The following is a 72089-nucleotide window of genomic DNA, read 5'->3' as shown; positions in this document are numbered from 1 at the left end:
GATAACTTTTTTATTAAGCTCGAGAGCCCTGATCCTATAATATGTAGACTCTAGTGGACCTAGCTATCCCGCGTTATCCGCTTTCTCTGTGAAATCAAGTGAAACACAAGAGATCTTCAATAGAAGCAAAGCATACCACAGATAGTTTGGCATTTTAGCTTCTTCCTAGTGCAGTCGGGGTTCCAAGTATCATGTATCTTCCATTCAAAGATGCTATCCAGCAGCAACAACCAGGTGTGTCATAATTCCATAAGTTGACAAGGGCTCTAAAAGATACCTTCATGTATCGCTTTGCGACACGCTGTCCAAATTTATAGAGCATATAGCCCAACTGGTATCTAAACACAATGACGTGAAAACCGTTTACTTTCACAATTAATTTCTCCAAGTACCATCCTACCCCCATCCTCCGCAGCACAGCATTGGAACCCACTTGGCATAGGGCATCCTCTACTGCCTCCTCTGCACTCTTTTAGGATATCTGCTTTTCATGTCGAACCCAACTCTTCCACGAACCCCCCACGAATGGCAGGGCCATCAATAGAATAGTTATGTTCTTTAGCCGACGTTTTTTCCTTGCCGTCTATATCTGAGCGGTTCCCTTTGGAAAAATAATGCAATAGTTTAGGATTTGCCCGCAAACTGTTTACCCAGTCAGTTAAGCCTCTACTTGCAAAAGTCGAAAGTTCTAAGTCAGTGATGATCCCGGAAAGCAAGCCCTTTTCTCGCTTCTTTTTTTTTAAGTCTTGTTCATATAGAAGTCAAAGTTGCCTTTTGATCGTCTCCCTCATAAAAGCCTCTATTTCAACTTACAACGTTGTCCATCCCTGCATTTACGAAAGCCCCGTTCACATGTTGGACGTGGAATCTCAATAAAGATGAGTATTCTGTTTTCAATTCCGATTGAATGGACATCTGTTTTTATTTCAAGAAGATCCCCAAGTAACGATTAACGACGAGGCTACCAACAAACCTGAAGGAGCAGAGGTGTACTCTGCAGAACCAGATATGTCGGGAGGCACTGAGGAAATAGATTACACCATATTATATGGAATAGAGGAGTAGGAAACCGAGACAAAACCTTAGAACTCTTAGACTATGTTAGATGAGACGAGCATCGTAGCAACCTACTAAATAAGTTGTTGAGCTCGGATGACGTAAGGCTTAGTTGTGTCATCTTACTTCAAGAACTTAGATTTGAAGTTTTTATTTTCTTTGACTCCTCGTTGGACCGAGGAGTATTTCACATTATTTGTAGACTTTTGATTTGCAACCTTAAGATTATATAGAGATATTAGTTTGGACACACGATGTTTTCTATTGTACCACTGTAAGTGGTGTAATATTTACGAAATGCTGTTTCATGAGTGTTATGCAAATGACTTGTACGCTACAACATGAAGTGGTGTACTAGGCCCTGCAAAGGGAGCTAGAGATGTGTGAGCCGCCGCGGAGAGTGTGAGGGTGGAAATGGTTAGGGTATAGGAGTGTTTCCCGTGAGATATAGAGGTAGAAAAATGGAGAAGGTCGAGATCTAAAGATGGGTGGGCTTGGTTGCTTTGGGCCTTTAAACACTTCTGAATGGTAAACATGTAGGAAGAGAATAATTACCAAACGATGTACTTCAAATACTCTACATGGTCAAACACTACATATTCAAAATGATAAAGTCTTGTTACTCCTACCACTACTACTGCTACTACTACTCCTTTGGCTAGTATTGTTGCTACTGCTGCTACTCCTACACTGTGCCCTGCCACTACTGTTGCTGCGAGTCATCATCCTCCTCGTCCTCATCCTCACAGTCATCAATATCGTCAAACATCTCATCATCCCCATTATCATCATGATGACCTATAAATCAATAAATTGCATCATCTTGATGCAGATCCATCGGCAATCCCCCCTCCTTTCTTGGAGAAATTGGTTGGCCTACTCCTGAGTTTTTCATTTAATTCTTCTTGCTTGCACACCCTCTCCTAGAATTGAGCATTTATGTTAGTCCTACCTCGATTCAACGAGTGTCTTAGACAACGCGGTGTGTGCTCTGGATCGCTGCAGACCATGACTTTGCAAGTCAATTCCCTCAGAGCACCGCATCCAAGAAACATGCGGCCCATGTCTGTTAAACCTTGTTCTATTGTATTTATACGAGTATTATACAACTCATGTAATGCCACGTGTAGGGCTTTTCTACACCTACATAAACACGTAACCCGGCCCAGGAAGAGGGTACGGTTCCAACCCTAAACCGCTGATATGGTATCAGAGCCTCCTTCTCCTTCCTCGTGAGGACGACGGCTACCGCTCCCGATCTCAACCCCGACAAAACCAGAAACACCACCCAGAAAACCCAACCCGCTGGTGCCTCACCGGTGAAGGATCAAACACCAGACAACCAGAAACAATCAAAAAGTTCTCCGGCTCCCATCTGCCGCCGTGAGCCCAAAACATCCCAAACAACCAAAACCTAAAACACCTCGAAACCGATGGCTTCCTCATCATCCTCATTGACCGCATCTGCGGCGGTGGTGAATCTGACTGCTGTTCTTGGAGCGCCGCCAACGGACAAGCTGTCTAGGGACAACCACCTCTTCTGGAAGACGCAAGTTCTTCCGGCCCTTTGCGGTGCTCAGGTCATGGAGCTCTTGGATGGCTCCGATCCTGCCCCGCCCAAAACAGTGGAGACAGAAGATGCCGACAAGAAAAAAATACAAGGCCCAAATCCGGAGTATGCCATCTGGCTTGCCCGTGATCAAACTCTTATGAGCTATTTGGTCAAGTCCCTGGATACCGATCTGCTAGCTCAAGTGATCGGCCTGGAACATGCCCATGAGATCTGGTCCACCATACAAGAGCTTTTTGCATCGCAGTCCCGTGCTCGTGTAAACTTCCTGAGAGGAGCCTTGATCAACACCAAGAAGCAGGATCTGTTCATCACCACCATGAAAGGATTCGTCTCTGAATTGGCTGCTGCAGGGAAAACAGTTGATCAAGATGAGTTAAAGGGTTATATCCTTGGTGGACTTGATGATGACCGCTACACACCTTTTGCCACTTCGATCAAAGCAAATCCCACTACAACTTGTGCTGATATGTGCTCGCAGCTGCATGCCTTCGATGATCGTCAAGCCTCTCTCTCTCAAATCGGGCAAAGCAATGTTGTTTTTCAAAGTTCAGCAAATGTTGTCTCCCACAATGGAGGTGGTCCTCCTAGCCGTGATGACAGAGAAGCACCAGGGGGACAGTACCGTGACAGAGATTATCGCCGTGACAATAGAGATCGACGTGATGATGGTGGTTCCTACTACCGTCGTGATGACAGAGATACTGGTGGCTACAATCACCGTGATGACATAGACACTGGTGGATACAATCGCCGTGATGACAGGTAGTACCGTGCTTGGCGTGATGACCGTGACATGCAGCGCCGTGGCGGAGGTGGCCGTGGCGCGCCTAAGGGTGGCTGTGGACGTGGAAGAACTCCAACACGCTTTGTGGATACTACCTGTCATATCTGCACCAAATATGGTCATCCTGCAAATCAGTGTTGGTGGCGCTACGCTCACCGTGATGAGGATGAGGGTCGTTCTCGTTGTCAGAAAGGCACATATGGAGTGGATACAAACTGGTATATGGACACAGGCGCAACTGATCACATAACTGGACAACTCAACAAGTTACACATCTAGGATGACTACAGAGGTCGCGATCAAGTCCACAATGCCAGTGGAACAGGTATGACAATACAGCATATTGGTCAATCAACATTGTATACCCCTCATAGTTCCTTATACTTACACAATATTCTTCATGTTCCTAGTGCCACTAAGAATCTTCTTTCAGCTCGTAAAATTTCCTTAGACAATAATGCCTTCATTGAAATTCACCCCTTTTTTTTCTTATAAAGGATCAGCAAACCAAGCAAATCTTGTTTAAGCGTCCATGTCATGGCGGCCTATACCCTCTTGTGCCCATATCCACTGCCGCTGGCCCCCACAAGCATGCTTTCATCACCATCAAGCCGTCTTCATCTACTTGGCATCGTCGTCTAGGGCATCCGTTTTTGTTTATTGTTCAACAAGTTCTTATGAAGAATAATTTGTCATACCCTCTAGAAATAAATCCATATGTGTGTGATCCTTGCCAACAAGCAAAGAGTCATCAACTCCCATATCCCACCTCTACTAGTGTTTCTACTTTTCCTTTGGAGCAAGTTTTTTCTGATGTATGGGGTCCAGCTCCAGCCTCTGTTGGCAAACACCAGTATTATGTAAGCTTTATTGATGATTATAGCAAGTTTAGTCGGATCTATTTGCTTAAAAAGAGATGTGATGTGTATCAAGTCTTCCTTAATTTTCAGCAACTTGTTGAAAGAAAGTTTGGCCGCAAAATAGTAACCATGCAAACTGATTGGGGTGGAGAGTATGAGAAACTCCATGGTTTCTTCCAAAAAGTGGGCATCACCCATCATGTTTCTTGTCCGCATGCACACCAAAAAAACGGTTCCGCTGAACGCAAACATAGAAACATTGTTGTAGTCGGCCTTGCACTCCTTGCTAATGCTTCTATGCCTCTCAAATATTGGGATGAAGCTTTTTCACACTGCTACTTTTCTCATTAATCTTCTTCCCACCAAAGTTTTGAAACTTGAATCACCAGTCGAAAAACTCCTTCATATCAAACCAAATTATGATGCCCTTCGCATTTTTGGCTGTGCATGCTGGCCCAATCTTAGACCATACAACCAAAGAAAACTCTCTTTTCGCTCTAAACAGTGTGTTTTCTTAGGCTATAGCCCTCTTCACAAAGGTGTCAAATGCCTAGATGTGTCTGATACGTCTCAAACGTATCTATAATTTTTGATGCTCCATGCTTGTTTTACACCAATTCATATGTGTTTTGTTTACACTTCGTTGCACTTTTACATGATTTCCGGCACTAACCTATTAACAAGATGCCACAGTGCCAATTCCCTTTTTTCTGCTGTTTTTGTATTTCAGAAAAGAGTTGTACAGGAAATATTCTCGGAATTGGACGAAACAAAAGTCGAAGTCAATAATTTACCGAAACGAAGACGAAGTCTGGAGAGGGGACGAAGAGGCGCCACAGGGCGGCCACACCTGCCCTTGGCGCGGTCTAGGGCTGGCCCGCGCCATGGCATGGTGTGGTCCCCCTAGGCACCCCACCGACCTGAAACCTCCGCCTATTTAAGCACGATCTCGGAAAAACCCTAGATACCTGAGCCAAAATCCATGAAAAGTTCCGTCACAGCTGCCATCGTCGAACCCAACTCGGGGGGTTCTGAAGCTCTTCCCGACACCCTGCCGGAGGGGGGAATCATCGCCGGAGGCATCTACATCTCCATGCCCGCCTCCGAAGTGATGCGTGAGTAGTTCATCCCTGGACTATGGGTCCATAGCAGTAGCTAGATGGTTGTCTTCTCCACCATGTGCTTCATGTATCGATCTTGTGAGCTGCCCTACATGATCAAGATCATCTTTATGTAATCCTCTATGTTTGATTTGCTGGGATCCGATAAATATTGTGTACTATGTTAAGATTGATTATATATTCACGTCATATGTTATTTGTGATCTTGCATGCTCTCCGTTGCTAGTAGAAACTCTGGCCAAGTGGACACTTGTGACTCCAACAGGGGGTATTTATGCTCGATAGTAGGTTCATGCCTCTAGTAATATGGGAGAGTGACTTTATAACTTCTAAGGTTGTAGATGTGCTGTTGCTACTAGGGATAACCCAACAATGTTTTATCCGAGGGTAACTCTATTGTTTACTTTACACACATTGCTTAATGCGATAGTCTGTTGCTTGCAACTTTATACTGGAAGGGGTGCGGACGCTAACCTGAAGGTGGATTATTAGTCATATACGCAGTTGGATTACGGTCTATGTATTATGTTGTAATGCCCATTACCAAATTATCATAGTGATCATCTTGTCATGTATCGATCGATATTCTGTCAATTGCCCAGCTGTAATTTGTTTACCCAACATGCTATTTATTTATGGAGAGACATGTAACATCCCAAGTTTTAAAACAAAGAGAAAATGAATTTCCCTATTTCCAAAATTTGGAACCAACAAAAACTTTAATGGAGTTAGAGGTTGTGCCTAGTACTCATGCTTATTTGTTGTGATATTGCCATGATGCTTATGCGAAGTACTTTGAAATGTTCCTAAACCCTAAACCTTGCTCATCTTTTCATCTTCCAAAATAAAACAAAGAAAAGAAGTTAAATTAAAATAAAAGAAAAGGCTCATGTGAGCTTATGGCTATTCTTGCAAATAATGAACTATGCCATGTTCTACCTTGTTTAGATGGTTTGAAAAACCTCAACAAACCCTACCTATTACTTACCAACTAAATCAAAGGTGAAACAAAAATAAAATGAAAATATACATAGAGGCATATGTGGCATATAGCCATAATGACAAATCTTGATCTATGCCCTCATACCTTACCCAAATGGTTTGAAACCATTACCAAACCCAATCTAACCCTAAATGGACCCTAAACCATGCCCAAGTGAATCAAGTGAAACAAAATAGAAGAAAAAGAAAATAAGAATATCACCTCATATGAGGCTTTGGCCATTTTTGTAAATCTTTAACCTAGGCCATTTTGAATTGTGCCAATGGTTGGGAAACATCAATGAACCAATAACAAACACCTTTGAATCAAGAAAACCCAAATCTAATCAAAGGAAAAATCAAAACCTAGTTACATGTGATAATGGTCACATGTGACACTTTTAATATCTTACCCTCTTTGAGCCCCTAGATTAAGAGATTTCTAAACCAAACTACCCCAACTCTTTGCACCTCATCCAAGACCTCATCAAGTTGAACACTTTTGATGTTGACCACTTTGACTAGTTCCTTCTCTATTTCTTAATACAAGGATGCAAAGTGGTGACATTGAATCAGATTCAAGATTATGCCACATTTGGATTTTTGCAAACCAACTTCATTTTGCACCCCACCACCACCATTGGGTCTCAAATATTATTTGAATCACTTCCACCAAAAAGAATTGCAAAATTCAAAAATTCATTTCTTTCGGCCATTAATACAAACACCTGGTGGGCATATTTCTGGAATTTGCCTACACTCTAAAATCCAACAGATCTTAGACTAAACCATCACACTTTTGATCATCATTGACCTCCTCTTACCCCCAGTACCTCATGCCAGGCTTTGGAGACAAGGACCAAGGCAAGAAATGATCAAAATTAAACCATGCCGGCCACCATTGACATCATCATGCCAACCCCTCTCACCTGCCCTCTCCTCTCACCCTCCCCCTGTCAACGAGACTCCTCTCACCCTCCTACGCATGCTCGTACCCTCCCTGGCCAAAGACAGGCTCGGCATTGGTCGGAAACCGCCGTACCCAGATGCGCCCATGACGCCCAGGTCATGCCAGGACGCGCCCAGACATGACACTGGACGCGCCAGTGCACACGCTCGCGCCATCGCGTCAACGCTTCCCTCACCTTCTCCTCTCGCACACGCATGCACCTACGCCCCAGCTAGCGCCTAGAAACGATCACCTGCACACGCATGCGCTGTCGCCGTCGCCATGATCGCCGTCCTCCGCCACGGTACCGCGCAGACCTTGACGTCGCCTGCCTGCTCCCGTCCACCTCCTGCTGCGCCATGATGCGCATCGTGACCACCTTGACGTCGCCAACCCGATGCACCCATCCCTTGCCCCTTCACCGCCCAGAAACACCGTCGCCACCATGACCTGCCCCGCGCCCCCTAGGGCACCTCGCGCCGCTATAAAAGGAGAGCGCCCTGGCCTCCATTCTTCGCACAACCTTGCTCCCCTCCTCTCACTCGATCTCCTCGACCACCTCCCCTCTTCTATTGCCCACCGTAGCTCACCAATCGCTCGCCGGAGTCCGTGAAGCCGCCGCAGACGCCGCCGTTGATTGAGGCCACCTCAGGTGACGCCATCTGCACCAGGAGCTTCGCCACCCTCGACAACGCCGCCACGCACCCTCGCCGACGACCGCCGGCCACCGGTGAGCTCGCCGGACCCCAACCCTCGCCGCGCCAGTAGCCCTCTCTCGCCGGAGACGACGACGTCTCTGCGCCGCTCGATCATCTTCTAATCGTGCGGCTCATACTGATTCATACCGTTTCGCTGATTAAGACTCGCTGACAGCTGGGTCCCACCCTGTCAGGCGGCCCGCTGCGTGCGAGACGCGCTAGCTGGGCCGGCCCAACTCTTTTCCCCTCTTCTGGCCCAACTCCGTTTCCCGCCTAGCCCAGTGATTTGAAATCGAATTAAATCTTTTTCAGTCAAATTCTTTACTGGTGCCAATTTCAAAATTTAATAACTTCAAATCTATTGAGCCAATTTTGGTGAACTTTATATCTTTGGAAAGCTTAGGAAATTATATAAATAACTACACTGGTTCCAATCCTAGATGTGTTGTAGAATTAAAGTAGCAAAAATAACAAGGCAGAGCCTTTTTCAAATTCAAACATTTATTAAAAATCAACCCTAAGTGATTTTGAGTTGATTCCAACTCTCATAAATCACACTTCTTATTGTCTAATTGATTATGTAAAAACATCACATAGTTGTTTGTATGATCATGGGCTAGATTCAAATAGTGGCTATGTGGCCATTTCTAGCTCATTTTAAATTATTCAAAAATAGTATTTCAAATTGTATGAGAGGTAGCCTCTCATTTAAATCACTTTCTCAAGTAATTCAATGTGAGATGATGACCTTGGTCTTCATGACCTCATATGTTATTACTTGAGAATATTAAATCTTTTCCAAATAGAAATTAAATTGCATGAGGTGTAATACCTCATTTAAATCATTTTCCCAAATAATAAATGTGAAATGTTGACCTTGGTCAACATAATCTCACCCTTATTAATTGAGGAGATTAAATCTTAATAAGATTCAATGAGAGGAAATTAGTTCTCCAAAACAAATAGAAACCCTAATCCATATTTCAATGAGAGGAAATTATTTTCCTAACCCTAAGTAGGAAAATCCTAGTTGTTGTTAAGTGATGATTGGGATGATGATAGATCATCTTGTGTGAGCCATTAAGGCTAGTTAGTCTACTTAAGTATTGTTTGGTGATTGTATCCTCGTATTCGTTTATAGACGCTAGTACCGGAGACTATCAAGAGGAGGAGGTCTTCTACCAAGAGGAAGAAGAAGAGAACTTTGATCACTACCCCAATCAAGGCAAGCTATATTATTGCAAGCTATACTCTTGCAAGTTACCCAGTTGCAAGCTCCACTTGAGCAAGGCACCAATACCATACTACTTTGTGTTTTACTTTCCAAGTCCCAGTTTTTATCTTACAAAGCTTTTACTTTATTTATCAAAGCTTACTTTTATGGTTAACTTTGGTCTAAGTATAGGGTACTACAAGAGTATCAAAGTTAGCCTAGAGAGCTACCAGCTAGTTAGCACCCTCATGACTAGTTGCTAGTGCTAAACCAAAATTGACTACTCTAGATGGGAAACATGTGAATCCAATGACTTTGAAAACCTTGGAATGATGAGTCATTCTATTGAAAGATTTTGAAGGTGAATATGACTTGTGAATGACATGGTGAATTTTACAAAAAACTGATGGTTGGGTTCGGGTGCCATACCATTCCAAATTGAAAGTACCCCCACAATACCTGAATCTGGGTAAGGCTTAACTGGAAACTTATGTATTTTAGTATGGGCTCCCTCTAAACAAGCGTCATAGGGGTTATGTTGAGGCTGCCTCCGTTGAAAGTGAAATGACATGAAATGAGGTGAATGTCCGACCCAAGCCCTGTGCAGTTCCCAGGCTGACGGTTTGTCTTCACTGGGAGGCCAAGCTCATGGGGAGAGGTGCCTGTACTAGGGTATGTAAGTGAAAGGTTATGATTGGTAGTCCGCACACGGAGTGTGATAAATCAGGGCCAGTTAACCCTGACGGATTATTGCAAATGTTGTGGCAAAAGTGTGCAACCTCTGCAGAGTGTAAAACTATTCGAATAGCCGTGTCCACGATTATGGACGATCGGAAAGGCCATACTGTTCCGTCATCAGACCATTTTCAAAATGTGACATATGACTGGTGACTTGAACTTGAACGGTGAATTTGAATTGATCACAACAGAGTTGTGGGAATGACACTAATGTTCCCATTTGAGTTAGTTAGGCAAATAAAGAGTCTTTTACTACCAAGTGCTTGATACGTCTCAAACGTATCTATAATTTCTTATGTTCCATGCTAGTTTTATGACAATACTCACATGTTTTATATACACTTTATATCATTTTGATGCATTTTCCGGCACTAACCTATTAACAAGATGCCGAAGCGCCAGTTCCTGTTTTCTGCTGTTTTTGGTTTCAGAAATCCTACACAGGAAATATTCTCGGAATTGGACGAAACAAACGCCCAGGGTCTTATTTTTCCACGGAGCTTCCAGAAGACCGAAGAAGATACGAAGTGGGGCCACGAGGTGCCGAACCACAAGGCGGCGCGGCCAAGGTAGGGCCCGCGCCGCCCTATGGTGTGGGGCCCCCGTGCCTCCCCCGACTCTGCCCTTCCGCCTACTTATACTCTCCGTCACGAAAACCCTAGTACCGAGAGCCACGATACGAGAAAAGTTACGGAGACGCCGTCACCGCCAATCCCATCTCGGGGGATTCAGGAGATCACCTCCGGCACCCTGCCGGAGAGGGGAATTGTCACCGGAGGACTCTACATCATCATGCCCGCCTCCGGATTGATGCGTGAGTAGTTCATCCTTGGACTATGGGTCCATAGCAGTAGCTGGATGGTTGTCTTCTCCTCTTGTGCTATCATGTTTAGATCTTGTGAGCTGCCTATCATGATCAAGATCATCTATTTGTAATGCTACATGTTGTGTTTGTTGGGATCCGATGAATATGGAATACTATGTCAAGTTGATTATTGATCTATCATATATGTGTTGTTTATGATCTTGCATGCTCTCCGTTGCTAGTAGAGGCTCTGGCCAAGTTGATACTTGTAACTCCAAGAGGGAGTATTTATGCTCGATAGTGGGTTCATGCCTCCATTGAATCTGGGACAGTGACAGAAAGTTCTAAGGTTATGGATGTGCTGTTGCCACTAGGGATAAAACAACAATGCTTTGTCTAAGGATATTTGTATTGTTTACATTACGCACAGTACTTAATGCAATTGTCTGTTGTTTGCAACTTAATACTGGAAGGGGTGCGGATGCTAACCCGAAGGTGGACTTTTTAGGCATAGATGCATGCTGGATAGCGGTCTATGTTCTTTGTCGTAATGCCCTAAGTAAATCTCATAGTAGTCATCATGATATGTATGTGCATTGTTATGCCCTCTCTATTTGTCAATTGCCCAACTTTAATTTGTTCACCCAACATGCTATTTATCTTATTGGAGAGACACCACTAGTGAACTGTGGACCCCGGTCCATTCTTTTACATCTGAAATACAACCTACTGCAATCATTGTTCTCTGCTGTTCTTTGCAAACAAACATCACTCTCTGCACCATACAGCCGGTGAGATTGACAACCTCACTGTTAAGTTGGGGCAAAGTATTTTGATTGTGTTGTGCAGGTTCCACGTTGGCGCCGGAATCCCTGGTGTTGCGCCGCACTACACTCCTCCACCAACAATCTTCACGTGGCCTTCATCTCCTACTGGTTCGATAAACCTTGGTTTCTTACTGAGGGAAAACTTGCTGCTGTACGCATCACACCTTCCTCTTGGGGTTCCCAACGGACGAGTGCTTTACTGTCACAAGGAAGCTACTTCCTGGCGCCGTTGCAATCCCCATAGTACGCCAGCAGTGCTTATGAAATAAAACTGGCTTTATGCAAATGAACCTAGAGCTTAGAACCCCCTTGCTATAGTTGATAGTGCTTACACTAGTATTAGTTTGCGAGTACTTTAAAGTACTCATGGCTGTGTCCCTGGCTATTCAAATGGCCAGACTATGAAGAGGAGCACCAGTACCAGGAGGATGGACAGCAGGACGTCTATGATAACTAGGACTACTCCTGACGTCAACAGTTGCCTGTGGAGCAGATGGACCACAACTGCTACTTCGCTTCCGCTATGTGTTTTGAAATTGGATCTCTAGATCCACTATGTTGTAAGACTGGATCATGTGATCCCTTGATGTAAGACAATTATGGTTTGTAATGAATGATGTGCTGTGATAGCAATCTATTATGTCTCGCAAAAACAATATTCCTGGGATTGCGATGTATGGCATAATAGGCATCTGGACTTAAAAATCCGGGTGTTGACAAGACACCTCTAGTGACCTGTGGACCCCGGTCCTATTTCCTTTACTGATAAATTCAACTGCAATCCTGTTCTGTTTACTCTCTGCAAACATCTCCTTCCATTCAATACGTCTAATCCTTTGTGTTCAGCAAACCGGTGAGATTGACAACCTCACTGTAAGTTGGGGCAAAGTATTTTCGTTGTGTTGTGTGCAGGTTCCACATTGTTGCTGACGCCGGTAGTGCGCCCTGCCACTAGTCAACCAACAACACATTCAGAAGTCATGCCTTTCTCCTACTGGTCGATTAAACATTGGTTTCTTACAAGGGAAAACTTGCTGATGTGCTCATCACACCTTCCTCTTGGGGTTCCCCAATAGCCTGTCCGCATACGCCGAGTACACGCCATCAAGCACTTTTTCTGGCGCCGTTGCCGGGGAGAAAGAGGATTTCTGCAAGGGGAGTCTCTCATCTCCAATCTTTTTACTTTGTTATAGTTTGCTTAGTTTACTTTATTTTGTCTTGTTTGCTTTATTATATCAAAAACACACAAAAAAATTAGTTTACTTTTATGGTTGTCTTTATATCTAAAACACAAAAAAATTAGTTACTATTATAGCTATTATTTCGGTTGCCTAGTTTTAATTTTGCTAAAATGGGTTCTGCTGAAAATACTAAGTTGTGTGACTTTACTAGCACCAACAACAATGATTTTATTTGTACACCTATTGCTCCACCTTCTCCCGAAGTAGCCTTCTATGAAATTAAACCTGCTTTATTAAATCTTGTTATGAAAGAGCAATTTTCTGGTGTTAGTACTGAAGATGCCACTTCTCATCTTGATAATTTTGTTGAACTTTGTGAGATGTAAAAATATAAGGATATAGATGGTGACATTATTAAACTGAAACTATTTCCTTTCTCTTTGAGAGGTAGAGCTAAAGATTGGTTGCTATCTTTGCCTAGAAATAGTATTGATTCTTGGGTTAAATGCAAAGATGCTTTTATTGGAAAGTATTATCCTCCTGCTAAGATTATATCTTTGAGAAGCGACATAATGAAATTTAGACAATTTGATAGTGAACATGTTGCTCAAGCTTGGGAGAGAATGAAATCTTTGGTAAAGAATTGTCCCACTCATGGACTGACTACTTGGATGATCATCCAAACTTTTTATGCAGGACTAAATTTTTCTTTAAGAAATCTCCTCGATTCAGCTGCTGGAGGTACCTTTATGTCCATTACTTTGGGGGCTGCAACTAAATTACTTGATGATATGATGATAAATTATTCTGAATGGCACACCGAGAGAGCTCCACAAGGTAAGAAGGTAAATTCTGTCGAAGAATCCTCCTCCTTGAGTGATAAAATTGATACTATTATGTCTATGCTTGCTAATGGTAAAGCTCATGTTGATCCAAAAAATATTCCGTTAGCTTCTTTGGTTGCTCAAGAGGAGCATGTTGATGTGAATTTCATTAAAAACAACAATTTCAACAACAATGCTTATAGGAATAATTTTGGTAGCAACAATTATAGGCCATATCCTTCTAATAATGGTAATGCTTATGGAAATTCTTATGGTAATTCCTACATCAATAATAAAAATACACCCTATGATCTTGAAGTCATGCTAAAGGAATTCATTAGTAAACAAACTGCTTTCAATAAAACTGTTGAGGAAAAGCTTGGCAAAATTGATATTCTTGCTTCTAAAGTTGATAGCCTAGCTCATGATGTTGATTTTATTAAATTAAAAGTGTTGCCTCAAGATTTTAAAGAAAGTAAAACTTTGAATGCCATTCAAGTTAGAATTGATGAAAATGTTAGGATGTTGGCGGAATTGCATGCTAGGTGGGAAAGAGAAGATGAAATTGCTAGAAATAATAATTTGACTAAAGTTTATACCATCACCACCACCAGTAGTAATGAAGTTTCAAATGCTAGCCACTCTCCTACTATTTATAATAAAGTAAATGGTGTAGGAAAAGTTCCCGCTCCTTCTACAAAATTGCCTAAAACCACTGAAACTGCTCCTGATAAGTGTGCTGAAATTTTTCGGAGTATCGGAGACAAGATTCCTTTTACCTTTGATAAAAATGAGTTTGATTTTGATGATTGAAATATATATGAAGTAATTAAGTTCTTACAAAAGCTTGCTAGAAGTCCTAATGCTAGTGCTATAAATATGGCTTTTACAAAGCACATGACAAATGCTCTTATGCAAATGAGAGAGGACAAATTAAAACGCGAAGCCTCTATTCCTAAAAACTTAGAAGATGGCTGGGAGCCCATCATTAAGATGAAAATAGATGGTTTTGATTGCAATGCTTTATGTGATCTTGGTGCAAGTATTTCTGTTATGCCTAGAAAAATCTATGATATGCTTGAATTGCCACCGTTGGAAAAATGTTATTTGGATGTTCATCTTATTGATATTGCTGCAAAGAAACCTTTGGGGAAAGTTGATAATGTGCTTATTATGGTTAACAATAACCTAGTCCCCGTTGATTTTGTTGTTTTGGATATTGAATGCAATGCTTCTTGTCCGATTATATTGGGAAGACCGTTTCATAGAACTGTCGGTGCTGCTATTGATATGAGAGATGGGATTATTAAATATCAATTCCCACTCAAGAAAGATATGTAACACTTCCCTAGAAAGAAAAAGAAGTCATCTTATGACTCTATTATTAGAACAAATTATGATGTTGATGCTTCTTCATTTGATAATACTTGAGATCGCATTTTTACTGCGCCTAGCTGAAAGGCGTTAAAGAAAAGCGCTTATGGGAGACAACCCATGTTTTACTTACAGCTATTTTTTTCCTTTTTGTTGAGTCTTGGAAGATATTACTACTGTAATGACCTCTCCTTATCATTTTTATTTAGTGTTTGTGCCAAGAATAGCCTCTAATAGGAAGAAAGTAATGTTTGGGGAAGGTGCTATCCTGAAAACAGATTCTATGCTGTTACCATAAAAATTTGTATAAATAGCCAGAGCGTAATTTTGAGCTGTCATTTTTTATACATATGCCCCAGGTTATTATCTAACTTTAGTTAGTTGACCACTTTTTGAAATAAGCAACATAGCATTTTCGGAAATTTTGATCTTTACCTGATGTTCTGTTTTGACAGATTTCATCACTACTTGCATTCGCCTCTTAAATCTATTTCTTTTTGAGTTCTTTTGATCAAAGAACTATTTGAAATGTTGCTATAGTAGCTTATGCACTAATATACTTTTTTGATACATATTAGTACTGAACACAAGTGGATTTGTTTATCTTGATTGTACTAATGCTGCTAATGAAGAATTGCGCGAAGTTTTTGTATGAAGGAAGTTTTCAAGTGTAGGGAGAGAAGAATGATGTGATGGGATGAAGAATGGACAAAAGCTCAAGCTTGGGGATGCCCCTGCACCCCAAGACATATTCAAGAGGTACAAACATCAAAGCTTGGTGTAATATTCCAGGATTCCAGACGTTTGCGGGGTAGAATTAGAAAAGGGATGTGCATTGCATCATAAAACTAGGGGAAATTTCACGCTTAATTGCATAAAACCTAAGAGGGAACAAGTTTCGCTCTCGACACCAAACATGATTAGGGTTTCGAGAGTGCGACAAACTTGGACATGATCTCTTTTGAATTAGGGTTTTGAAATGAGGTGGAACATTTGAATTTAACACTTAGAGTTGAGTGGTTGAATTTGAAATGAGTTTGAAGTGAAATTCAAACTCAAACAACACATAAAATATAAAGACAATTAATAATTAAAACAATAGTATTATATTTGGATAATACAAATAATAAAAGAATAGAAATATATTACAATGAGCTCATTAGAGAAACATTGAGCTTTATTGATCATCACACACAAGATACATTGTCTTTACAATATCCACATATAATAATTATTATTACATAATCATTTCAGAAATGATAAAAGAAAAGAGAAGGAAATTACAATGTATTGATGACCTAGCTAAACTAAATCTATCTATCTTCTTGATCTTCTTGATCAACCAGTAGATGGAGCAATTCTTGATCCCTGCATAGTCAAAATGAAAATAGAAATGCACATTGTGCCAAGTGGCAATGCCACTTGGAAGATTAGAAACAATAGTAATAGGCAGGATAAGATCAAACCAGCCGGAGCTGATCCACAATTTCACAAGTTCCAACAGGGAACCTCACAAGCAGCTCACAAGGATGTGTGCATGCCCACCAGCACACACACACACACACAACTGAGGAGTCACCAAAATGGCACCAGGTCTTGCTGTCGACCAAGGAGGCCAGCAAAGGCCCATATAAAACCTTTTTCATCACAAACCCTAACCATTCATCGACCAGCCAGCCAGAGTTAGCTAGAATAGCAAGAACACACACAAGAACACCAAGAAAACAGAACATCATAGTTCCAGTGCTTTTTCCACTAAGAAGGAGTGGCTATTAAATCAACAGATGGAGTAGCACCAGCACAAGCCAGCTAGGAGGAGCAGGGCAAGCACCAAATCAACAAACAGAAGCAATCCTCTACACCAACACAATCTAGGAGCTGGAGTGAGGTATACCATTGAATCATGGACAAACCAGATGGTTTTGTCCATAATATTGCACATGCATGCTACACACAAACACACAAGGGTGGAAAACCCTGTTTGATCATCATTTGGTCATAGACCAAGTGAATCTGGTGAAAATGGCAAAATCCAGAGATGAATCAAACATATGACCATGGTTATGCCAACCATACAAGTGGTACGTAGCATCTTCCAAATGGAAATAGGAAGGAAACCATCCCAGATACTTAACCCACATCTACCAGACTACACTTGCCCTTTGAAACCATCAGAAAAAGGCAGTAATAAATGTATCTGCCAGTATTTTTCAACATCAAAAGCTGCTAGCAAACAAAATGGATCACCCAGCAAGCACTTATCCCATCACAGCAAGCCAACAAAGGTGGGAGATACCAAAACAGCAGCCAGATGCTGCTAAGGCCAACTCAACCACACAAAACCATCCAAACAGCAGCCTTTCACACTTATCATCACGCAGAAGGGTTCAAAATGGAGCTAGGGTCCCCAACAGCAGTTGGCATCCCTCTAGCTCTAGCACACACATCACAAGAGTCATCACTGCACAACAGTTCATCTCATTTATAAACTGCATAGATAAATGAAGTAATCAAATAAAAGGTGACAGAAACACTTGCTAAGCATCAAATAGATCACTGTAAGCATAAGCACATGATTTACCAAGCATTATCAATCACCAGTACATGGTGAAATGCTATACAAGTGCAAGGATATCCATCAGTAAGCACAGAGAGGTATCACAATGAGCATTTATCAAGCAACTGATGATCATATGATCATCAGAGCTTGCAAGATCAAGCTAGAACATCAGTAACTCATAGGAGTTACTGAACCACCACAGATAAGCAACAATAGAATTAACAGAAATTGAATAACCAATTTTATAATTGTATCCAGAAGCACATCATCAAGGATAGATGAATTTGTGCAATTGAACAAGCAAGCAAGCCCTAGGATTAGACAGAGCCTCACAGCAATACACACAGGCATAACTGGCACTTGCAAATGCAAGTACTGCAAGCAGCAGTAAGCCAAGGATGCAAGTATAGAGGCAGACATACATAAATTGAGCAACAACAATACCAGAGCTAGCCAAGCAAGCAATTAATCAACCATAGCATGTCCAGTGGCACAGTAGGAACAGCAGCAGCAGTTCATGGCATGTAGAGCATAGAAGCAACCAATAGCATAGTAGTAGATCATGCATTAGGGCATAGCAGCATCCAACAGCACAGCAGCAGACCAAGCAGTAGAGCAAGAGCAGCAATAGTAGCAGGCACAGCAAGGAGCAGCGTGGCATGGCCAGCATCCTCAGAGAGGGAGGCATGGCTAGTGACCAGAGCATGGAGAAGAAGAAGAGAAGAGAGAGGAGGCGAACAGGAGGCGTACCTGGAGCATGGCACTGTAGGCGTGCCCATGGTGGCACGGCGGCACACGCCTGGTCATGGCGGCGCCAGGCCAAGACCAAGCCGTGGCTAGGCCGAGCACCATCGCTCCAGCGCACCACCAGAATGCTCTGAGCACCACCACGACACCCAGGAGCATCAGCGCGACAAGCATCGCCACAGATCCCGCAACCCTAGTTGCAGTAGGGGGTCGAGGATGAGCGGAGGCGACGAGATCTTCCAGATCGAGGCAGACAGAAGTGTGAGGCGTCGTGAGGCGGTTCGATTGCGACCGACCAATCTCATCAGAAATTGAATAAATGTTACACATAAATATAATGAAATACCACCAATAAAATTGAATAAAGAAGTCCTCAGCTTTTTAATAATTAAAAGGAGAATGAAAATTCATAATTATTCTAAGAAAAATTTGAAATCAAATATTTTCTTTGAATAAACTCCTTAATAAAAATCACTAAGGATTAATTTAATAACTCTTAAGGAGTATTTATAAATTGTGCTTATTCGCCACCTTTGACAATTAAATCGGGAAGGGGGAACAACCCTAAAAATCAAAAGCATGCATATTTGAATCTTTAACCATTGCCCTTATCGGACAATGATGCTATCTTTCAGAAACAGAGGACCAGGGTCAGTCCAAACAATCCAACTGCACTACCTTGCAGTCACCAGGCAAGTTCATCGCTTGCTCATATCACTTTGAGTATTTTTATCAAATTACTTGCAAAGTACTATACTTATCACTCTTGCATGAAAAACAAAAATACTATTTTCATAACTATGAATATGACTATGTGGTGGGCAATGGAACCATGGTATGAGTATGGTGGAGGTTCCATTGCAATGGGTTTATATCCATCTAGGATTAACAACAAATGTCGTCTAGTGATTCTTGTGCCATAAGACCCGTGTTAACCATAAGATCTGGAGTGGGACGGAGTAGTCAGCTGTGTTTCTTCCTCTCGTACATCAACGAATGCGCTTACCGTAGCAGTTGTGTCTTGCGAGAGCAACTTGAGGGTGGGGATCCCATTCTAATTCCCCACGGTAATGTGGTCTATGATGGGTTGCAGAAGGTATCAAGGTCGGATGGTACCCAAAAATGGGGTCTGTTGACCGGCGGGGATATTAGTCGAGATCGGATGATATCCAATGGATATGCTGACTGGCGAGGACCCAAGGTCGGAACTGCAACAAAGGGTGGGTGTGCGGGGTCGCTGAGAAATGCAATGATTGGCTAGGACCTTATACCGGGCCTCACACCACGGAAGTGTGGACGGGAAAGCTGCCCGGTTGGCACCAAGGTTAAGATCTCTTATGGGTAAAGCAACACACCTCTACAGAGTGTAACGAATCGTGACCTGTCACTCCCTGTTCCGGGTTTTGGAACTGTGAACGTGGCCGGAAAGGAACTCCATGAAGTTCTAGACACCTGGTGAAGGCTGACGGACATAGCTCTTCGGAATAAAAGCAACCTTTTGAAGAAATGCTTATAAAAACCTGCATTGGCATTTGACTTTCTGGTCTAATGCCGTAGGTAGTGGATAAAACACCTCTTTCCTATAATGAACTTGTTGAGTACGCTCGTACTTATACCTCTTATAACCCCATGCTTAGATTGTCTGAACCACCTGGAGGAGGCCAATGAAGGACCAGAAGGAGCAGATGGGATCTGCTATGAAGAACCAGACCTCCCTGGAGGAGTAGAGAGGGTAGATTACCTTATCGTATACGGAACTGGGGAGGTTCCGGAAGAAGACAGCGCTTGAGTAACACGAGTAGTAGTAGTCGAGCAGCACGAACTCTATAGTATTTAGCTGCTCGAGTAGAAATGGTATTAAGCCTGCTTAGACCTATATTGTATAAGTTAAGTAGGGTTCACCTAGAACCTTAGAGTTATCCTCTATGGACCCAGGAGGAGCTCCAATGTGATGTACATATATGGCTTGTAATCTTAAGTGAGTAAAATAAAGACCAGCTATGTTTCTGTTGTACTACTCTGAGGGATGTAATATTTGCGGATTGGTACTTCACACATGTTATGTCAACGACTGGCATACTACAACATGCAGTGGTATGCAGGGTCACCACACTTGGGGATGCCTTGGGCATCCCCTCTTCATCAACAAAGCAACAGGTCATCTCTCTATACGCTATATTTTTATTGCTTCATACGCTATGTGTTGTTCTTGGAGCGTCTTTATATTTTTTGTTTTGTTTTGTTTTGTTTTGTTTGCTGTAGCATATGTTGGATCCCGGCACATTCGTTTTGGAGAAAGACCCACTCCTTTTTAATTGCATAGAACGCTCTAGTTTTCGCTGTTATTGTTCTGTGAGTGTTCTAGTTTTCTGGTACTACGTTTAGCTCTTGTTCTTTCACTTGAATTTTGTTTAGAGCACGTTAGTATTCTTTATTTATGTATGATTAGCTCTCTGGTCCATATTGTATTTCATCTCTGAGAGTTATTTCAAATAAGTTGATTGGTGTTGGATACGAGTAAAATATTTCATGTCCATAGTGATGCAAATGGAAGCTTGTCTAGATTGTGGCATAGACTTTGGTATGTCATGTTGGATGTTATTCTTGTCATATGCTTAGTATTTTTTTTTAGCATGACTTGTTTCAAATGGCTGAGAGTGCATAATGTGTCATTTAAAGGAATCATGTGTTGTTTCTATCATAAAAGCATGATATTGTGGTATTCTCCTTTGATGCTTTATTGGGTTGACTTGGCGCATGCTTATAACATGTTATGACTATAACCAGTCAACTAAAGCCTCTATGATCATTTAGTTTTTGATTTTTAATATCACTTTATGCTTTGATTGATAGTGTTTTGTCGCTATGCATGATTATGGCCATTATTGCTCTCTTAGTTGGTCGCTTCCAGTCTTTTTGCTAGCCTTCACCTGTACTGAGTATGAGCTCTACTCATGCATCCAACCACCAAAAACCAAAGTTGCCAATTGTGTCCACCATATCTACCTATATGTGGTATTTCACCGCCACTCCAAAGTAAATTGCTTGTGTGCTACCTTTAAACCTTCAAAAATAATCACCTGTTTTGTGTAAATTATAGCTCATGGGAAAGTAGTCTAAAAACTATTGTGGTAGGTATTATGTCCTACGCATTTTTAGTTCTTATAAGTTGCTTGTTGTGTGATAACCATGATGTCATGGGGAACACCATCAATATGCTTTTGTGGAATATCATGTGAATTACTATGCATGCTCATCTTGTTTGAAGTAAGGGAGATTTACCATGAGTTGCAAAGATTTGAGTATGCATATTGTTAGAGAGGAACATTGGCCGCCAACTAAAGCCATGTTCACATGGTGGAAGTTTCAGCTGGGCAAAAGTCCAAATATCTATTGTCCTTGATTTCCCAGTATGGATGTCCAAAAAAATGAGATTCATCAAAATTGATAAATCAAATGCGATCCATCTCCTAAGGACCTTTGTACATGAGGCAAGGAGGTACCCCTTTGTGACACTTGGTTAAAACTTATGTATGCGATGAAAATCCATGGAAGTCCAAGCTAATTGGGACAAGGTGTGAGCACTATTGGTATATTATGCATGAGGCAAGCAAACTTATAGGAAGTAATTATGCATAAGTCATACTATTTATCACTACCGTTGACATAAGTAGCACCTCTCAAAATAAATATTTTCAACACTCCTATTGCTTTCAAAATAAAAATCTCTAGAACATGGGTAATCCCTGCTTCCCTCTGTGAAGGGCCTTTCTTTTACTTTCATGTTGAGTCTTCACCTTCTACTTTATGCACCAATTAAGAGAGCATAGTTGTCATTCTTAGTGCAATGTGCATAGTCCCAAAATTACTATTGATTGATTCATGATTGTGCTATTCCTTGCTCTTAAATTATTTGTATCTAGTCACCCTCTGAACTTTAAAGGTGTCCTGGCATTTATGTTTTGCTACTTCATAAAGGACAAGCTCAATACCACTTTGCTATGTTTTCGCTATGCCCATAAACAAATAGTTGCTTTCAGTGCATTATTATTCATGATCTTTTATTTGAGTTACTTCTCATATTATAACATATAGTTGCTAAGCTCTATGGTTAGAATTATATCTATCATGCCTATGTTTAGAGTACTTTGATCTCAGCTCACAATGCTTTTACAATAACTTGATCAAGATTGTGTTGGCCTCATGTCACCTCAAAAATTATCTTTGTTATCACTTACCTACTCGAGGACGAGCAAGAATTAAGCTTGGGGATGCTGATACGTCTCAAACGTATCTATAATTTTTGATGCCCCATGCTTGTTTTACACCAATTCATATGTGTTTTGTTTACACTTCGTTGCACTTTTACATGATTTCCGGCACTAACCTATTAACAAGATGCCACAGTGCCAGTTCCCTGTTTTCTGCTGTTTTTGTATTTCAGAAAAGTTGTACAGGAAATATTCTCGGAATTGGACGAAACAAAAGCCGAAGTCAATATTTTACCGAAACGAAGACGAAGTCCGGAGGGGGGATGAAGAGGCGCCACAGGGCGGCCACACCTGCCCTTGGCGCAGCCTAGGGATGGCCCGCGCCAAGGCATGGTGTGGGCCCCCTGGGCACCCCACCGACCTGAATCCTCCGCCTATTTAAGCACGATCTCGGGAAAACCCTGGATACCTGAGCCAAAATCCATGAAAAGTTCCATCACGGCCGCCATCGCCGAACCCATCTCGGGGTGTTCTGAAGCTCTTCCCGGTACCCTGCCGGAGGGAGGAATCATCGCCGGAGGCATCTACATCGCCATGCCCGCCTCCGAAGTGATGCGTGAGTAGTTCATCCCTGGACTATGGGTCCATAGTAGTAGCTAGATGGTTGTCTTCTCCACCATGTGCTTCATGTATCGATCTTGTGAGCTACCCTACATGATCAAGATCATCTTTATGTAATCCTCTATGTTTGGTTTGCTAGGATCCGATGAATATTGTGTACTATGTTAAGATTGATTATATATTCATGGCATATCTTATTTGTGATCTTGCATGCTCTCCGTTGCTAGTAGAAACTCTAGCCAAGTGGATACTTGTGACTCCAAGAGGGGGTATTTATGCTCGATAGTAGGTTCATGCCTGTAGTAATCTAGGAGAGTGACTTTATAACTTCTAAGGTTGTAGATGTGCTGTTGCTACTAGGGATAACCCAACAATTTTTTATCCGAGGGTAATTCTATTGTTTACTTTACACACATTGCTTAATGCGATAGTCTATTGCTTGCAACTTTATACTGGAAGGGGTGCGAACGCTAACCTGAAGGTGGATTATTAGTCATAGACGTAGTTGGATTACGGTCTATGTATTATGTTGTAATGCCCAATACCAAATTATCATTGTAATCATCTTGTCATGTATCGATCGATATTCTGTCAATTGCCCAGCTGTAATTTATTCACCCAACATGCTATTTATTTATGGAGAGACACCTCTAGTGACCTGTGGACCCCGGTCCTATTTCCTTTACTGATAAATTCAACTGCAATCCTGTTCTATTTATTTTCTGTAAACATCTCCTTCCATTCGATACGTCTAATCCTTTGTGTTCAGCAAACCGGTGAGATTGACAACCTCACGGTAAGTTGGGGCAAAGTATTAGGGTTGTGTTGTGTGCAGGTTCCACATTGTTGCTGACGCCGGTAGTGCGCCCTGCCACTAGTCAACCAGCAACACCTTTAGAAGTCACGCCTTTCTCCTACTGGTTGATTAAACCGTGGTTTCTTACTGAGGGAAAACTTGCTGATGTGCTCATCACACCTTCCTCTTGGGGTTCCCCAACAGCCTGTCCGCATACGCCGAGTACACGCTATCAGTGTCCACTGGTCGCATATATATTTCTCGTGATGTTGTATTTGATGAAAATGTTTTTCCTTTTCAATCCCTTCATCCAAATGCTAGGGCCCAACTCAAAAAGGAAATTCTATTGCTCCCTGAATTTTTGACACCTACATCATCTAATCATGAGGGTATACCTATTGATAACCATATGCATATTGTCCCTGTTACTAATGCTCCTGATTTACCCTATGCTCGTACCACAGCTGTCAGCACTAATTCTCTAATTTCTGGTACAAATTTGAGTCACAATGGTGCAGCAACGCATGAAATAGAAGAGCACACCGTGGACACGGAACACGAGAATGATTTTGTTGGCACCGAACCTTCCACTGCCAGTACACCTACCTCGGAGTCAGCCCCTGCATCGCTGATACGTCTCCGACGTATCGATAATTTCTTATGTTCCATGCCACATTATTGATGATTTCTACATGTTTTATGCACACTTTATGTCATATTCGTGCATTTTCTGGACCTAACCTATTAACAAGATGCCGAAGTGCCAGTTCCTGTTTTCTGCTGTTTTTGGTTTCAGAAATCCTAGTAACGAAATATTCTCGGAATCGGACGAAATCAACGCCCAAGTTCCTATTTTCACCGGAAGCATCCAGAACACCCGGGAAGGACCAGAGGGGGGGCACTGGGCCCCCAGACCATAGGCCGGCGCGGCCCAGGCCCTGGCCGCGCCGCCCTATGGTGTCGTCGCCCCTTCGACCCTCCTGCGCCGCCTCTTCGCCTATATAAAGCCCCTGGATCGAAAACCCTGATAAGTACGGCGAAAACCACAGAAACCTTCCAGAGCCGCCGCCATCGCGACGCCAAGATCTGGGGGACAGGAGTCTCTGTTCCGGCACGCTGCCGGAGCGGGGAAGTGCCCCCGGAAGGCTTCTCCATCGACACCGCTGCCATCTCCATCGCCATCTTCATCACCGCTGCTGCTCCCATGAGGAGGGAGTAGTTCTCCATCGAGGCTCGGGGCTGTACCGGTAGCTATGTGGTTCATCTCTCTCCCATGTACCTCAATACAATAATCTCATGAGCTGCTTTACATGATTGAGATTCATATGAGTTTTGTATCACAATTCATCTATGTGCTACTCTAGTGATGTTATTAAAGTATTCTATTCCTCCTGCATTGGTGTAAAGGTGACTAGTGTGTGCACCATGTGGTTCTTGTCGTAGGCTATGATCATGATCTCTTGTGGATTGTGAAGTTAACTATTACTATGATGGTATTGATGTGATCTATTTGGTTATATTGATCTATCTTGCACTATAAGGTTACTAAAATATGAACATTAATTGTGGAGCTTGTTAACTCCGGCATTGAGGGTTCGTGTAATCCTACGCAATGTGTTCATCATCCAACAAAAGTGTAGAGTATGCATTTATCTATTCTGTTATGTGATCAATGTTGAGTGTGTCCACTAGTGAAAGTGTAATCCCTAGGCCTTGTTCCTAAATACTGCTGCGTTACTACTGCTTGTTTACTGTTTTACTGTGTTACTACTGCTGCAATACTACCACCATCAACTACACGCCAGCAAGCTATTTTCTGGCACCGTTGCTACTGCTCATATATATTCATACCACCTGTATTTCACTATCTCTTCGCCGAACTAGTGCACCTATTAGGTGTGTTGGGGACACAAGAGACTTCTTGCTTTGTGGTTGCAGGGTTGCATGAGAGGGATATCTTTGACCTCTTCCTCCCTGAGTTCGATAAACCTTGGGTGATCCACTTAAGGGAAAACTTGCTGCTGTTCTACAAACCTCTGCTCTTGGAGGCCCAACACTGTCTACAGGAAAAGGAGGGGGAAGTAGACATCAAGCTATTTTCTGGCGCCGTTGCCGGGGAGGAAAGGTAAAAGGTACTAACACTCCGGATCTCGGCTACTAAGCTATTTTCCGCCGTCGTAAGTACTCAAAGCTATTTCCTTTAGATCCTGCAATTGCATCTTTTTGTTTCTTGTTTACACTAGTTTGGCATAATGGACAAGAATGATCTTCTTATTCTATTTCCGGATTTAAAACATGGATTGTTTGATGCGAAAATTAAAAAACCTATGGAATCTTATTTGCATGCTGGTAGTAATATTAGTATGAACGCTTTGAAGACCATTGTTGATAATAATATAGAAAGTTCTAAGCTTGGGGAAGCTGGTTTTCATGATCTTTTTAGTCCCCCAAGCATTGAGGAGAAAATTTTCTTTGATGATACTTTGCCTCCTATTTATGATGATTATAATGATAGTGGTCTTTTGGTGCCACCTACTATGGAGAGTAAATTTTGTTGTGATTATACTATGCCTCCTACACTTGATGAGAATAATAATGATAGCTACTTTGTTGAATTTGCTCCCGCTATTACTAATAAAATTGATTATGCTTATGTGGAGAGTAATTATTTTATGCATGAGACTCATGATAAGAATGCTTTATGTGATAGTTATATTGTTGAGTTTGCTCATGTTGCTACTGAAAGTTATTATGAGAGAGGAAAATATGGTTGTAGAAATTTTCATGTTACTAAAATACCTCTCTATGTGCTGAAATTTTTCAAGCTACACTTGTTTTATCTTCCTAATCTTGTCACTTTGCTCTTCATGAATTTATTTGTGTACAAGATTCCTCTTCATAGGAAGCATGTTAGACTTAAATGTATTTTGTATTTGCCTCTTGATGCTCTCTTTTGCTTCAAATACTATTTCTTGCGAGTGCATCATTAAAACTGCTGAGCCCATCTTAATGGCTATAAAGAAAAGAACTTCTTGGGAGATAACCCATGTGTTATTTTGCTACAGTAATTTGTTTTTATTTTGTGTCTTGGAAGTTGTTTACTACTGTAGCAACCTCTCCTTATCTTAGTTTTGTGTTTTGTTGTGCCAAGTGAAGCCTCTAATCGAAGGTTGATACTAGATTTGGATTTCTGCGCAGAAACAGATTTCTATCTGTCACGAATCTGGGCTGTTTTCTCTGTAGAAAAATCAGAAAAATAAGCCAATTTACGTGCATGATCCTCAGATATGTACGCAACTTTCATTCAATTTGAGCATTTTCATTTGAGCAAGTCTGGTGCCATTTTAAAATTCGTCAATACGAACTGTTCTGTTTTGACAGATTCTGCCTTTTATTTCGCATTGCCTCTTTTGCTATGTTGGATGAATTTCTTTGATCCACTAATGTCCAGTAGCATTATGCAATGTCCAGAAGTGTTAAGAATGATTGTGTCACCTCTGAATATGTCAATTTATATTGTGCACTAACCCTCTAATGAGTTGTTTCGAGTTTGGTGTGGAGGAAGTTTTCAAGGATCAAGAGAGGAGTATGATGCAACATGATCAAGGAGAGTGAAAGCTCTAAGCTTGGGGATGCCCCGGTGGTTCACCCCTGCATATATTAAGAAGACTCAAGCGTCTAAGCTTGGGGATGCCCAAGGCATCCCCTTCTTCATCGACAACATTATCAGGTTCCTCCGCTGAAACTATATTTTTATTCCATCACATCTTATGTGCTTTTTCTTGGAGCGTCGGTTTGTTTTTGTTTTTTGTTTTGTTTGAATAAAATGGATCCTAGCATTCACTTTATGGGAGAGAGACACGCTCCGCTGTAGCATATGGACAAGTATGTCCTCGGTTTCTACTCATAGTATTCATGGCGAAATTTCTCCTTCGTTAAATTGTTATATGGTTGGAATTGAAAAATGATACATGTAGTAATTGCTATAAATGTCTTGGGTAATGTGATACTTGGCAATTGTTGTGCTCATGTTTAAGCTCTTGCATCATATGCTTTGCACCCATTAATGAAGAAATACATAGAGCATGCTAAAATTTGGTTTGCATATTTGGTTTCTCTAAGGTCTAGATAATTTCTAGTATTGAGTTTGAACAACAAGGAAGACGGTGTAGAGTCTTATAATGTTTTCAATATGTCTTTTATGTGAGTTTTGCTGCACCGTTTCATCCTTGTGTTTGTTTCAAATAAGCCTTGCTAGCCTAAACCTTGTATCGAGAGGGAATACTTCTCATGCATCCAAAATACTTGAGCCAACCACTATGCCACTTGTGTCCACCATACCTACCTACTACATGGTATTTTCCGCCATTCCAAAGTAAATTGCTTGAGTGCTACCTTTAAAATTCCATCATTCACCTTTGCAATATATAGCTCATGGGACAAATAGCTTAAAAACTATTGTGGTATTGAATATGTAATTATGCACTTTATCTCTTATTAAGTTGCTTGTTGTGCGATAACCATGTTTAACTGGGGACGCCATCAACTTTTCATTGTTGAATTTCATGTGAGTTGCTATGCATGTTCGTCTTGTCTGAAGTAAGGGCGATCTACACTGAGTTGAATGGTTTGAGCATGCATATTGTGAGAGAAGAACATTGGGCCGCTAACTAAAGCCATGATCCATGGTGGAAGTTTCAGTTTTGGACAAACATCCTCAAATCTCTAATGAGAAAAGAATTAATTGTTGTTGAATGCTTAAAGCATTAAAAGAGGAGTCCATTATCTGTTGTCTATGTTGTCCCGGTATGGATGTCTAAGTTGAGAATAATCAAAAGCGAGAAATCCAAATGCGAGCTTTCTCCTTAGACCTTTGTACAGGCGGCATAGAGGTACCCCTTTGTGATACTTGGTTAAAGCATATGTATTGCGGTGATAATCCAGGTAGTCCAAGCTAATTAGGACAAGGTGCGGGCACTATTGGTACACTATGCATGAGGCTTGCAACTTATAAGATATAATTTACATGATGCATATGCTTTATTACTACCGTTGACAAAATTGTTTCATGTTTTCAAAATCAAAGCTCTAGCACAAATATAGCAATCGATGCTTTTCCTCTATGAGGACCATTCTTTTACTTTCAATGTTGAGTCAGTTCACCTATTTCTCTCCACCTCAAGAAGCAAACACTTGTGTGAACTGTGCATTGATTCCTACATACTTGCTTATTGCACTTATTATATTACTCTATGTTGACAATATCCATGAGATATACATGTTACAAGTTGAAAGCAACCGCTGAAACTTAATCTTCTTTTGTGTTGCTTCAATGCCTTTACTTTGAATTATTGCTTTATGAGTTAACTCTTATGCAAGACTTATTGATGCTTGTCTTGAAGTGCTATTCATGAAAAGTCTTTGCTTTATGATTCACTTGTTTACTCATGTCATATACATTGTTTTGATCGCTGCATTCACTACATATGCTTTACAAATAGTATGATCAAGGTTATGATGGCATGTCACTCCAGAAATTATCTGTGTTATCGTTTTACCTGCTCGGGACGAGCAGAACTAAGCTTGGGGATGCTGATACGTCTCCGACGTATCGATAATTTCTTATGTTCCATGCCACATTATTGATGATTTCTACATGTTTTATGCACACTTTATGTCATATTCGTGCATTTTCTGGAACTAACCTATTAACAAGATGCCGAAGTGCCAGTTCCTGTTTTCTGCTGTTTTTGGTTTCAGAAATCCTAGTAACGAAATATTATCGGAATCGGACGAAATCAACGCCCAAGTTCCTATTTTCACCGGAAGCATCCAGAACACCCGGGAAGGACCAGAGGGGGGGCACTGGGCCCCCAGACCATAGGCCGGCGCGGCCCAGGCCCTGGCCGCGCCACCCTATGGTGTCGTCGCCCCTTCGACCCTCCTGCGCCGCCTCTTCGCCTATATAAAGCCCCTGGATCGAAAACCCTGATAAGTACGGCGAAAACCACAGAAACCTTCCAGAGCCGCCGCCATCGCGACGCCAAGATCTGGGGGACAGGAGTCTCTGTTCCGGCACGCTGCCGGAGCGGGGAAGTGCCCCCGGAAGGCTTCTCCATCGACACCGCTGCCATCTCCATCGCCATCTTCATCACCGCTGCTGCTCCCATGAGGAGGGAGTAGTTCTCCATCGAGGCTCGGGGCTGTACCGGTAGCTATGTGGTTCATCTCTCTCCCATGTACCTCAATACAATAATCACATGAGCTGCTTTACATGATTGAGATTCATATGAGTTTTGTATCACAATTCATCTATGTGCTACTCTAGTGATGTTATTAAAGTATTCTATTCCTCCTGCATTGGTGTAAAGGTGACTAGTGTGTGCACCATGTGGTTCTTGTCGTAGGCTATGATCATGATCTCTTGTGGATTGTGAAGTTAACTATTACTATGATGGTATTGATGTGATCTATTTGGTTATATTGATCTATCTTGCACTATAAGGTTACTAAAATATGAACATTAATTGTGGAGCTTGTTAACTCCGGCATTGAGGGTTCGTGTAATCCTACGCAATGTGTTCATCATCCAACAAAAGTGTAGAGTATGCATTTATCTATTCTGTTATGTGATCAATGTTGAGAGTGTCCACTAGTGAAAGTGTAATCCCTAGGCCTTGTTCCTAAATACTGCTGCGTTACTACTGCTTGTTTCTTGTTTTTTGTGTTACTACTGCTGCAATACTACCACCATCAACTACACGCCAGCAAGCTATTTTCCGCACCGTGCTACTGCTCATATATATTCATACCACCTGTATTTCACTATCTCTTCGCCGAACTAGTGCACCTATTAGGTGTGTTGGGGACACAAGAGACTTCTTGCTTTGTGGTTGCAGGGTTGCATGAGAGGGATATCTTTGACCTCTTCCTCCCTGAGTTCGATAAACCTTGGGTGATCCACTTAAGGGAAAACTTGCTGCTGTTCTACAAACCTCTGCTCTTGGAGGCCCAACACTGTCTACAGGAAAAGGAGGGGGAAGTAGACATCAATCGCCTTCGGCTGCTGTGCTAAGTCCTGATGTCTCCCTGCCCTCCACATCGTCTCGGCCATCTCAAGTAGCCAACCAAGACGGGCCCCAACCACGTGCTGCTGCCCACGATCGCGTGGTGGACAAAGACTTTCACCGCGCGGGAGAAAACGTACCCAGCGTCGACAGCGAATCCTCCTCGGCTGCCGTTTCGTCTGCTGCTGCAGACAGCAGCTCCGACGGATCTTCTGTGGCACGCACGCCTGCTGCCACTGCTGTACCAGATCCTCCACAACGACGAACCAGACTACAACATGGTATCCGAAAACCCAAAACATATACTGATGGTACAGTGCGATATGGTCTGTTTTCCTCTACAGGGGAACCTGATAATCTGACTGAGGCAATGGGAGACAAGAAATGGAAACTTGCAATGGAAGAAGAGTATGCAGCCCTCATGCAAAACCGAACCTGGCACTTAGTAGCTCCAAGTGCTACCAAAAATCTAATTGATTGCAAATGGGTCTTCCGAATCAAAAAGCGTGCAGATGGCACAGTTGAACGGTACAAGGCTAGACTTGTTGCAAAAGGGTTTAAACAGAGGTACGGTATTGATTATGAGGATACTTTCAGTCCAGTTGTCAAAGCTGCAACTGTCAGACTCGTTCTTTCTATTTCTATATCTCAAGGATGGAGCCTACGGCAGCTAGATGTCAAGAACGCGTTTCTCCATGGCGTTCTGGAGGAGGAAGTGTATATGAAACAACCTCCTGGGTTTGAAGATACTCGCTTTCCGCATCACATATGCAAGTTGGATAAATCTCTTTATGGTTTGAAACAGGCACCACATGCATGGTGTGCCAGGCTAAGTTCAAAGCTAAAACAACTTGGATTTGTACCTTCCAAGGCAGACACATCACTGTTTCTCTACAACAAGTCAGGTATTACAATGTTTGTGTTAATATATGTAGATGATATCATTGTTGCTAGTTCTTCTAATGATGCAACCTCAGTTTTACTTCACAACTTGAGTGTTCACTTTGCACTCAAGGATCTTGGTGAGTTACACTTTTTCCAGGGCATTGAGGTAAGGAAAATTCAAAGTGGAATTGTTTTGACTCAAGAAAAGTATGCTACATACTTACTTAAAAAGGTGGGCATGATACATTGCACAAGTTGTCCCACGCCTTTGTCCACTACAGAAAAAATGTCTCTTACAGATGGAACAACACTTGGTCCGGAGGATAGTACAAATTACAGAAGTGTTGTGGGTGCACTGCAATATCTCACCTTAACTAGGCCTGATTTATCCTTCTTAGTGAACAAAGTTTTTCAGTATCTTCATGCACCTACTACCACACATTGGACAGAAGTCAAACGCATACTCAGATATATAAAAGGTACAGTCAAGGTTGGCCTCACTTTTCAGAGATCTTCATCTACTCTTCTTAGTGCTTTCTCAGATGCAGACTGGGCAGGATGCATTGATGACAGACGCTCTCCTGGCTGTCTTGCAATATTATTTGGTCCAAATCTAATATCATGGAGTGCCAGAAAACAAGCCACTATTTCTCGTTCTAGCACTGAAGCCGAATACAAGGCACTTGCTAATGCCACAACTGAGTTGATTTGGGTTGAAGCTTTGGTTCGAGAATTGGGAGTTATTCTTTGTCAATGCCCGTGTTTGTGGTGTGATAACCTGGGTGCCACTTACCTCTCTGCAAATCCCATTTTCCATGCCAGGGCTAAACTCATTGAGATTGACTATCATTTTGTGAGGGAACGAGTGGCTAAAAAACTTCTTGACATCAGGTTTATTTCAACTAAAGATCAAGTTGCAGATGGATTTACCAAAGCTCTAGGAGTTCAGGATCTAGATAAGTTTAAGCGTAATCTTAGCCTTTCTCGAGGCTTAGATTAAGGGAGGGTGTTAAACCTTGTTCTATTGTATTTATACGAGTATTATACAACTCATGTAATGCCACGTGTAGGGCTTTTCTACACCTATATAAACACGTAACCCGGCCCAGGAAGAGGGTACGGTTCCAACCCTAAAACGCTGATAATGTCAACTGCCTTGTCGATGTCGCATGCAACTTAGCAACATGGCAGAAGGCCGCACTTGCACCGAAGACAGGAATGCTCTATGATGCCGTTCCATTCCGGGTCGTTATCAATATAAGTGAGTGGATACTGGTGTGAAAACTGCTAAAGGGTGATGAAATATGTAAAACTAAGATTGAAAACACAGATCGATTTGCATCAAGAACCCCCAAATATATAATTTAATCAAAATTAATAACTTAAAATGGGCGCGTAATTACATCCTAAAGCTAAGATCTATGGTGCCGATATAGCTCTTGTCTGATGCCCACCGCTACCACACCTGCTGTAGCTTTCTACACACACAGAGAGAGAGAGAGAGAAGAGAAGGGAAGAGAAGAGAAGTGGCGAGAGGTTTAGCCAAACATTAAGAACCGTGAGGCAGACGCTTCTGCTGGGTGGTGGGCCACGACAATTAGTTGGACACAGTAATTCAGTCACGTGCCGAACCCACCGTGCATGTCCCGTAGAATAAACAACGGCCTAAAATGTACATGCGCCCATTAAACCACTGCGTCTATTGCTGATTCCTTGTCATCATGGATTAGTTCACTTTTGTAATTTCTTTTTTGTACATAACTTGTATATATTGTGTACTTTGAGTGTTGATCAATAAAGGGCTGCGAGGGGTACCCTTGCAGTAGAAAAGGTTAAAAAAAAAACCACTGCGTCTACTAACGTGGCTCTTGCCTGCCACCTACCCGACATACTTATGTGCCGTATTGGTGGTACAATGATGAATATCCTTCCGCCATCCTTGTTGTCCACCGCAAAAGGTGCATCAGCTAGGTAAGTACTTTTGGTGGTACTTTTACGTTGGGCCGTCCGAAAAATCCATTGGGTATGGGGGCTTTTTTTGTAGTGGGCACTACTGAGCACCGACCTTTCGTGCATCGTAGAATGGTGGTAATTTCCATTGGTAAGGAGTATAGTACATCATATAAGTGTTCACACCCTTGTTTTCCGCTTGGAATGCTCATACGCCCAACCAAAAAAACATTTACAGTTAGTTAGTGCTTGTGCCAACAAAAAAATCGCCAGATAAGGAGGAGGTTTTTTTTTTATAGTGGACCTTATATTTAATTATATCACCAAACTGAGACTTCTAATCATCTAATGGTTGGTGAATGAACACATTCGTCACGATCAACTTCATGTATGCTGGTCGTAGGAGGTCGATAGAGTTCTAAATTTTGGTTGAAAAAAATACTTTGAGACATAGCCAAAATCAATAAGTTCCACCAAAAAAGTGATTTTGGCTCTCTTACAGCTGGAGGATCGAATCATCTACACTTAGATTTGATTGAGAGCCGGCTTTTAAGAATTTTGAAGAAAGGATGAATTTTGAAGAAAGGATGAATTTATTTTACAGCTGGAGCATAATGCACTACTGTAATAGCTAGAATAGTTGGATGAAAAGAAAAAAAAAGGTTATCTTTTACCAAAATCTCCCGAGCTTCGATGAAATTTCATTGGAAATGAGAACCCAGACACAGATTTCGAGAGGAAAATGTCCTTCCAACGAAAAGAACAGAGGAAAGGTGAATGGATGAACAAGAACGGGCTTTCAGAACAAACTGGGCTACTTGGTTGTTGCCTGGGTTTGACCAATCTGTAGAGTTTGTTTGGGCTCGGGCCTCTGGGCAGGCCTATAGCCCAAGCCTGCCGGCGTTCATCGGCGTGGATTCCTGTTACGCCGCCGCCCCCGATTTCCCCGTGCCATCTCCCACCGCGCTCGTCCCCGTGCCGGCGGCGATGCAGCCTCCAGCCATAGGGGAATCGCCGAGCAACCGCTAGCCTCCAGTCCTGCAGACCCGGCGGTGCCGGTGCCGGTGCCGGCTAGGGTGGCGAATGCGGGGACACCGGAAGTACAGTGATGTTTCCTAGGGCGTAGCACAAACCTTCGTCGAGTATGGCCGAGGTCGCCGGCGCGGTGCGGTGCGCCCGTGAGGGAAGGAGCAGGCTCAGAGGAGGACAAGTATGTCTCTGCTTTCCAGCTTCATTCAGTGATTATTTGCCCCCCCTAGGAATTCGCTTAGATGGATACACTTTATGCATCCAGAAATTCTAGGGTCTTAATTAGAGACTGAATCTCCGCATCCATTAGAGGAAATTTGTACTAGTCTTCAAGGTATTGGTAGAATGGTAGTAATTGGTAGCTATCTGCCTCTGGCATTAGATCCAATGCCTTTCAAAATTTGGAACTTGGGAGAAAAAACTCATCGGGCACCTGAATTTTTCCTTTTCTTGTCCGTAAATTATGGATTCTGTGGTGCGGAGAACCTTGACTCTAGGTCCTACATACAGATAGAGTATGTTCTATGATACAGTACCGAATTTTGTCGCACTTATCAAATTCTGTATGTACTCTATTACAGGCCACCTTTATAAAGAGTTGGAAATAACTGTTCACCTTTTGGATTCACAAAGGGGTTATCAGCTTAAAGAGTTGGTGGTCGTTGTAGAATTTTTCGATTGCACACGGCTTATCTCGTCATGTCTGGTAGAACTTGCACTTTGTACATCCAGATTATGAGCAGAACTTTCACTGGAATGAGAGATACGCACGTGGGTCAAGTTATTGCTAAACAGTAATTTCATAGAAAAATAAAGGAAACATATATGGGAGAAATATCTTACAGTAATTCACCGAAGTTCTGCTTTGGCGGCATGTCCAGATCATCTAAGCTTCGCTCAAACATTTCGAGAACTTTTGTTATAGTGGGGCGATACACAGGTAATACTTGTATGCACCACAAGCCAATTAAGATCATCTTTCTCGCGATTTCCTCAATTTCGTCTGTGACTGCACATGCTTGGAGTCCCTCATCTTGCGCTAAGTGGTCGTATATCCAATCAGGAAAGTACTTCTCGCTGGATTTTTCAACAATTGATTTTACATTTCTCCTGCCTCCAACCATCTCCAGCAACATCATTCCATAACTATAAACATCTGACTTTGTTGAAACCACTCCAAAGGTTCGAGAGTGAACTTCTGGAGCGATGAATCCAATTGTTCCTCTAGCGCCATTCATTGATAGCTTGCTCTCCTTTGTATGACACAGTTTAGCTAGACCAAAATCAGCAATCTTTGGACTAAAATCCTTGTCTAGAAGGATATTTTGTGGTTTGATATCAAAATGAACAATCCGTGTGTTACAGCTATGGTGCAAGTATTCTAGGCCACGGGCAACCCCGATTGCTATCACATAGAGCCTCTGCCATCGTAAAATTTCTTTCGGGTTCTCTGAGTAAATGTACTCATCCAAGGAACCGTTGGGCATGTACTCATATATAAGCGCTCGTTTTGATCCCTCCAAACAAAACCCATGTAAGCTAACAACATTTACATGAGAGGTCCTGCCAATGCTCATAACCTCATTCACAAACTCGTCCCCATTTCCTTTGCAGTCATGCAAGAATTTCACAGCAACCAGACGGCCATCATGTAGTCTTCCTTTGAAAACCACACCATAACCACCTCTTCCGAGCTGATCACTGCGAGAAGACGTTATCTTCATTACCTCTGAGTACATGTATCTTTTTGGAGCTAGGGATCCATAAGTTACTAGCATAGCCTCGTAATTCCTTTCAGTGCTGCTGCTATTCTTTTTGCGAAGGAGAAGCCATATTCTTTTCCACTTTATTTGCCATATCAGCACATAAATACATGGAAAGAGCAAGGCTGCAGCTGATATCAAAGCTAAGATGGAAGCAGATGTTATTTCCTTTTGTAAATCAGAAGGTATAGTACAGTCATTATGATTCTCAATATCATGATTAGTTTAACTTCCTCATTAAAATTTACATGGTGGCAAAAGTAGCAACACGCTAAAAACCATATATTGATCAGTCTTGTATTAATTGGAGTAATTGTTTCAATTTTAATTATAGAGTAAACTTAAAAAATATTCTTAGAAAATCACTGATGAGGAACTACTGGCATTTAATGATTTAAATGGTGACATGTGAAAAGATGGTGTAAGTTCTAGCATACCTATCAGCAGTTTCTTTTTGCTCCTCTTGCTACCTGGAATATGACATAATATTGAATTTATAAAATCAGTACTGTCAAATAATAATACCATGTTGGTTATATGTTAAAAAAATATAAAGGCGGCATATAGGATTTTAAATACTTTGATGAAGAACTATATAAAAAGGTATATTGCAATAATGTGAAGAGCACAGACAGCATATCTGACTTTGTTTAAATACTAGTTTGATACAATAATACAAGTTATATGCCCGTACAATTGTCAAAAAACTACTCTTCCAGTGTTTGATGGGATGTATATGAAGCTCATTATCATGAACTCATTCTGAGTTCTGAAAATACGGTCATGGCTGAGTGCAGTTGTAGAGGAAGGAATGGTTGCTGGTTTTGGGGCTAATGGCGAACTTGACACCTCAGGTGGCTGTAGAAATTTTTTCGGTGGCATAATGGATACGTCTAGGATCTGGTACTTCCAGGAGTTCTTAAGTGAAGCCTTGCCTTGCCACATGGGATATGAAAGTCATGGTAGCTACACTTGGGCTGGTGCATGCCATGGAGTCAGAACGGGGATGCGATGCTGAGTTCCTGATTATGTCGCGAGTAGTAAAGCTAGCTGCTACCTGCAGGACTTGATAGTGAGCAGCTGCAGGGCAGCTATTGGAATTTCAAAGTGTGCAAACTATTTGATATGAGAAGGCAGAGCTGTTAACTGGAAGGATGGCTCAAGAGATTTTAGGACGAAGCTAAGGAGAGATTTTAGGACGAAGCTAAGGGAGGGGAAATGATATGAGAAGGCAGATATATTAACTGGTAGGTTCCCGACGACTTTGACTAGTCTTGTCAACGCCATGGCATTTCCACACCCACTAGGAAAGAGTGACATCCAAATTTCCGGGTCCATGTATAGTGTTTTGTTTCACTGTTGTCTACAGATAGTGTATGCAAAGTGATCAACGACAAAATGTATGATTGAGGTGGGAAGAGAATCGGCTGGTCCAGCAATAGTTTTTCAAAGAAAATAAATAGTTCAGCGGAACCCAAAGGACAGGTGTTGACAAATGAGGTACAAATGAATTGGCAATGAGTCACAGGCATGCATGGAGAGGATATATCGGAGATCAACTCACTGCACGTCACTGCAGGCGGTGCCTGGGAGCAGTTGGCAGCGAAGAAGAGCTCCCAGTTGGTGGCGCTGACGGTGAACGCGAGGCTGGTGGAAACGTTGAACAATCTGGCGTGGCAGACTGGCAGTGGTCGGCATTCGACACCTCCCAAGATGAGGTTGGCATGGAAGACCACGACGGAACGGTCGCCGTAGTGAATGTCGAGGAGACGGACGTAGGACTCATCCAGGCTCCGGTCGGTGGCGCCCATGGGGTCGTTGCTACATGTGATGCCAGTATGGATGGTTGCATCCACGCAGCCAGAACGGCTACATGATGGTCAGGTTGCCGCACGACGCCGGTGTCCAGCGGCTGCATTGTGGTGTTGGAAAGGAGTTTTTTTTTTTTTGTGTGGCATTTTACGATGGGAATGGGACTAGACCGAAACTATGCAAGTGGGTGAAGAGAGACCAGCCGTCATTTGGGGACACTTGATTTAAATTTGGTCAGCGGTTAAAGTTAGAACTTCCGAAGATGGGACTGAAGAAAGAAGGAACTTCAGAAGATGATATGGTGGCCATAGTTTTACTGAAAAATATTTTAGACATAGAAGATACACAAGTTATTATATATGCATATAAGAACCATACACATATAAGATGATATACTTGTCATAGTTTTATTTTGAAAATACTTTCTTCATAGAAGATACATAAAATCGAGCTTCGACGTCACATGAGTAGGCAAGGCGTTGGCGTAGAAGATGTCAAGTATTTGGAGCCTGTTCCTAGGCTCATAGTTCCCGAGTTACGGGATATCGCTGGTCCAGTGAACCTGGAACCCAAGCCCTGGAAGAGCCCAAAGACGAAGCGGCTGAGGAGCGCTTAATTAGGTGACGTTGTTGCATCTGAGCTAGAGACCTAGAAGGACAGGACCAACACGATGCATGGCTGACAGGGCTCCTCGGGACAGAAAGGGCACCCTATAGTCAGGCTACCACATTTCTTGGGTGAGCAGGCAGCGTTGGACGTTGGTGGAAGCCGGGGGAAGGAGGCGATCAGCAGCAAGAGGTGCTGGACCGGCATGGTTGGGTTGAGGATTGGAAGTGAAGCCAGTGATTCCGTGGTACCTGAAAATGGAAAGACTAAGAAAGAGGGAACGAGACATCGGACAGTGAAGATGTGAGACTTTGGGGCAATCGACGGTGGCGGGAGATACTTGATAGGTCGTAGTTAGCGTGTGGGTCACCGTTCCCCACCGGCATGGTCGTGGTGGTGGCTTGTACAAAAAGCGTTTCCAAAAATGAGGCTCGAGGCTCGGCTCGGGAGGCTTGAGGCTCGGTTCGTTCGAGCAGCTAGACCTCGCTCTCACTCATCTCACTAGGGTTGCCGCCGCCACCCGTGCCCGCCGCCGCCGCCGCCTCCCGCGTCGGCAACCACCGCCCTTATCTCCTTCTCCATGGCTCCCCTACCCCTGCTCCTCTTAATTTGATCCCTTAAGTCCCGCGAGGCGCAGGCCATCTATGGTTAGCGGCTGCCCTCCGCCCGCCGCGAGCGGCCCATCGGTCACCGGCCCTTCTCCCGCCGGCCTTCCGCCACATGTGTCCGGCACCGGTTGCCTACTCGTATCCTCCAATCAGACCACCACAAATCCCCACCACGGGCTGCTCCTTTTCTGATGGCTGAAGATGCATCCTGGACGGGAGCAAAACTGAATAATTAGATTCAATTAATCTCCACCAGCGGCTGAAAATGCAACCTGGGCTGGAGCGAAACTGAAAAATTAAAGTGAATGCTAATTTTGTTTTGTTTGGGAGCTACAGATTTTACTTGGCGGTTAACAGAGCAACACCGGCGGCCGCATGTTGTAATGTTGCGTTAGCTCTACTAGTATTTGTTGAACTAAGTGCATGCCTTGCTGACACTGCTTCCTATTGGACCAAGTGTATGCATTTGTCTGATGAACTTGTAATATATGTTATTCGTTATTGGTATTTTGTGGAACTTTTTATACAGATGTATTCATGCTAATTATTTTTCATAATTGTGAAAAAATATATTTTTAGCAAAGGTTATGGTGATTTTTTTTATTACATCGAATCTTTGAGCCGGCTTGTGAGTCTCATCGAGCGGCCTTGTCGAGCCTCGAGCCTTCATCAGAAGATTTAGGCTTGGCTTGTCTGACCTTCGAGCCGAGTCGAGCCTAAGCCGAGCCTTGTTGAGCCCGAGCCAAGCCTCAAGCCTTGAGCTTTGTGTCCACCCCTACTTGCACCCGCCACAGCCACAGCGATGGCTTACCGCCCACCATTAATTCCGTGGTCTGATAAGGAGGTTGAAGCTGGCAATAGTATCTCGATAAAAAATGGTTAGTTCGATGACTGAGCTTACCACTGCTAGTACCAGTGGCAGACGGCGGTTTCCATGTAAGGAGAAACCCGTCTCTGATGAGCTCCTGGTAGTCACTCGCATTCACCTGGCTGAGTTCGGCGGAGGTGTTCCGGTTCAGGACGTGGCATCTCCCAGGGTTGTTCAAGACATTAAGTTTTCCTAGATCAACGACATGCAAGCTTCCTTCCTCATAGTTGATGTCGAGGATCGCAAATCCATAGACTTCAGAGCTCCGTAGAATTGCAATGTTGTTGTTGTTGTTGTTGCAATAGACCTCGAAATCCATGACACCACACAATCTTCATATCTCCATGTCAGCGAGCCACAATGGGGAGGAGATGGTGAGGTTGCCGCATGTCTTAGTCGAGCAGCCATCCGCTTGCTCCTCAGCCGCTACGATGGCGAGCGGTGGCCACCAGGCCAAAAAGAACCAGGATCTCAGAGCCATGGCAGGACAACTTTTGGAATTTCTTCCTAGTGATCAGGGTGCTGGGTCTGGCCGCTTGGGGAGATAGAAGTAAGAGAAAGACTCTGCTAGTGAGCTTAGCGCTGGGCTACCATCGTCCACAAGAAAGATTTTGCAAGAGAATGCACAGTTCTGCAGAACCCAATGGACCATTCCACCGAGAGATTAGTCAAAGTAGGGACGGAATCAGGTCTCGCTCGATCCTTGTCCAGTTCTTAATAGACCAATTATTTCCACTGATCATATGGACTTCTTGACCAGCTGAAATCTTGACAAGGCATTTGTTTTTTGCGATTTGCCATTTTTTTAGGAAAAAATCTTTTAAAACGATCCAGGCCTATTGAAATAATGTTTTGAATTTCAGCCACACCTTGACATATTTGGTTTTTCAAAGCAAAGAGATGGAATGAAGAGGACAGGAAGAAGATGGCTCTTTTTTAAGGGTTTTGCTAAATTCACAGTCGACGGAGAATTAACTGACTGCTAAACCGTAGGATTGTGTCATGATAACATAGATTTGACTAGTTGCACTTGCACATGGATGACATTACCTTTAATTCTCAGTCGACTTGAGAGTTAGTCATACCCCTTTTTGAACTTAAATCGGAGATGCTCTTTTCAATCCATAAATAAGTTATATGGAAAAGAAATCGAACAAAAAAAAGCTTACCACTACCAAGATGAGGGGGGTCCCAAGTCAAGAGGAAGCCATCGCTGACGAGCTGCTCGTAGTCCCTCGCATTCGCCTTGCCTGACGAGCCCAGCACTGGGATGACGGTAGAGTCACACCCCTCGAAGCCGGTGTAGCCGCTCGTCTCATCATAGAACCCTCCCGCGGAGACAAACACGTCGCTCTTATTGACGCATCTCGTCTCCACAAGCGTCCCATCCTGACGCGCCACTCCTGCTGCTTTTTTTGTGCAGTTGTAGAAGACGAGGTTCAGGTTGGCAGGGCTGATCTTGAATGGGGGTCTCAGCTTCACGGAGGTGTTCCACCTTGGGACATGGCAGCTGTTGTAGTCGCGCAACTGGGTCAGCTCGTATAGATCGACGACGCGCAGACTCCGTTCCTCGTAAGACATGGTGAGGATTGCAAACCGCGGTCCGCGTAGAACTGGAGTAGTACGGTTGAGGCAATCGACCTCAAAGTCCAAGGAAGCACATGATCTTCCTGTCTCCATGTCAGAGAGCCCGAATGGGTAGGAGAAGGTGAGGTTGCCGCATCTCTTGGACGAGCTGGAGCAGCCATCCATCTGTGCCTCAACCGCCGTGACGACGAGGGTCAGCGGTAGACACCAGACACAGAAGATCCAGTAGCTAGGAGCCATGGCAGCACAGGATTTGAATTTGTTTGGTAGCTAGCGGGGTGCTGGGCCTTGCGGCCTTGGGAGATAGAAATAAGAGACTGAACGGGCTTGCTTGGCTATCTTCGGCCGCACGTCCTGAGGGACGGTCTTCACACGGGGGCATTGAACTAGCTTGTTGACTGGTTTTGGGATCGGATGATTTTTCTACAGCTAGACAACCCAGTACTCAAGTCTCCGCCAGTGATGTTATGGTGTTATGTGGCGGTGTTGTTCAGCAGAAACCAAGGGACGAGTCTTGACAAATGGAGTGTGAGCGACGCGATGTGACTGCCTGACAATGGGCTAAAGATTGACCGAGTGCGGTCCACAAAGGGTAGCGCCATGGTACGTTCCTTTCCTATATATCTTTCTCAGCAATTTAATGTTTTGAATCAGTGTTTCGAATTTCTTTACACGATAATTTGTTACAGAACTGCAAGCCATGAGTAAATGGTCATCCGTCGGGATGAGCCGTGACTGTCCACACTTTATTCAACACTTGAGAGCAAAGGAGAGGATAAGAGAAAGAGAAATGGGTTTTTTTTTTTAAATCCTATTGATGATGCTCTTCTCAATGATTGAGTTTGATCAATAGAAACATTTCGACGACTGCGCTTGCCACTAACAAGTACCCCGGCTCGTCCTAGATGGGAACATGATTTGAAGATGATTTCACGGGTGAGTGAACTTACGTGCAAGGGGTAGAGGAAGGTCATCCCATGTCACGAGGAAGCAGTCGCGGATGAGCTGCTCGTAGTTGCTGGCGTTCCCATTGCCCGACGAGCCGAGCACTGGGATAACTAGAGCGTCGCAGCCCTCGACCGCGTAGCTGGCGTAGTCGCTCATCTCATCGTAACTCCCTGCCATGCGGAAAACACCTCGCTCTCGTTCCTGCATCTCATTCTTGTATGGACCAACGCTCCGTCCTGACGTGCCCCTGCTACCTCCTCCTTGCAGTTGTACATGACGAGGTCCAGGTTTGCGGGGCTGATCCGAAACGGGGGTCTCAGTTTGACAGAGGTGTTCCTGCTATGGGGGATGTGGCAGGTGTTGGAGGCCTGCATTAACTCCAGCTTACCCTTATCAATCGCACGCAGATTGTGTTTCTCGTAGGTGATGTTGATGATCGTAAAGCCGAATCGTCCAGGACTCTGTAGGGATGGGGTGTTCTTCTCGCAAAAGACTTCGAAGCCAGGGGCACCACATGATTTTCCCTTCTCCAAGTCGACGAGCCAGAACGGGTCGGAGATGGTGAGGTTGCCGCATCTCTTGGCCGAGCCCGAGCAGCCTTGTGCTTGTTGATCAGCCACTGCACCAGCGACCATAAGCGGTAGCCACCAGGCCCAGAAGAACCAGCAGCTTGGAGCCATCAAAAACACAGGATTGGGAATTTGATGCTGTGGTGAGCGGTTTGCTGGGGTCTTGCCGCATTGGGGGATACAGGTAAGAGAAGATAATACAGGCGCTGGGCTACTTTCATACAGGCGTCTTGGGAGGCGGTCTTCACACGGTGGGTTGGTGGCCAAACAGTGGTGGGACGATTTCCGCCAATTGTTCAGTGGTATTCGGAAAGATTTTTGAAGATAAAATGATAGCCGCAGAACCCGGTCTCTGCAGAGCCACCATGACACCTAAGGCTGGCCCTAGTGGGTAGTATCATATAGTAGTATCATGTATATGATACTTTTGTATGATATACTAGATCCATAATGCATAGTATTATATACTAGTATCATAGTTTTGCTATATTAATTGATTTGTAGAATCCCAATACAAATTTGTGTACAAGATTTATTTGATACTAACTTTTCTCGTGATGTGCGCTATGATATAGTATCTCCCTATGATACTACTCTAATCTTCTCTCTCATCCATAATTACCTGCCACATCAGCATTTTTGGTGGGGTTAGAATGCATGATACTAGCTAAGATACTAGCAGTATGGCTAGCCTAATGTTGCGCTACCTTGTTGTCCAACCGAAGCAGACCGACATGTTAATTTGATGTTTGCTTTTTCCGTTGTAAGAGAAAGGTTTAGTGATTACTGAATATTGTTTACACTATCGCTGTGAATAGAGAGAGACTCTTCTTGTGCAATCTGCAAGTACCCCTCTAGCCCTCCTGGAGTATATTGCTTACAATCACATACCAGCTGCATCTAGCACATGTCTTCAGCTAATCAGCTTTGACGTTTCTGGGCAGAGGGCCCCTGATCCGCATGTTCATCTCTGTTTCTGACAGCACCTTGATGAGTGAAATGTCTCGAGAGTTTGCTCTATGGTTGACTATACAATACTTAAAAATCTGTTGCAGTACACAAAACAGAACAGTTTTCTTATATGAATTTTATTTTTGAGGCTAGAGAAATTTCTCGATGCATATGTCGAGCGTCGTATTGTTGGTCAGGTGTATGCCATGATCAACAAAATGAGTGGTGTTATTTTTTTTCCTTTTGAAATAAGTGATGTCATGGGACTGATGGCGTACTGATGGTCATTCTGTGGCAATTTTTTCAATTTTCCATCGTTCAAATTATTTACAAAATGATGGCCATTCTTCTAGAAATCATATTGTAGTCTTTGGAAGAGTAAAACACATGGCTGCAAAAGGGTCGAGTGACTCCACACCTAATAAATAAGTACTATTTGTTAATAATTGCAAGCTGCTATTGTGCACATGCTACCACATGTTCACAAATATCAAAAGTAATTCACATACTTCTCATTGCTACTCTCTCAGCCATGAATGGACTTTTTATTGTCTATTTATACCGACTCTCGCCTGCTACACTCTTTGTCAAATCCTATACAATCATAAACTATTGAAGTGGTAACCTCTATAGCAAGTAACTGGGGAAGAAAAGGCTTAGTTAAGAGGTAGCAAATGTGTCAAGAAATGAGAAGCGGAGGAAGATCATGTTGTTTTACGATGTATCTTACTTAGGAATAGGGGGCATTGGGGAAAGTTCACATCAAAAGATTGTAAAAAATACCATTCCCATGCTCCAGCCTATTAGATCATCTGCTATTCGTGGCCTACACCTCTCCTCATATGGACCTTGTTTCGCATAGTGTAAACCTAGTAAGCTCATATCTTCCACTACCAAGAACGAAAGGCCTTCCTCTACACTATGAGAAGCTTTGTCCTGTTTTGTTCTTGTTCCTTCTTCCTCCCTTCTCCATTGGCCCATAGCCCCTCCCCACCATGATAGTTTAGGCAAGAAATGACCAGGGTTGAGGAATTGTTCTATGGAGAGTGCTTCTCTCCTTGAAACCGGAAGATGTATGGAGCGATCATTCAACTTTTGAGAATCCTTTTTTACTTCCCAACCTGTTTTGCAATAAGCTTCATAGTGGAAAAGTATACTTTCTCAGTCGCCAGATTCATCAATAAAATTAAACCTAAGTTGATAAAAAAGTACACCAATGTGGAAAGGTGGAGTTAAAGATTTTGTCTTGTTTGTTGATCCAACTTAATAAAAAGTGAAAAAACACAACTTTTTTGCATTCTCGAACTTACCAAATATAGCCTTTCATGCCATGTATGATGATCTCAAATTGTAAAGGTAGTCTCAAACACATCTTTCGGATTTTATCAGAACGAAATTACGTACAAGGTGTGTATTTTATGTGATGTTGGACTAGGCTAAGTTGAATATCCGACATAAAAAAAGATTTTGAATATTATTTATGGTTTTTTAACTCCACTGAATCTATATCTCTGTGAGCGAGGTAGGTGCCGCAAAATGTTCATTGTGCAAATTGGAAACAGAAAGAGTATTAGGCCACTGAAAGCCCAACTACTAGACCTTGGGCCGTACGCCCATAACTATGGCAGTTTCCAAGGCCACACCAAGTCACTTTCGTGGTCTGGCCTCCTCCAAGGTCACCACGACCGAACTCTCGATAGTTTAGTCCATCTCTAATGGCGACGCATTTCGGATGTTTAAATTGTCCGTACGCGTTTATTTACGTCGGCCCGTGGACACCGAAATAGTCGCTAGATCAAAATTATCCGGTTGGGTCAGGTAGCCCAGTGATTCGACGCATTTCGTCCGGCAAGTAGGAAGAGATTTCTATTCCTCTAGAATGTGGCTTGAGAGTGTCATAGATTTCTATGATAGACACGATTGACATATTCACATTTCTAGATAGAATCGATATTTTCAAATTAGTGCAACATATTTGAACAAATTAAACATACAAACTGCGAAGAAATGTTCAAACTAACTTTTAAACTAGTTACTTCTTCTTTGAAGACCCCGCCTCGTCATCCTCACGGAGACGCTTCCTGCTCGTCACCTCCTCGGAAGGGGAACTGACGTTCGACGCGTCCGATGAACTTGTGTCCCCCTCCGACGAGTAGTCATTGGGGTCTTCGTCGTCGTTCGTGAACACATGTTGGGCCTGCGCCCTCGCCCGGACTCTTGCCTCCTTCTTTGCCGCCGCCGCATCCTCGGCCGCCTCCAGCCGTCTCCACCTTGCATCTTCATCCTTTTCCTTTTCCTCCTTCTCGTCTTGGCCATCATGGGCAACGGCATCCCCCTCCTAGTCCTAGACGTTGTCAGCGATGACCTCCGATCCTCCTCCTCATCCTGGCCGTCATCGGCGATGGTCTTCCCCTCCTCATCCTGACCATCGTCGATGACGGTCTCCCGCTCCTCCTCCTGGTTGTCCATCGGCGGGGAGCTAGAGCTGCTCGGCGTGGCAGCTCTATTCCACCAATGGCGCCATCCCGGTGGCTTCCCCTCGCTATCGATGTCCGATGGCAAAGATAGGTTGCTCATGGCTTCGTAGGGATAAATGGTGCAAGCCGGTTGGAGATCCTTAGCGCAGACGTAGGGGTCTTATTGAGCGGGGATTAATGGCGGCACATATACCGAAGAGGGTTGCGATTGCTCTTCCGCGGCGGTTCGACACTCCATTCCGGTGGTTCACGCATCGATTGACGTGGTTGCCACCCCGACGGTTACCCTTCCTGGCGGAGTACACCCTTTTTTTCCCCTATGACAGGCATCAGGTCCTCCTAGAACAAGATAAGCCGCTCATCGGAGGACCAACAAAAGGCTCCATGAGCGGGTCTTCACCAGGACAGGAGCGGGCGTGCGACGGTGACATGACGGCCATCGTGGTCCCATGCGCTCACACAGAATCCCCCCCCCCGCCGCGGTAGCGGAGACGCAGCCGGAACCCGCGCGAGAAGGCGTTATCGGCGACGAAGCGCCTCCAGCTGACGGTTAGGAGGAGGGCGTCGGGGCCTTGCCGCTCGGCGTTGATGTTCCAGTATCGGCTCCCGCCGGTATGGTACAGAGCCACGCCACCGGGCATCTCGCCGGCGCACTCCCTCGCGAAGGAGGCGTGCAGCCTCAGCCTGTCACCCCAGTCGGGGGCATCAAGGATGACGTGGAGGTCGGCGAACCGAACGGCTCGGCCCCCTGGGGCTTCACTGCGGCCAGACGAGGCGGAGGCGGAATAGGGCTCGGCTCCGGTGCTCGCTCTCCGCGCCTCTTCCACGGCTTCTTGTCACGACTACCCAGGGGACGGCTGCGAGGGCGCTTTGCAGGCGCTCCACCGCTGCTCGCACCCGCGGTGGCCGAAGAGGCCGCTCCATGGGCGGCGGTGTGCGACGCTCCTCCGGTACCCGTCGCTACCCGCGGGCTTCGTGTCTTCCATTTGATAGAGACCTAAGCCACGTCGGCCAGCATCGAAAACTCCGATGCCATATGGGGAGAAGACGGAAGAAGATGAAGAATTGGGAGTGAAGAGGGCTGCGAACCCTCTTTCCTCCTTAAAAACCCGGACCGAGGGGTCCATCGACGCTTCGATCATCACGCATTGATCACCGGAAGGCGCCATGCGCCCCGAAAACCCTGCGTGCAACCGCAAGGTCGCATCTTGTCACTCCGTGGTTTTTCAAACCGACGGTGGAAGATCTTCTGCCGTTTGGTGTGCACGGTTCGGATGCAACCGATTGCTCTATCCATCCGGCGGGCCTATGCGAAGAGACTTGTGCCAGCAACTATTGGCCACTTTCCCCTTCACGGCCATCAACGGCCACGAAGAGGACAAGTGACCGGGGGCTATTGTGGGACCCCTGGCAACTAGGGTGCCACGGACCTACGGTTGCTGGGCTCATGGTAACTACTCGGAAACAATCACTCAAGGAGGCTATCCTCGGGTGAGGCTCCACGAGGCACCAAGCCCTCTTGGAGGCACCAAGCTGGAGCGGAAGATAGGCTCGGGGAGGAACTCCCTCGCAGAGGTTCCCGAGCCATAAGCCTCTCCAAGTCAGAGAGCCTCCCTTGAAGGTGATAAGACCAACCAAGGGAGCATAGGATGCTGCCTGCGTGGGTCTCTCCTGCGCGTACGAGCTGCAGTCTCCGAAGGATACAAGACAAAGGCGACGGATGTCGCGTATGTCATGGCTGAGCTCAGAAGCTCCATCTCGAGGAGGCGAGATACCATTGCCTCTTTGGTGATTAAAGCAGGCTCGACGAGGGCTAAAGCGCCAAGACCCTGCCCTTGCCTCTTTGGTGCAAGACTGGGTGGATGACACAGGCTGCCAGAGGAGGCGTCATCAATGAACTCAGCGTCTGCCATGGACCGGCGCTTTAATATACCATGGACTATGTCCATCTTGTAAAGGGTGAGGGCATTTCCCGCCCTTAGTTTGGAGATGTGGCAACCCTTCCCCCTCAAGATATTTCAGGGGGAGAGGACCATCTCCCCTGTAAAAGGACTAGCCTTGCTAGCGTAGAGGGGGACGATCCAGAGAGATCAGAAACCCTAGATACCTGTACGGTCATCTTCTCCATTGTGACCTGCAATACATCCACCAAAGCAGGATGTAGGGGTTTTACCTCTCCGAGGGCCCTGAATCTAGGTAATTGTCGTGTCTCTCTCTGCAGTGCCCGCCTCGGTGAGGCGACGGCGTGATCTTTTGTCCCCTGTGTTCGAACCTCTCGGGTTCGGTGATACCCGTGTTCCTTAGCGGACATGAATCTCTGGCAGTGCATATTCCGGTCAAGCCCATGAAGTATTAAAGGCCTAGAAGTATTTGAAGCCTAGGAACCAAACTTATCTAATAAGGAAAGACCCACTTGGAAAACTGACCAGAGTCATAGTTGTTGTAATCAATCCGACCTAAACTCCGAGACCTAACCTCCTGTATAAAGTCTAGGAGGACCAGCGGGAATCCATGCATCCAATCATTGCTATAACCTAGCTTTGTTTACAATCAATATAATCATCATCGGACCACCTTATTTGTTTGATAGCCGACGAGATCACCAACACACCTCTTTTTCCTGTAACCATAACTCCATATCCATGGACATTGCCGAGGTTAACCCTCATCAATTGGTGCCGGTGGAGTCTAATTACATGGCATTTCTTTCGTCTTCACTAAGCAAAAACTCAACGATCATCGGTGGCCAGATCCTCCTTTGCTCCATCGATTTTCTTCCACACCCACCAACCCTTCTTTCAGCCTTCGACGACATCGACTGGGAGATAAACCTGATGATTGGAAGCTTTAGCTTTCGCGTTGGATCTCAGGTTCGCGTCGCCTTTAGGGTCCGCGGAAGAAAACACCGCACCAGCAGCAGCGTCGACATCTTCCGCCAGCTCATCAAGCGAGGTAAACACGCCACCAGTAGGGGAACTCACCGATCTGTTCGAAGGGATTACCTATGATTCCGAAAGCGAAGATGCAACAGATCTGCCACTTCAAGGTGGTGGCTTCATGGACGTCATTGACTTCACCAACAATAATGATTATGTCATAACGATGAGGATCTCGCCGATCTATACAACAGTGTCTCCTATGACTTGAGGATGAATGGCCATCGGATCTAGGCATCTGGACGAGGATCGAGCTCAACAACGACAACAACTCGGGTATCAGGAAAGTTTGTTCATACCCCGATGTTTGCACTAATAGTGTTTGATTTACCCGTCATCAGATATGTGCAGTCATCGAGAACGGATCAGGGGCAGGTTCAGAGTAATTAGACTCCACCGACAATCCTATCATCGATGAGACAAATCTCACTAGGGGCTTCAGACACCCTCCCCCACCCGAAGGCAATGCAAATGGAACCGATGCCCCACGTGTCAAAAATCTAGTCCCAGTTCAAATCATTGTAGCAGCCTGGGACAAGGCAAGGGATGCCATGAGTGGGAAAGTCCCTATGAACACGGATGCAACCCGAGAAGAGCTCATGGCGTACCAACATTTAGTTCATCGCCAGAAGAACGAGTTGGCAAACATACAACAGAAAAACAATGAGAGGATTGCAACAGCTGGGCCGCGCTAAGCTCAACCGGAGCCACCCACGACAATGGTGGTGGGCACCCGAGAAGATCAGTGTCTCGGCCGAGACACGTCCCTTCAGGTGAAAGAGATCTAGCGCTATGATAAGGGATCTAGCCCTATCGTTCATGTTAGTAGACGCAGGGGAATCATAGTACCCAAGACATTGCATGCAACACTAGTGCCAGTTCAAACCTACTTACTCGCGACTCAACGAGCATCCAACGACCCGCGGGCGGCTATCCACTATTCCACCCTCGCTTGCCTCGGCTTGGTAGGTGCGTCACTAGTCGACAAAGAGGTCGCCCCATGACCCAAAGGATCACAAGGCCGCCACAACATCCCTCGGAACGAAGTAACAACCCGAAGGTCCAGGTCACCACTGCAAGTGCAGATCTACTCACACGAAGGAGATGCTAGAAACAATGGGTGCGTTTGGTAGCCTGCATTAGATTCCTGCACCACTGGCGCAGCGGAAAGGAGTCCCCTACGCGTTGCAGATGGGCTATGGGCCATAAAAGCCATGTTGTTTGGTGGCCTGCATAGAGTTTTTTCGGCCCCGTGAAGATTTGGGCTCTACCCGTTTGGTAGGTCGGTTTTCAGGCCTTGTAGCAGCCTAGAACGGCGCCCCTATTGTTTGGTTGCAACCTAGAATCTGCTTCTGCCTACCTCTTACCTTCGATGGTGAGGTTACCCGCAATCAAGAGCACAAGAAAGAACACAATCACAGTTCAGGCAAACTTAGCACTGATCATAGTTCAAACACGGTCATAGTTCACGACACAAGACGATCATAGTTCACGACACACCATAGACGATCATAGTTCAGCAGACGACAGGAACATCAACTAGACACAGAGATCGTAGCAGCGAGGCAGAACAAGGTAAGCTTCAGACATGACTTTGGAAGATGACACACCTGGTGCCGTCGCCATGGTAACGACACCTAGTCATCACCTCAGTGCAGGTGTAGTCGAAGATGACCACATTGTACTCGAAGGTAGATACATTCTTGAAGATGAGGAACTGGCCTATCTGCAGCTGATGAGCGACGGCGAAGGCAGCCCACCCCTGGTCGATGTATGCGTCACCGCCTTCTCTCACCGTAGTCATCCTCCAGTTGCAGCCAGTGTTGGTGGTGACGATGATGTTCGAAGGGATTTCTCCGAACCACCTGACGAAATCTTGAGGGATCCGTAGCCGGCTGAAGGTGGGCCTGAAGACGATGCGCAGGAACTGGTCTGGCCCTACGTCCGGCTGGAAGAGGCCGACGTTAGCCGCCCTTTGCTTCTTCGATGATCCCTCCTCGGGGGTCTCAGGTGACCCAAGCTTGAGCTTCTCAGACTGCCACAAGAACACATGCCATTAGAGATGTGCCTGCTCACAAGTATATAGATGAAACCGAACATTGAAAACATGTGATGCCTCATACATTGGATCACACGGCAGCTCAAGGGACTGCCCTCAAACTAAGTCTAGTGTGCAAGAAATCACACACACACGACTAAGTTTGAGGGCAGCACCTTGCCTTCCAGTGTGCCATTGTTGAATCATTGGCCAATGCACTAGACAAACCAAACGAGGTCTCATATGTAGGATCACACGGCAGGCAAAAGGACTGTCCCCAAACTAAGCCTAGTGTGCCAGTAATATGGCACACACGACTAAGTTTGAGGGCAGCACCCTGCCTTCCGTTGTGCTATAGTTGAATCATTGGCCAATGCACTAGATAAACAAAATGAGGCCTCATAAATTGGATCACATAGCAGGCAAAGAGACTGTCCGTAAACTAAGTCTAGTGTGCAAGAAATATGGCACACACGACTAAGTTTGAGGGTAACACCCCGCCTTCCGTTGTGCCATAGTTAAATCATTGGCCATTGCACAACTGAAGAAGTACAAACATGCAAAGCAAGGTAGCATAGGCCTCATACAATGAGCACATATGGAGGAGATGTTTGATCAGAACCAATGGCATGGTAATGTTCAGTCATGCCATAGGTCCTGATCAATCATCTCCTCACACTATCATACCCGGTTACAATCATCGGCCTAGTTCAATCAGAAACAACACAATCTAGAACAAACTAGCGCGACTCATTCTGCACAGCAATCTAAACATGCTAAACCCCAGCACAAAAAACACTTCCCATCTTTGCATGCACAGTAAGATCTGGAAGTTTCAGCAATCCACAGTCAGATCTAGGAAGGATCTACCGCACTCGATATTAGAGTAACAGATCTAAGCAAATCCACACTGTGAAAAGCAAGAACTGGACAAGAACAACAAGAAATGAGGACGAACACCTTGCAAACATCAATCCGAACGCTATCCTAATGGAAACCCTAGCAGATCTAATGTGCATGTTGTCGCAAATGACCGAGAATGTCAGGTTCTGGCACAACAAGTACACAGGTGAGAAGGAGAGGTCGTTACCGCCATTGTTCCGGCCGAGGACGAGCTCGAGGTCTCGAGATGCCGATGAAGACTGCGGAGCAGGTTGCGGCCGATGTCGCGGTGCTACTCGCCGATGTCTCCTCCTCCGGTACCGGTGCTCCTCCGTGCGGCGGATTGGTCGGTGGGAGGGGAATTGCGGGGTGATGTGACAGTTTGGGGGAGGTCGCGATTGAGAGGAAGGGGAGGGAGTGGTGAGCCTAATTATGGCGCGTGTTCCCGGAGGGACGCGGCATTTCCGCCCCCCTTCTCCACGCGTGCAGGCTTCTGGCCGCAACGGGTCTGGCCCCGGAGAAACTGTCATTCCGGACGTTCCTCTGGGGCCTATCCCGGGGTGCTTTAAAACCCGGTTCATGCAAAAACGCAGTGGGCTGCAGGCATCCAAATGGATCAAAATTTGTTGGTCCGATGCGCGCTAAGGTCCATCCAAGCTACCAAACGCGCCCAATATCACTCGGCAATGAGTCGACACATCTCGTCAAGAACGCGACGAGCGCGAATACGAGGATGAGGACCCCGCGATGTATGGTGCTAGCTGCTTTACCCTGTCGGGTTCGCAGGACACTCGTACCCAAAGGTTTTAAGGTACCTCGTGATCGGGAAAAGTTTGATGGACTTCAGAAGCCTGATTCTTTGTTATTTTATTACCTACAAGCCGTTCATATACTGGGAGGCACGAAGGCAACCGCCATACAAAACCTACAGTTGCATTTGAGCGGAGCCGCGAGGTCATGTCTCAGAAAACTACCCAATCAATCCATCACCGCCTAGGATGATCTAACATACCAGTTTGTTCGCAACTTCAAGCCTACCTACAAGCGACCCGCATCCATCGAGAAAATGAGGGCATGCGAAGAAATATCCAGTGAGTCAATGCGCTAATTCTTCCAGCGTTGGCATATCATAAAAATTTCAGCCGAAAATGTCTCCGATAAGAGGGAAATCGACGTTTTCAGCAACGGGATGTGCTGAAAGAATTTTATTGAAGAACTAGGACGGGCCAACCCGCAAACAATATCTCACCTAGCGGATATCGCGAACAGGTGGGCTGACGACGAAGATGCTTAATTACCACAATAAATGAACGCGTTCACCAGAAGAGGATCGTTTCAGGCGAAGTAACGATCACAGGCGAATGTACCATAATTATGATAACCACAAAGAACCTAGTCAAGTGGCTGTTGGCAAGAAGCGCCCGATTCTAGCAAGTGGTCATATTGACCCAGACCGCCGCGCGACTTTAATCAGTCTCCAGAGCAAATGCTCAATGGCCACGCAGTATATATGCACTTCTACATCAATTCTGAAGGAAACTGCCAGTCTAACCAAGTCTCAAGTCTTGGAGGTCACAGAAGGACAACACACGGTTTGTGAATGCTTGCATTTGAATCATAGTTTAAAACAGGCTATTTTATTTAGCCGCGGTATTTTTAGAAGGTAAGGAAGACTAAAGCCAGGCTATAGCGGGCTAACCCATTTAGCATTCTTTTAGGAAAAAGGGAAAATTTCTGTTACTTCTTGGCAAAAAAAGGAGAAACCTATAACTCAAACATGATTCGAGGTACAACTCGTTCAACTATTCAAAATAGATAAATATATGACTATTCAACTCGCAAGTTTTATTGAACTAGATGGAATTGAAATTCATAAAACATGAATTAAAAGTAGAAGAGAAGAAAAAATCATAAAAGAAGAATTTTAGCAGCTAAAAAGAGGCTAATTAGGGGCTAAATTGGGTTGTATCTGGCTATTAGCGGTTTTTCTCATTTAGCCTATAAATGTCATAGCCTTAGCTGGAGTTGTCCGGCCCCAAAGGCGATTTGAATAAATGGAAGAAGATGGCCCGTGAAGTCGGTTGTGAACGACGTTAGGTCTCCGTGTCTATACTATCAGCTCAAAAGTTCTCATAACAGCTGATTAGAAGCAGCTCGTATTAAGCCATTAGTACTTAACGATGAACTTGGCAATACTCTCCAGTAACTTATGTTAATACATGACACAACCGTGTTTTTTTTTTGGCTTAAATCATTTTAAAAGTTATAGAATTAAGAGAAAAATAATATAAGATTTAGAAAGATAAAATAGATTTTATTTGGAACACATACAACCTTGGATCATTTTTTCCTAAGTGTGAAAAGCCTCTGTCTCTACATCGATCAATAATGTGCAAAAATGGATAAAAATAGTTCTTTTACATAACTATAGCACAAAATGACCCGGATAAAAAAAAATCGTGATATAGTTTCTTTATACAACTCGTTATGTTGGGACGTTATGCGAGATAACATGGCGCCCTATGCAAAGCAGCAAGGGTGACATGCTGTATGTCGCAACGCTATCTACCATGGCGCCCAAGCCAAAGCGTCATGCTAACTATCACCACGTCTCAGCGCCAGACTTTCTGGAACCAAGTTATTTAGTGAAAAGAAATAGATCACATCCATTTTATGATGATACAGAAAATAACGTATTTTATCATTTTCACCAATAATTTAGCCCAGTCTAAGTCAACTACTGTAGTAAATGCGACACATGTCCTAGCAAAACGTCGGAACCAGGAATCTGTCAGAACTAGATCTACATATCGATAGGCAACGCACAAAAGTCTTGGAAACAAAAATACAACAAGGAATAAATATGTGTTTATCATCGGCGAGCAGCTAAAATACGTGCGATTGTGCGCCAGGGAAGAGCATATCACTAGCTGTCAAGCTCAACTTGTTATCATCGAAGAAAAACACACAAAGTAAACAATTGGTACGTGTTTGCGACCTAGCCAATGAAGGTAACTTATAAGAGCTGACTTTTGGTTATGCACGTTGTCCTGCGGTCCCACTACTGTCAGCCTGGATTATATATATGATACCTACTGGGCTAAATTTTCTTACGGTTAGGTACAATGCAAACCAGCTGAGTTTTTGGTGTCAGCTTGGGTTATTATACCACAACGTATTGATTTTGTATGACTAGGTATAATTTGACCTGTCTCTACGCACGAGATATGGCATGTTCTATTGATTACGGGGAACGTGTCCCCATCGAAGGGCTGCACCTACTGATGTGGAAAAAGTCTCCTCACCAAGAAGTGCCTATAATGTACAGGGAGTGGGACTGTTGAATATATAAGCAAAGAATTATATAATTTAATCCTAACAAATACTTGACATAGCATGATAAGAGAAACAGTAATAAAATTAATCTTGCGGACTAACAAAGTACTTGAATAGATAGCTTCTAAACAACATAAATCTATTGCATCTACTTCAAACACCAGAAGTAGAAACTCTAGCAAGATCTGAGAGAGAGAGGAGCGTCACGTACGGTGCAACTTGAACAGAAGCAGCAACGGCAGCAGCAACATCATCGTCGGTGGTGTCTCCCATGTTGAGATTGTTGAAGAGATCATCGACGTCCTGGAAGAAGTCGTCGTTGGGAAACTCGTCGTCCGACAACATCGTGTTGACAATAGTCGTGCGTAAGCGCTCTCCAAAAATTTGATCGCGCCTCACTCGTACATGTATATGAGAGGTGGGGTTTCAGAGGCCTACAATCATGTTAGTCGGTGCACACCAAAGGGCGGGATGAGGAAGATGATGTCGGCGACACAAAGTTATGAAAGGAGGTAGACGCATATGGGTCGTGTGTAGGCTAGGGTTCACAATTAATTTTCTGAACATCAAAAATATAATCTCGGCTCAGCGAGATTCTTGTAGCGCGACACATTGTGATGAGGCGAGTTGGTCGGCGAACGAGGAGGAGTGTATGATGGCTCTCTCTCTCTCAACTCACTCACTTATAAGGACCAGAACATCCCTATTATAAACCACTACACAACTCTCTAAACTAGCATGTGGGACTAAACTTTAGTAACACCACTTTTCATATATGCATGGGCCAAACAGAATTTCAAAAGTTGTATTGGTCTATGGGCTAAGACCGAGTGCCAAATTCCAACAATCCCCCCATAAAGTATCATTAGCACATAAATTATTATTATTATTCTAGAAAAAAATTATATATCGATGTGTGGTGAAGATTGTTATGTTGAACTTCCACTAAGAACTTTATATTACACTATTTTACAACTTGAATAGTGGACTACGCCTTAAACTACAATTTTCTGCGCACTAGCTTCACAAAGCATAGACCGATACTAGGCTCTCGTAGGGCTTCTCTGCAGTGCGGGGCTTATACGTCATACTATAGGGCCTTTCATGAGTTTATTATAAAGCATCCAACTCCCACAGACCACGACGTTTACCAGTCGTGCTCAAGTAGGTGTGTTGTTCAGAAGATTTTCTGCAAGACAACATCTTTACTTAAATAAGCCACTTAGAACACATTAATATAAATATCAACCTGCCATGAAGATTAGGAGAGTATCGCATGTTCATAAAGAAGTAAATTCAATGTAGGGATACTCTCCTCCTACCTGACCAACAACTTGTCTCCCAACTCTAATTCACATAAAGTGTGTTACCAATGTGGACAACTCATAATGTGGGTCTCAAACTCATCTTCCTCGATGCATTCTCAATCATACTGCGTGATATACTCTTTGTGAAGGAATCTACCAAGTTTCTAGATATCTGCATATAATCCAACACAATAACTATAGAGTTTCTCATTTTCCTGATAGATTTTAATCTCGTCTTCACATGCCTTGATGAATTTGTATTATCGTTAGAACTGTTTACTTTGATGATCATACTTTAGTTATCATAGTTCATCGGGACACTGGGTATTGGTTTTTCAACCACATGTAAGTCCATAATTAGCTCATGAAGATCCTCTGCTTCAACAGTGGTTGTGTCTAATGATGTGAGAACTGCTTCCATTGTTGACCTCGTTAAGATGGTCTTCTTGCAGGACCTCCGGGAATCAGTGCCACACCAAGTGTAAAAAAACCACTCGTGACGTTAGTCTCACCATCATCATTTGATATCCATTTTGACTCACTTTAACCCTCAAGTTTCCTTGGATACTAAGTATGGAGAATACCATAACTCGCAGTGCCTTTCAAATAGCGCGCACTCTCTCAAGAGCATACCAATAAACATATCCAGGATTTGATACAAATTTACTAAGTTTGTTTACAATAAAAGATATTTTAGGCCTCGTGCCGCTGGCTGAATACAGAAGTGAGCAAATGATTTGAGAATATCTCAATTGATCTTTAGAAATTCTTTAATTCTTTCGAATTAGCACACAAGGATCATAAGGCGTTGGAGAAGACTTGCGGTCAATATGCCTAAAATGACTCGGCATCATTTCCACATAGTGTGACTGCATCACACCATCATCTTCTTTCACCAGCTTGATGTTTAAGATGACATCGGCTACTTCTAGGTCCTTCATCTCAAAACAATGAAATGGGAACTCTTTGACCTCCTTAATCATAGTAAGGTTGGTCCCAAATATCAATATGCCGTCAACATAAGGACAAAGGATAACTCCCTCGCCCTCAACATGGCGATAGTATACACACTTGTTAGCTTTGTTTACAACAAAACCTTCAATAGTTAAAGTTCGTTCGAACTTCTCGTATCACTCCTTAGGTGTTTGCTTAAGACCATACAAAGAATTCACTAACTTACAAATCTTTCCTTCTTGACAAATACATCACACTGATCCATATAAATTTTATCATCGAGCTTTCCATTTAGGAAAGATGTCTTAACGTCCATTTTATGAACAAGAAGACCATGTGAAGCAGCCAAGGGAAGTATTACTCAAATAGTGGTCAGTCGGGCTAGAGGTGAGCATGTATCAAATAAGTTTTTGCCTTCTTTTTAGGTATAACCTTTGGCCACAAGTCGTGCCTTGTACTTTTGAATAGTACCATCGGGTCTAAAAAAAATCTTGAACACCCATCTACATCCTACAGGTTTATGCCCATAAGGATGATCAATAACCTCCCAAGTTCCATTAGTTAAGATGGAATCTATCTCGCTACGGACAACTTCTTTCCAATAGTCAACATCCTAAGATGCATAAGCTTATGAAATAGAAGTCGTAGTATCATCCATGAGGTACATAATGAAATCATCACCAAAGGACTTTTCAGTCCTCTCCCTCTTGTTCAATTTGGGATTTTCATTGTTGTCCTCCACTGGATTATCATAGTGTTTTATTGATTTGGTAGATTCAGGAATTGTAATTAACTCCTAACTTGCTGAACTAGGCATCTTCTGATTTGATGAGCTAGACGTGTTTTTCATGGGAAAGATGTCCTCAAACAAATTTGCACCATTCGAGTCCATAATCGTACCAACATGCATGTCAGATATCTCAAATTTCACTATCAAAAATGTATAGCTAGTGATATGAAATGTATATCCTAGAAAAAACACAATCCACAGTTTTTGGTCGAATCTTGCGCTTCTTGGGTATCGACAAAGTCAATTTTGCCAAACAACCTAAAGTTCGTAAGTAGGAGAGGTTTATCCTTTTCCTTTTCCATTTCTCAAATACAGTAATTAATGGTTTTGGTCTTTGTGGGAATGCTCGGTTAAGGACATGACTAGTGGTCATTATCGCTTCCACCCACCATACCTTAGATATAACCGATGTATCTAATATGACGTTAACCAAATTAATTAGAGTACGGTTTTTTTCTTTTGACCACCCCATTTGACTGAGGTGAGTAGGGAGGCGTCGGCCCATAGATAACACAATGTTCCGCACAAAACGTATCAAACTTATTGGAAAATAATGTCCACCAGGATCATACCTAAGTCGTTTAATATTTTGACCAAGTTGGTTTTCTGGTTCATCTTTATAGATTTTAAAGAAATTAAAAGTTTCATCTTTAGATTTCAGAAGATATCCATTGTAGTATCGAGCGAAGTTATCAATTAACATTATGAAGTATCTCTTTCCACCTTTGGTCAACTCTCCATTCATTTCACAAAGATTTGAATGTATGAGTTTGAGTGGTGCCAAGTCTCTTACCTCAGAAGTCTTGTGAGACTTCCGAGGTTTCTTAACTTGCACACACACTTGACACTTGGAACTCTTCATAATAGTAAAATTTAGAACTAAATTCATATTGGCTATCTCCGTCATGCACCATAAATTAATAGGACAAAGCCGTGAATGCCAAATATTGGGCTCACTATTATTGCGAACATGATTAATAATTTGAGTACATAAATTTGAAAAAGATAAGAGGAAGAAACCTCCTTACCCATAACCTTTCCAACAAATTGTCTATACTTAGAAATTAAAACTTTATTGGACTGAAAACCAACTTAAAACTATCTCGACATAAAAGTGATCTGCTGACAAGATTCTTATTGGCGAAGGGAACACGTTGAACATTCTCTAGCTGAATGTTCTTCCATGAAGTAAACTTCCGATTTATGATACCAGCACCCTGAACAGAAGCACGCGAGCCATTTTCCGTCAGCACGGAGGCAGTCCTTGCGACCTGATACGAAGAAAATATGGAAACATCCGAACATACATGTGTCTTGGCAGCCGTATGTATCCACAAATCAGGAGAGTTACGTACTGACATGACAATAGGAAAATACCAAACCCGTCGTCCTTCATCTCAGTATCACCATCAATAACAACATTTGCGGTCATGCCGTTGTTCCCACTCTTGTCATAGCGATTCAGGCAGTTAGGAGCCCAATGATCAAGATCACCACAGACGTGGCAAGCCCCTTTATTCTTATCATTCTTCATGTTGAAGTTGGTTGAGTGAGAGGCCTTGTTATTGCCATCAAACTTGACTTTCCCTTTAGATTTGTTCTTGTTCTTAAACTTGTGGGATTGGAAGTTTTTATTTTGTACCACATTGATACTATAATCTCCCTTAAATACTCGAGCACGTGTGTCCTTTGCTCTCGTCTTTTCTTCCACGTGAAGAGAACCAATGAGATCTAAAATGGAAAACTCTTATCTCTTATGTTTGACAGAAGTAGCAAAATTCCTCCATGAGGGAGGAAGCTTGGCAATAATTCCCTCGACAACAAACTTTTCTGGTAAGGTACACTCAAATTTCTCAAGTTGTTTGGAAATTGATTGTATCTCATGACCTTGCTCAACAATGGAGTGCTCACAAGTCATCATGTAATCATAGTATTGCTCCGTGACATACAACTCAGTGCTAGCGTTTGAGACCCCAAATTTGGCCTCGAGCGCATCCCATACGTCCTTGCCATGATCAAATGCCATATATGGGTCACAATGTTGTTCCCAAGAACATGGCATCAACTATCTCATAAGCTTCCTGTTGTGCAACAGTAAGCTCACCCTTAGGTTTGCCAAGAGTGGCTCTATAGCAGTTCAGGTTTCCAAACCAAAGAACTGATATCATGTGCCATATCTTATAATGTGAACCATCAAAGAGAGGCGGCCTTGTAGTAGCAGCAACGCCACTTAAATTTATTTTCCTATAGTTAGGTTTTTGGATTGTTAAATATATAAGCAAACTACCATGTGATTTAATCCGAACAAATAATTAGCATAGCATGATGAGAGAAACTGTAATAAAACTAATCATGTGGACTAACAATGTAGATGAACATATAGAATCTAAACAAGATAAACCTATTGTAACACCCCAACTTTTGCAACCTTGTTAAGTGTCCAGAGTGCAAAAATCAGGGGGAACAAAAACTTTTTCTAAATAGTTTGTTGAGATGATTGGTGTTGATCTGCTTGCTAGGTGAGTTACCTTGCGTTGTTTGTTTAGATGAATTGCCTTAATCTGCTTGCTAGAAGATTGTCTTAGGCTACCTCCAAGCAAAACCCATCTAGAGGTAAAACTAGCTAGCAACTCACCAACTCAAATCCTTCCATTTGTGGAACCATGATTGCACCTACCTTGAGATCCTCCTTGTGATGTACTCCAACTCACACCAACCTTTACTCATGTTTTGAAACTCATCTACTCCTTAATATATCCTTCTCTTGCACCCTTGACATCAACCTTGGGACAACTCCAATTTTGACTAAGTCCTAAAACTGTTATCTTATTCAAATTTGGAGACTCAAGCTATATACATCCTTTGCCATCTGAGACAATGCACCAGCCCTGGTCCTACCCTCTCTTGTGCACTTCCCAGTCATACCAATGCCTTGAACCCTATCTCTCATCTGCATATTTTTCCTTGATGGTTTTGAATGCCAAGTCAACAAGATGTTTTGGCAGGCTTAAAATATTCAAACTTTGCCAGTTGTTTCTTAAGCACCCACAACTGTTATAGGTGAACTCAAAGCATGGACCTCATGTATGCAACTCAATCTACAACTCCCATGTGTTGCATGTCCCATGCAAGTCTTGAAAACCCATCTATCCAACACGAGCTTATCTAGCGTTTTAGCTCTAGATCCCTTCTCTCTCTCTAGTCTCTTGTTTTTATTAAATTCAAGTTTAAACTTTGACAAAACCAAGAGTGGAAATGATTGATACATTATGTAGTAATCATCTACCCTTGAGATCATATTTCCCAAATTTATTCCTACTCTATTTTAATAAAATTTCCAAAACCCAATTTTCCTCTCTAGTTTTAACCACAAAACTATTTCTAGTTTCAGCAAAGCTTTTCATTTTATCTTCTAAAGTAATTTAGGAAATGCGGGTGGTATTTTCTATCACCTTATTTCCACCCAAAAATAATTTCTACAAAAATGTTTTCTTTTAACAAAATACATGCTTATGGTGCTTATGCGAATTCTTCCTTTTCTTTTCTTATTTTAAAATTGAGAAAAACCCCACTTTGCAAAGTAATGCTAGTAGAGTATTTTAATTTCTCAATACCTTTTTGTGTCTTTCAAAAATTTCAAAAGCTTTTTCAAAATAATTTTCACTCAACTTTTGAGCCTACTCATAGAAGGTGATCTCAACAAACCCAAATCAACTTCAAGTTTGAATTCCATTTTTCTCCACCACTCTCACCTCTCTAATCTATCTTTTATCATCACCTTGACCTAACAAGAATGGGAGAGGACACTATATTAACCTTGTTAGATATTTATCTCCCTTTTTCCCTATCATTTTCTCCACATCTTTTTATCTTCATCAAGGCCACTTAGGTGTGCAGCCATCTTTTGCAATGGGTCATGGTCGACCTGAATTGCCCTTGGGAAATAGTCATGCTCATTTTTGGAGCCGGTCATGCCATGCATGCATCCCATCCATTGATCCATGCACCATCCCTCTCTCTCATCACTTGTTAAACAAATACAGGCGCTGGACCCTGCTCCTCTCCAGCACCCACTCTTGTCCTTTCCTTTTGGAGAAGATGCATGGCCGGGGCAACATCTTGGTGTGGATCCGGTGCTGCCCTCTCCTCCCCCTTTCTCTCTCTCCCTCTACCTTTGTACGACCAACGAGTGGACCTGTGCTACACCTTGCACCCAACACGCCTCCCAGACATCCTCCCGAGAGCGGGCATGTAGTGCAGCTCGCTCATGCCTGTCCGTGCACGCCCAGCTCGTGCCGGGCACGTCACCAAGGGCACTTCTCCGTCCCCTACTCCACGCCACCCCTCCGTGCCCCTAGGCTCCGCCACGAGATGGAGAAGAGCACCTCGGACATCCCAGGCCCCCTTCCTGCTCGAGCCTAGCTCTGGGCTGCTCGTCTTCCTCTGCACCGTTTTTGGAGCGTTCCGTCGAACACCTTGCAGGCGGACGTGACCTCTCCCCGCCTTCGATTCCCTCGCACCTGCGACGTACAGTTCACTCCAAAACCTTGCTTACACGATTCTGGCACCACTCCACCGCCTCCCGTGCCCAATGGTTGGCCGCTGAGCTCTCTTCTCTCTACGCGTGCACCAGGTGCACCATGAACGCCACCCGCTCGTTTTAAAACACGCAGAGCCTCCGGATCCCTTCTCACTTCGCCACCACCCATCCCCCTCACTCCTCTGTAACTCCTAGGGGAGAAGAAGAAGGAGCCCTGCCCCCATCCTTCCTCGCCGAAGATGAGGAGACCGAGCCATCGCTCGTCTGACCGGACTCCACTCATCACGCCCGAAACTGCTGTCCCTCACCAGCCCTTCTCTCTACTCATTTTGGTGCTGCACAACCTCCTTTACCTAACCCATCCTCTTACCTTTGCCCAGGAGCAACCATGTGGTCGCCGTCGTCGAGTTACTGCCCGTGTCGGCGCCGGGCTTCCTCCGTCAAGGCCAACGTCCGGGAGGCCATGCGCACGTCCAAGGTGGCGGACATCGCCGCTGCCGTCCTCTGCAGAATCCCTGCATCACCTCCATCGCCCACGGCCTCCCGCGCTGAGCCTCAGCCCGTCGCCGCCGTCTTCACTCGTGCCGATGCACGGGAGCCATCGACCACGTCCGCGCCGCCCGAGTTGCCTCCGTCCGCTGCATCGCGGTAGCACCGCCGGCATGGGGATGCTCGTCGCCCTCGTCAACCCGAAAGCCCTCGGTGAGCCCTATCATCCTCTCCGTCACCCACGAGCCCGCGGTGACCTCTGACCCTCGTCCATCGTCGCAGAATCCTGACCGCGTCGACATCCGGGAGACTGCCCTTGCACGGGCGCGTCGTCGACTGAGCCACCCAGACGCCGCCGCCTCTTCCACGTCGCCGTCATCTCCCTAGAGCCCTACGGTGAGCACCACTCCACCCCTGCCCCCGCCTTCATCGTCCGTATAAGGGCAGCGCCACGCTTTCTTCGTCGCCGTCGGGGCAACATGCATGCATGTGCTCCGTCCGCGTGCGTGGGCTGCTGACCGGCCAGCCCAGACCAGGCCATCAAAATCGCAGCCTCCCGCGTGCATGGGCGCCTATCTGGGCCGGCCCAGCACTGAGCTGGTCGGATCCATTGACCTCGGCCCGTTCCTTTTCCATTTTCTGAGAAAATTCCTGCTGGCAGATTGGTGTAGATTTTAATTCGTCAAATATTCCGTGACACCCCAAATTTTATGATTCAAATTCCTACATGCTCCTGGACAAACTCCTGACCACATCAACTTGCATGCATGTGATTTACTTCAGTAATTATTTACTGGTATTTATAATACTGAAATGTTTCTGTTTTAGCATAAATTTGATTTTGGTAGTTTTGTGAAACTTTTTGCAGTATGGTTAATTTAGTTAGAAAGTAGATCACGACAGCTAATTTTTGGCATAGGCTATGTATGCAGGAGCTTCCTAGATTCTGCATGGTTTAGAAAAGAAAATCTGGCCAGTAGGTAGTTTGATGATTTTTAGTTTGGAAAATAAATAAGTTTTTAAGGAAAAACCAAGTTCCTCTGTTAGGTATCATATTGGTCTACATCTAGGCTAGAGGAAATATTTTTGTGACCTATATTTTATTTCTGGGGATTTTATGACCAAAATTGAGTGCCTTTTTAGTATAAAAATTGTGGAAATTAATTGGTAGCTCAGAAAAATGCCAAACCAGTGGGGTTAGATCACAATTAGTATTAATTATCCATGGGTATGCTTGGCTCTGGTTGATTGTACTCTGATGCTGGTGTGCTTAGGTATTTATTATTCAAATTTTATAAATTATTTAAAAATTGATTGGCATGTGATTCTTGTGCAAGTGTGTTCTACATGTTGATAGCTTGCAGTAGGTATGTTGGATGTATTTTTGTGACTCACAGAAAGATTTAGGCCATTTAATTGGTCCCTACATCATTTCTGGTTTTATCAAATCTTATCTAATGTTTTAAATGCCCAAATTTAGTGAATCCAATTTCTGTAGCTTTATAAAGTCAAGCTTTACTCTCTGTGATTTTACCAAAAAACATTCTGCACTATTCTGGAGTGGCTTGTTAATTTGGTGCTAGTGCTTATTTTACCCATAGGAAAACTGGGTTGTCCTTGTTTAAAATGTTTTGTAATGAACTTTGGCACCCGACCCTTTCTGGTGGTTTCCAAGATTCATTACCTACCAGTACTTATGCAGATTATATCTTGGTGTGAGCTAAAGCCTTTTTAGCTAATAGCGGTTACGTTAAGGCCTTTTCGAGTAGCGGTAAAAATCAGCCCCTTTATAAATAAATGACCATCTTGCCCTAGATGCTATTATTTGATGTGTTTAGTGTCTCTGATTTAGTGGTTGGTTGTTGTGTGTTGTTGTGTGGTTTGATGCTATGCCTAGGGATTGATTGTCTTATCTTTTATTTTGCGACGTTAGAATGCGAACACTATCGGAGAAGGAGGAGAGGATCATGGTGAGGATTTCGAAGAGGAAGGAAGAGCGGAGATTCGTGAAGAAGAAGTCCAGGGACAAATAGCCAACCAAGGCAAGCCACCTCTTGATGCATCTCTGATCCTATTTATCTTGCTCTTGCATTATTCTTATTTTATAAAGTGCATGTCTTTTATTTACTATGTGGGTGGTTAGTGTCACCCGGAGTTTTATTAATCCACCCTTAGGGTGCAGTCCTCGTTGGAACCTACTGATCCCAATCTTAATAGTGATATGGTGCTTACCACCTTATCATCCTTGTCGCCGCTTTTCAAGAAAAGGTGGACTATAGGTTGGGAGTCCTTGTGGAAAATTTTGGGAAAATGTTTCCGAGAAAGAAGTTTTTCGAAAACCTTGGAATGGGTTAGCCCTGCCCAAGTGGGAGTTTGAAATTAAAGAGGTGTTTTGCAAAAGTGAGTTGTGCTGGAATAAAGTGGAGATAAAATGTTTTCGAAAACTTCGGTGCCTTGGGTAATTAACCTGACCAATTAGACAGTGCAACCATATTACCCCAAAGTGGGCACGGGGCGTAGCGTAGTAGTTTGTCTCGCCATAGTTTGGTTCCTGCAAATGTAAGGGGTAGTCCGAGCATGGACACCTATCGACCGTGGCCTTCCCGGCGAATTGGGGACGCCTTTCCATTGCGTATCGATGGCAGGGGTACAACCTATGAGCTCCCAATTAATAATGCCCCGCAGTTGGTCGCGGCATTCCGGAGGATCGAGCTGGTCGGGGAACTTGCTACTCCTAGGTAAACGACCCCTCAGACTCTGGTGTTGGGAGGTACAAATCTAGGCGGCATGTCTTAGGCTATGGCGAGCAAGCGAAAAACTATGATCGGTTATCCGAGCCTCGCATTGTGATGCTTGGTTAACCAGGGATGATCCCGTTTGATTTACCAATCTTATGGTGAAAGTGTACAACCTCTGCAGAGTGAAAACTATTCGAATAGCCGCATCCGCGGTCATGGACGGTTGGGAAGGCATGATACCTACGCTGAAGAGTTTTTGTTTTACAAATGTGTTTCCAAGAAAAGATTTTGGAAATGTACCTGGAAGGTACAGAAAATACCAGTGGGACTGGAGGAAATGTACCTGGGAGGTACGGTGGAAAGTTGGTACAGTTGTTTTGGCCATTTTGAGGGCTGGAAGAGAAATTGGGTCACCCTTACCTATTAGTCTTCAAATGAAAATTGTTTACAAAATGAATTTCAACAAAGACATAGAGATGTCATACTCTCGAGAGAAACTATCTCTCACTCCTTGTAACCCTAGAATAGTGCCTGTTCCTTGCTACTGCCAAATATGCATATCCTTTACTTCTCTCTAAGGTGGTTTGCGAGTACAATTCATAATATACTCATGGCTTTGTCCCTGGCTATTTACTTGGCCAGGCTTGGTGGAATCCGATAGATGAAGAAGGAGTCGACGACGTCTATGCGAGCTAGGCACGTCTTCCCAGTCAGTTGCCTGTAGGGTTATGGCATGACTTGGGCCATGCGAACGCTTTCGTCTGAAGTATTTCCGCTGTGTGGTTGATGATCTCCTACCATTATGGCTATTATGTAAGTATTGGTCATGTGACCTGTTGTAATCTTTTTATTCGGTACTGTAATGGATGATGTATTTGATACCAGTTCGGTTATGCCTTCACGACACACTGATCATGGGATCGTGAATGTGTATGCATAACGGGTGTTTCGGACAGCTAGTCCGGGGGGCCCACAGAGCTGGTATCAGAGCCATCCTGACTGTAGGAGACCTTAGTTAGCATGGACGTTAGTTAGGAAAATACTACTTTGGTAAAACTATTTACGAAACTTATTTTCTTAAGTAACTAGAAGCTTAGCTTCTATCTTTCTTACCTCTTCAAAAACTTCTAATTCTCACCTCTCTGTTTTCTAGCGACATTGAAAGTTCTTATTCTACTATCTCATCCTCTTCCAAGCCTATACATTGGACGATGTCCCCAACTCAGACTCGGAGACTCGAAGCCAAAAATGGATCAACTCTTCAGAAAGTCCCAAGTGTCTCCGACTGCAGCTATTGAAGATCTATGACGACTTAGCAGTACGCGCATATGGATAATAAGATCATGTCTTTGGTTGTCACCAAAGTCTGTCAAAGAGCTGACCTTGTTCCTTCGTGGACTTGCACTTTGGCAGTTGTCAAGGATCAAGTCCTTAGTTCTTGACTAGTAATTTTAGGCCAGCCACGAGAAGATCTCAACTTTGGGAGTACCCCAACAGCTACCTCTCCGAAGACCTCACGTCCCCAGGATGTTGAGACTAGAAGATCTATGCAGTTTCCGCCTCCAACTCAGTATCAACGACTCAACATCAGACCTGCTTCACCACCAACTGCTACAAGAATCCATGTTGAAGTCAATATCAGCAAAATGAAGACGTCTGCATCTCTGACCAACCGAAGCCTATAGGATGGATAGGACCAACTCAATTGTTTTGATTGAGATACCCCCGTGTATCAGGCATCCCTGGGTACTTACAGTACCTCGTGTGGTTTTCATGATTGCTTGCGGTGTTGTGAATTTGCTGCTTGACTACTTGTGATTGCTTGTCGTGTGTATGCTTTCTCTAGCCTTTCAGCCTGAAAAACCTTGTTTGTGTGATAACCCAGTCTAGGAAATCCTCCCTAAGATGTTTTTCCTCGCATCCGCTCAAAATTCTGGTAGTAATTCTAACCATCTGTTTGCAAAGTTAATGGGAAACTCTAACTCAAACTTGGGTAACAACTAGATGCCACCCTGTTTTCCCGAAATGCCCAACTCCTGTACGAAATTCAACTCAAGACACCCTGCGATGCCAACGAAGAAAAAGCCAGTACCTTCAAGATCGACTGCAACTCCACGAGAAGATGAAGCCCTACTAATTTTTGACAAACCGTAGAGCATAATCACGCTAACCTCGAGGTATCTTCTTAAAACCACCCTCTAACGAGCTAAGTGGGCGGTGGCATCGAAGCCAAGTTACTCTACAAGGTCCATCTGGTCCTCATCAAGTGAAGCCTTTGAAGACCCTTCAGGACTCAAGATTTGGTGTACTTTAGTGAACACCAACCCTAAAGCCAAAGACTATTTTGAACGACTGTTGTTGCGGCTTCATGTGAAGATCCACCAGGAGATTCCGCTGACTTACTAACTTAACGAGCACCCTACAAAACAGTAAACACCATGCGTGCCTCTTGAAGTTGTGGCACACACTTCGCCCCTGAAGATTCTCCAACTCAATACGGAGGATTGATGACTTCTTCAGAAGCTCCAGATGGAACCCCAAGGCAGAAGCACTGAGTTTTCCCGAACCCCCTATGAACAATCTTAAGGGTGGAAGACTTCATCTTCCACTAAAATTTGAAACTAACCCTAAAACTTTCGACCTTTCGAAAGCACCTTTAGGATGCTCTAACTCTCCATGGATCGTGGACCCCGTTAGGAAGCTACAGATCTAACACTGGCATGGAGAAGTCAACCTCTTCACGAAGCCTTCCCTCGGCAGAAATCTACCGTGTCGCTCCGAAGCTGAAGCTGTGACTTTCCAACAATGACACATCTACCGGAGGATGGAGTCTAACTTAGGTTAACCTATAAAACCTTTCTAGTCCTACACTTAGTAATCTCGGGACGAGATTATTTTAAGGGAGGAAGGATCTGTAACACCCCAAGTTTTGCAACCTTGTTAAGTGTCCAGAGTGCAAAAATCAGGGGGAACAAAAACTTTTTCTAAATAGTTTGTTGAGATGATTGGTGTTGATCTACTTGCTAGGTGAGTTACCTTGCGTTGTTTGTTTAGATGAATTGCCTTAATCTGCTTGCTAGAAGATTGTCTTAGGCTACCTCCAAGCAAAACCCATCTAGAGGTAAAACTAGCTAGCAACTCACCAACTCAAATCCTTCCATTTGTGGAACCATGATTGCACCTACCTTGAGATCCTCCTTGTGATGTACTCCAACCCACACCAACCTTTACTCATGTTTTGAAACTCATCTACTCCTTAATATATCCTTCTCTTGCACCCTTGACATCAACCTTGGGACAACTCCAATTTTGACTAAGTCCTAAAACTGTTATCTTATTCAAATTTGGAGACTCAAGCTATATACATCCTTTGCCATCTAAGACAATGCACCAGCCATGGTCCTACCCTGTCTTGTACACTTCCTAGTCATACCAATGCCTTGAACCCTATCTCTCATCTGCATATTTTTCCTTGATGGTTTTGAATGCCAAGTCAATAAGATGTTTTGGCAGGCTTAAAATATTCAAACTTTGCCAGTTGTTTCTTAAGCACCCACAACTATTATAGGTGAACTCAAAGCATGGACCTCATGTATGAAACTCCATCTACAACTCCCACGTGTTGCATGTCCCATGCAAGTCTTGAAAACCCATCTATCCAACAAGAGCTTATACCCTATCTCGCGTTTTAGCTCTAGATCCCTTCACCCTCTCTAGTCTCTTGTTTTTATTAAATTCAAGTTTAAACTTTGACAAAACCAAGAGTGGAAATGATTGATACATTATGTAGTAATCATCTACCCTTGAGATCATATTTCCCAAATTTATTCTTACTTCATTTTAATAAAATTTCCAAAACCCTATTTTCCTCTCTAGTTTTAACCACAAAACTATTTCTAGTTTCATCAAAGCTTTTCATTTTATCTTCTAAAGTAATTTAGGAAATGTGGGTGGTATTTTCTATCACCTTATTTCCACCCAAAAATAATTTCTATAAAAATGTTTTCTTTTAACAAAATACATGCTTATGGTGCTTATGCCAATTCTTCCTTTTCTTTTCTTATTTTAAAATTGAGAAAAACCCCCACTTTGCAAAGTAATGCTAGTAGAGTATTTTAATTTCTCAATACCTTTTTGTGTCTTTCAAAAATTTCAAAAGCTTTTTCAAAATAATTTTCACTCAACTTTTGAGCCTACTCATAGAAGGTGATCTCAACAAACCCAAATCAACTTCAAGTTTGAATTCCATTTTTCTCCACCACTCTCACCTCTCTAATCTATCTTTTATCATCACCTTGACCTAACAAGAATGGGAGAGGACACTATATTAACCTTGTTAGATATTTATCTCCCTTTTTCCCTATCATTTTCTCCACATCTTTTTATCTTCATCAAGGCCACTTAGGTGTGCAGCCATCTTTTGCAATGGGTCATGGTCGACCTGAATTGCCCTTGGGAAATAGTCATGCTCATTTTTGGAGCCGGTCGTGCCACGCATGCATCCCATCCATTGATCCATGCACCATCTCTCTCTCTCTCATCACTTGTTAAACAAATGCAGCCGCTGGACCCTGCTCCTCTCCAGCACCCACTCTTGTCCTTTTCCTTTTGGAGAAGATGCATGGCCGGGGCAACATCTTGGAGTGGATCCGGTGCTGCCCTCTCCTCCCCCTTTCTCTCTCTCCCTCTGCCTTTGTACGACCAAAAAGTGGACCTGTGCTACACCTTGCACCCAACACGCCTCCCAGACATCCTCCCGAGAGCGGGCATGCAGTGCAGCTCGCTCATGCCTGTCCGTGCACCCCCAGCTCGTGCCGGGCACGTCACCAAGGGCACTTCTCTGTCCCCTACTCCACGCCACCCCTCCGCGCCCCTAGGCTCCGCCACGAGATGGAGAAGAGCACCTCAGACATCCCAGGCCCCCTTCCTGCTCGAGCCTAGCTCTGGGCTGCTCGTCTTCCTCTGCACCGTTTTTGGAGCGTTCCGTCGAACACCTTGCAGGCAGACGTGACCTCTCCCCGCCTTCGATTCCCTCGCACC

The 72089-nt window shown here is 43.8% G+C and overlaps 2 protein-coding genes across 2 annotated transcripts; both read right to left on the bottom strand.

Annotated features, from left to right (window-relative positions):
- Window positions 1-35278: 35278 nt before the first annotated feature.
- LOC127341125 (LEAF RUST 10 DISEASE-RESISTANCE LOCUS RECEPTOR-LIKE PROTEIN KINASE-like 2.1) lies at window positions 35279-42583 on the bottom strand. The gene is made up of 4 exons (XM_051366897.2): window positions 41677-42583; window positions 37051-37083; window positions 35694-36756; window positions 35279-35601 (listed from the first exon to the last, which is right to left on the bottom strand). Exons 1-4 carry the CDS (start codon window positions 42332-42334, stop codon window positions 35490-35492), a joined length of 1866 nt encoding a protein of 621 aa, XP_051222857.1. The 5' UTR covers window positions 42335-42583; the 3' UTR covers window positions 35279-35489.
- A 441-nt stretch (window positions 42584-43024) lies between these two features.
- Window positions 43025-43677, bottom strand: LOC127341126 (uncharacterized). The gene is made up of 2 exons (XM_071827080.1): window positions 43284-43677; window positions 43025-43212 (listed from the first exon to the last, which is right to left on the bottom strand). The coding sequence occupies exons 1-2, from the start codon at window positions 43675-43677 to the stop codon at window positions 43025-43027; spliced, it is 582 nt and encodes a 193-aa protein (XP_071683181.1).
- Window positions 43678-72089: the final 28412 nt, after the last annotated feature.

Source organism: Lolium perenne, chromosome 3, assembly GCF_019359855.2.
Source record: "Lolium perenne isolate Kyuss_39 chromosome 3, Kyuss_2.0, whole genome shotgun sequence".
In the NCBI taxonomy this organism is placed as follows: Eukaryota; Viridiplantae; Streptophyta; class Magnoliopsida; order Poales; family Poaceae; genus Lolium; species Lolium perenne.
This window is presented reverse-complemented; position numbering and strand designations above follow the sequence as displayed.

Bases quoted from the DNA above. Each gene is read 5' to 3' on its own strand.
- LOC127341125 (XM_051366897.2), bottom strand. From the start codon at position 42,334: ATGGCTCCTAGCTACTGGATCTTCTGTGTCTGGTGTCTACCGCTGACC. The intron at 37,084-41,676 runs GTAAGCTTTTTT...GTCATATTCCAG, and splicing joins CCCCCCTCATCTTGGTAGTG to GTAGCAAGAGGAGCAAAAAG. The intron at 36,757-37,050 runs GTATGCTAGAAC...CTTCCATCTTAG, and splicing joins CAAAAAGAAACTGCTGATAG to CTTTGATATCAGCTGCAGCC.
- LOC127341126 (XM_071827080.1), bottom strand. From the start codon at position 43,677: ATGGTCGCTGGTGCAGTGGCTGATCAACAAGCACAAGGCTGCTCGGGC. The intron at 43,213-43,283 runs GTCAGGACGGAG...TCCGCATGGCAG, and splicing joins GGAGGAGGTAGCAGGGGCAC to GGAGTTACGATGAGATGAGC.